We start from the raw sequence: 72089 nt of genomic DNA, 5'->3' as shown, positions 1-72089 counted from the left end.
ACTCTGTCCACTATTCTTCGCCATAGCTCCATCTTCCTTGCAATGGAGGTGTGCTGCACCTGTGATCCGAATAGCTGTGGTTCTACCCGGACGATTTCCTCCACCATGACCCTGAGCTTCTCCTCCGAGAACCTGGGGTGTCTTTGCCGTGCCATGGGGTGGTGTAGGTGATGTGTGGGGTGGTGTGTGGGGTGATAAGTGTGCTGATATGTAGTGGGGTGTTGTGTGAGGTGCGTGGAAGTTATGTGGGTGATGGTGTTGTGTGCCTGTGGATGCTAGTGTTGTTGATGGTGGTGTCTCTCTCTGGCTTTCGTTCGTGATTTATTGTCGTAAGGGTTTGTGGGTGATGTGGGTGTGTGTTTTATAGTGTATTGGGTGTGTGGGAGTGGTGTGTGTGTTTATTGGAATTGTCCAATGTGGCTGTGTTTTCTAAGTGTGTGTATTTTGAGCGCGGCGGTGTGTACCGCAAATGGAATACCGCGGTTAAAGACCGCTGCGTGAATTCGTGTGTCATGATAGTGTGGGAGTATTTCTGTTGGCGTGACAGTGGAGGTTTTGTTTTCGGCAGTTTATCACTGGCCTTTGATGCGGCGGACTTGTGTGGGTGTCTGAATTTTGGCGGATTCCGAACTGTGGGTCATAATAGCTGTGGCGGAATTCCGCGGCTGCGGCGTTGTGGTGGCGGTCTTCTGCACGGCGGTAAGCGGCTTTTACCACCAATGTCATAATGAGGGCTGCTCGCAGAGAGCGGGAGCATTAAAAAAGCTCCTGCTGTCTAGGAGCAGACTTTTCATCTGTTTCTCTGCCTGCTGTGAGGCTGGCATGGAAACAGATGAAAAAATTGCTTCGCATGCACGGAGCAGTATTTTTTTGCTGCTCCCTGAATGCAGGAGCAATGCTGGCTTACGCTGGTGGTTTTGGCCCAGGGATGGTGGTGACGTGCCCCTCCCATGTGCCCCTCCCCTAAAAAATGGTGGCAGGCCATTAAGGGTAGGGTCTCCAGGGCCGAAATCAACCCATAGACGGGACTGCATGCCTCCCCCCACCCAGGTAGAGTGCCTTTGGAGGGTTGACTACCAGGCTTGGCCACAGGCCAGTCCCTGTGGCCATCCCCCACCAAGCATGGCTGAAGGCTATGCGCAGAATGGGTTTGGCTTGGCCACAGGGCCTGTCCACATGCCAGGTCCTGCGACCAACAACTCGCCGTCCTGTGTGGCAGAAGTTGAATTAACATAAGGTGATTAAATATTACTTTACATAAAAAAATTGAAATTCATTGAAAACCCCAAAGGTAACAGGGACATTATAGTTAGGAAATAAAATTTAAAAAACCTTAGAAATTCACTAAAAAAATAATTATAAGGACATTATAGTTAGGTTTACATTTTACACTTGTGAATAAGATAACTATAACTCACATTTTTGCCATGCACTGCTAATTACCCCACATGTGACAGCACTCATAACATATTCTAATACATCATTGATAATACCTCATCAACAGTTGCTGTAAAATTATTGATGAGAAACCTGTGCAGGGCGAGGTCGCGAGTTATAGTTACCTTAGGGAGGAGTTATACTTACTTGAGATAACTGTAACTAAAGCTGCTGAATTTATATGATTTATGCTTGTAAAATGTGAACCTAGCTATAACGTCCCTGTAACCTTTGTTTTTTGGTGAATTTTGAAGTTTAAAAAAAATGTAATTTCCTAACTAAAACATTCCTGCAATCTTTGTTTTTTTCAGTGAATACTGGGCGATAGATAGATAGATAGATAGATAGATAGATAGATAGATAGATAGATAGATAGATAGATAGATAAAAGATGAATAGATTGATAGACAGACAGTCCCTCTATTACTAATCAGAAATAAGTGCATCAGCAGGCATCAGTCACTAAAATGCAGATATTACTCAACTGCATAGATATCAGATGTGGACTGCCGTAAGAGATGGCTTCACTTAAAAAGGTGTTAAGCAATGCTAGACTTCTCCTCGCACATGTTTGATGTATACACCATGCATACCTTACTCTTGCTATTGTACACAAAGCCCCCCTCCTGCACACACACCATAATAATCTGGTACTATTACCTTGCACTGGCTCCGAGCAGAAGCCTAAAGTGTGTTCATGACTGACCAACAAACCTGTTTTCTTCAACAGTTTTGGGTCCCTTGCAGGCAAGCTCTCCCTCCGCGGTATCAGATGATTTACACAGAAAAGATGAGTGATGCTTGAAAATAGGATATTTCTCACTTCAAAAAGTACAAAAGTCTTTTATACAAGCCTCTTGAGGCAATTTCTTAAATGTAGACCTGCACTGCAAATTACTCTTATCCTTGGTGAATAAAAAAGACAAACCTCATCTTTAGTATGTACCTTATGGTTCCTAAGAGGTCTTCATGCAGTTATTAGCAAATTGTGAGGTAGAGTGGCCTTAATGTTGTTACAGTGTAACTCTTTTCCTAGCAATACACCTTTCTGAAGCCCACAAATGACCTCACATTCTACCTTTGAGACCAGGACATGCCTAATGCCGGAATGTAAACCTCCTCTTCCTAGTCACTTTAGAATTGCGCAAGATGTAGGCACTAAAGGGCTGATTTTAATTTTGATGGTGTGACCACCCAGCTGCGTGGGCTGTGGACCCAAGAAGACCATCAAGTGGACTGTGTTCTGCCTGCCGTATTTAGATGTATTGCAGCTGAGCCGGAGACCGCCATGATGGAGCGCTCTTTTTAGCCGTCAGACAGGCAGGTTTCCATCGGCTGTATTCAGAAGTTACAGTTGAAAGGCGGTGTACTGGTGGTGGTTTACTAGCAGTGGGAGGATATCGCTGGACTCAAAGGACATTGGACAATGGCAGTGGCCGCAGAATACAGGTAAGTCACACATACTGTCATGACCACACAAACTTGCCAAATCAAATCAAAGAAATGCTTGAGAAAAGCAAAGAGATATCCTCAGTGAAGACAGCAAAGCCCAAACTGGAAGAAGGTTTGCAGAGTAATCCTGCGCTTATTTCAAAGGAAGAATCAAGAAGAGAAGATTCAAGATGGCTGTCGTGAGTCCTGAAGGTTAGTTACAGTTCTAGTCTTGCAATCGGTTGGTTGCTAGGTTACGAGCTCACCAGCTGGAAGCTTCGCACTTCAACTGAGGTCTGACAGGAATCAGCTGTGTGGAGAGAGAGCGCGCTTCAGAGCAGAAACTCCTGTGAGGTAAAATTACCCTTGAAGACTATTTTACAGAAAACGTGATAAATATTGTCAAGGTTTATTCGAGGGTTTTGATAGTAGATCGTTCCAGTGGCGGTTTGGCAAGGTTACAGAGTTTAATGTATGAATAAACCTTATGTTTACAAGGTTCCTGTTTAAAGATACCAAAGTCAAAAGAACAACAAACTTTAACAAGCAAGTATTTACAAATACCAAGGTTATAAACGAAGGCCGAGTTTAACGGAGAAATGAATGTTAACAAGTAAGCATTTACAAATGCAACGGTAATAAACCAAAGTAGAGTTTAAAAGAGAAACAAACTTTAATAAACAAGCATTTACAAATACAAGTTATCAACAGATGTCGAAGTAAGAAAGGTGAAACTAACTTTAATAAACAAACATTTACAAATACAAGTTATCAACAGATGTCGAAGTAAGAAAGAAGAAACAAACTTTAATAAACAAGCATTTACAAATACAAGTATTGACAAAAGTCAAAATACGACAGGAGAAACAAACATTCACAAGCAAGAATTACCAATGCAATAAACGTAATTGAACTCTCTAATGTAAAGTAGAAACCAACTAACAGCAGCTGATTTGGAGAACGCATTATCACCAACTATATATATATATATATATATATATATATATATATATATATATATATATATATATATATAGCAACACAAAACCAATCTCTAACAAAGGTTGAGAAGTTCCAGAATCAGTAATAAGCATTTTTAAGAAGAGCTTATCATTCATAGAGAGAAGCAAGGCTACAGAGAACTCAGGGTAAGTGAAGAAATAATAGAATTAAAGAAAATTAAGGGCCAGATGTAGCAAGGCATTAGCGCCTCGCAAACGGCGTTTTTCGCCGTTTGCGAGGCGCTAATGCCCGCACGTGATGCAGAAACACATTTTGCGAGTCGGAACCGACTCGCAAAATGTGTTTCCGACTCGCAAATAGGAAGGGGTGTTTCCTTCCTATTTGCGACTCACACCGCGATGTACTGTACTATGGACAGGACTGATCTTAAAGATATATATGACCCTCTCTATATAGACGAAACTCAAAAGCCCAACACCTTTCTATAGACTCACTGCACTCCCCTGTATAAATATATTCACACACAGAGGCCTAGTCACAAACTGCATATTGTAATATGTTTATAGTACTGCAAGAGTACAACAAGCAAACTACAAATTGCTTTTTACAAACCTATGTGTGGAGTTGCCACCTATGTCTCTCCTATCTTTTTATGTTGAGAGATTTCTGCCTTGACAGGGGAGTCTGCACACATAAGTATTCATTTTAGTAGCAAATGTGGGAGGGATGAAGCAAGTGTACGGAAAATAGGAAATATTTACAAACAAAGGGGAGTGGAATAAGTGAGGAGTACATTGAGGTACATTTAGGGGGTGTCAGGGAGGGATTTTGGGAGGGATGTCAGCCACCAACAAAAGAGTAAGGGCCAGATGTACAAACATTAGGAATACTGATTTTATAATTGAGATTCCTTTCCAATCGCAGTTAGGAAATAAGTATTCCTAATGTATGAGACTCATTGAGTGACACTTAGAGATTCCTTGTGGGATGCAAATTGACCTACCTCATGAATATTGGTGAGGTAGCTGGCAGTTTGCGACCCATTAGGAATCACAGCCATCACATATCTGGTGGACTGCTAAGGTCTGTGATTTATTTTTAATAGACCAATTTTATTTTAAAATGTAGCCCATTTTCCTTAAAGGAAAACGGGGAGCATTTAATGAGAAAAAATGGTTGCTTGAAGTTGAAGTTTAATTTCTTAAAAGTAGGCAATTATCTGTGGGACCACAGACTGCCCTTAAAAATATTATTACATTACTATTATTATTATTATGATTATTATTTACATTCTCCAAGGTGAAGGGGACCCTTGCGAATGGGTTACCACCAGCTTTAAACTGGTGATAAAGTATTACTGTTTTGCAACTGGAATTCTTTTCAGAATAGTAACACGTACATATCATATGGAGTCAGTATTGGGAAGGGACGCCCTTCCAAATAACAATTTACCGAATTGCATTTTGTACATGTGAAAAACATTCTGCGTATTGGGTTGTTTGTGACTGGAAAAAGTCTTTGTACATCAGGCCCCTTGTCCCTTTCTATTCACAAACTGCATTTCTAAAGTTACTTCAACCACAAAGGTGCTCGAAACAGTAATAAATTACTCCACCTCCGAGCTGAAGCAAGTCCAGCATTAATCAAGGTCAACCACTTGTACTACAACACCTTCCCATAGAAAATAAAGGAATTAGGGGCATACAATATAACTTCATAGGAAAAAATGTTTAATTAAATTATTTAAAATAGTTCAAAATAAACAAAATGTAATGTTAAAAACTATAAAAATAGTACATATTTATTATTCAGTTATAAAATATTCTAATAACCTTTGCTGGATTTAACAATACATGTATTGATTAGTGTTATTGAAATATAATGAAACTATTTTTTAAATAATTTTGCATACCTTTTTTAGTCATTATTAATGCATATTGAAAAAAACAGTTTTTTACTTTAGGTGGGTATTTACATTACACTTTAGGTTTCTGTGTTAAACACTTCAGGATTGTGGGTCTTGAATCTGAGCCCAATTCAAAAGTGATGCAGATGCACAAAGTTTAATATGCAATTTATTATCAATATTGAAAGTGGAGAGGAGAAAAGAAAACTTATGAGAGATGTACACGAGATGTAGTCTCAAGGGAACCAAAGCTCCTCCCTTCATGAACATGATTGGCTCTTTGTGTTATTTGAGAATGGTGTGCCATAAATGCCCCCAAGAGTGAGCAAGTAATGTGAACAACCCAGTTTCCAGTGGGACGGTTGGGGGAGGGTGGACGGTAAATTTATTTTTTAAGTAAATTTACTATACAATCATAGGTTAGACAAAGGCAGTCCTGAAATATTAAGGTACTTTAATTTGGGTGCCAAGCAAGCTTGATTTTTCCAAAGAGTATTGGAGTTTCACCTGCCTCAAGAAGATGTTGTAAAAAGGGTGGCAAAATGGATCATTTGTCAGTACAATTTTCCTGACACCAGGAATTCAGCCTCATCCACATAAATGTCATTTCTATAATATGTTGCTCCTCTTTGAAGGGGAAGGGTGAAAAAAATAGAAATCCCCAATTACAGGCAATATACAGCATAGCTACACAGATTTCACAGACTTTACTGCAGTACTCCTTTACCTTGCAATTCCTATTTAGGTTTGGACAGCTTGCAGCATACACTATTCTTACTGGATTAGGGTCCGTATGTTAATTGTATACAATTAACGAAATCGATATGTAGACCAAACAAGTCATGAAGTTTCCAAGAAATTCCCAATAATAGTCTTCCCGTACGTAACGACCATATTCATAAACGGTGTGTGTGCACACCTACAAATCTTAGTATTGAAAAGAAATCACGCCTTAGCGTGAAAAGGAATCTCGATATGACTCCGTTCGACAGTGTTAACACTTGTATTGTATTGTATACAATTAACATACGGAGCCATGACGAAGTCACGAGGAACAATTTACCCCACGACGAAACACGTGTTGGCTGTTGCTTGTTCTAACAACTTTGAACTTTCATTTCGAAGAATAAAATGGAATCATGCTAACCAGTCACGGCTTTTCGGATCCTGATTGTTTTGAAAAAGATTTGATTTCTTATACATATGGACTTCTGGAATTAATGTTTTTTTGTTTATTCACGAGTGCCTTGACTTCTGTTGTTTTGTGCTGGTTTTCTCTTGAGGAAACATTGGAGGATGAGGGAGGTCCTCTTGCCAGGAGCACCGTGCCTTAGATTAAGAGTGTTATGTAATATTCTGGAACTAATTGTGAGCGCTTTTGTCCTTTCACATCCTTCCTGGTGTCGTTCTATTGTACATTTACTGGATTAGGGTGTCAGACTGCACCACTGTGTTTCCTTCAAATATCAGCTTTAAATGCAGAGTTCCGTGACCATGTAGAGAAACAAGGCTGAAGGCCAATTCCTTTAAAAGGTAATGGAACTGAATGAATGAAAAGGAAGTTATAAAGCGCACGGCTACTCCATGGAGTGTTCAGGCTCTTAACTTTCAGTCATCCACCCTGTGGAGTGAGAACACCTAGTCTTGTTGGAAGAGCCAAGTCTTCAACCTTTTCTTAAACAAGGTAGTAGCTGTTACCGAGCGTAGCTCCAGTGGGAGTTTGTTCCAAGCCATTTGTCCAAAGTAGGAGAAAGTCCTTCCACACATTCTCATGCAATGGATCTTAGGGAGCCTTGTCAGAAAGCAGTGGGCTGACCACAAGTTCTGGAGGGGGCATAGAAACTAAAGGCCTGATTTAGGTCTTGGCGGAGGGAATACTCTGTCACAAACGTGACGGATATCTTGTCTGCCTCATTATAATCTCCATAGGATATATGGGATCAGAATAAGGCGGACAGGATATCCGTCACATTTGTGACAGAGTATTCCCTCCGCCAAGACCTAAATCAGGCTCTAATTCTGACCTTGAGATAGCCTGTACCTGAATAGTGCACTGCTCTATGAATGTTTTGAAGAGAATTCTCTTCTTTATCGAAAGCCAGTAGAGAGCATGTAGGTGCAAAGATACATGTTCTTGGGGGCAGGCTATGTAAAATGTGGGCTGCCGTAGTCTTATGAAGCAGATAGTCCATAAGTCCCAGATATAGGCCATTGCCGGTGTCCAGCCTTCTTGTTATGAGTGCCTAGATGACCACCTTCTTGCAGAGAGGGAGAGAACGTTTCCGGAGAAGCCCAAAACATGTTCTGATCATCGACATAATCTGCGACTAAAAAGATAGAGAATTGCCAAATTTAATGGACAAGTTCTTGACAAGGTCTTGACTGTTCCTCCCTGGGGACCTGGGAGTGGGGCGTCTTTGTGCCACAGAGTCTACCGATCTGGAGGATGGGGTCTGAAAAAATAGTATTTCGGTCCTATCTGCATTGCATTTTAATTGATGTGAGTCATTCAGGGAAAGACAGTTTTAATGGACTCTCCCACAATCTCATCTCCCTTCCCACATGTGAACAGCATCTGGGTGTCATCAGCATATGTAATCACCATAGCCCCTCAGGCATCTGCCAACTGTGCTAAAGAAGTGAGGTACATATTATACAGTGTGGGACTTAGAGCGGATCTCAGTGGCACTCCCACTGTCAGATTGTAGGCTATGGAAGAGTATGGGGTAACCTACACATCCTGCCCTCTGTCCTCAGCTGGAGCAGCTCATTAGTTCTGATATAATGAGACGGCAGTTGATTAACAAAATTCACTAATAAATTTGGAGGATAGAGATCAGCTGATGATCCTGATTTGAGGGCACATATGGTCGTCAATGATTCCTCCAAAGGAGTGGGCTGAAAATTTGAACATTTGAAAGTGAAGACATAGTGGGAGGGACTGAGCTGGAGCAAATGTCTCCAACAGACTCTCCTCTGACTAGATTATTGACGTTAGGTTGGCTTGAATAGCTGTAATCTTGTCTCAAAAATAAGAGGCCAACCGGTCGCACCATTCTAGAGTGGGAAGTGCAGTCGAGTTTTTCCGACTCTGAAGATCTCCCTAGATTTATTGCCTGCCTCTTCTAGTGTCTCCTCAAAGTGTGCTTTTTTGCTGTGCTGAACGATGCAAAATATATTTTTAGGGCTGCCTTATAGATGATTTTGTCCTCTGCTTTGCCATTGCCTCTAAAATCTTGCAGTGTTTCTTCAGAATCCTGAGATTATCTTTAAACCAGGGGTCGGAAGGTTTGCTTCTGTAGGGTGTACATGAGGAGACCAGTGCTAGCTTATTGGAGGTGTTCTGAATACAGCTGGCAAGAATACTGGTGTCTTCCTCCACTACACCCGAGAGAAAGGGGGTACTCTCTTCCAGAGAGCAAATAAATTCTGAATGTAGAATTTTATGAAAAGCTGTCATCGCTGAGGGAATTTTGTCATGGGTTGAGTTTTAATATTATAGGCCAACAAATCTTGATTAAATAATGATCTGTCCAGACTAGTGGTGTAGGCTCTTCAAGGAGTAGCCTGATATTAGAAAAAAAATGATCAAGCACATTACCTGCTTTATGTGTGGAGCTGAACACATGTTGTGAGAGCTCTAGGAAGTCACAGTGTCTAACAGTGCTGCCACCTCACTGTTTTCTATTTTATTCATATGCAGATGATCTTGCAATTTCCATTTACCATACAATAGAGGTAGTTTCCTCCTTATATTAAATGACATACCACCATTTTTCTCAGAAACCGGCTAAATCTGCGATGCGTTGCTCTTTCATTTGAAAGAGATAACATGATTGCAGAAATGTTGAATAAAAGCAGACTCTGTAGTGTGAAATCAAAAATCCCAAAAAACAATGAGTAATCTGTTGCAAAAACATACTAGAATCAGTTTAATATCAATTAGATTTTTTTTTTTATTCTGCCGCTTAGAATGTGTAGAAACATTCAGAGATTCTGTCTTTCCTGCAATGACCTACAATGGGCAAAGAATTACAATTTCTCCCTTTTGCGAACCACTGTTCATTTTAGAAAAATAGATCAGAAGAATAAAAAGCGAGTTAGCATTTTCATTATTTAATCTTCAAGGAGCATATTTACTAGAAATTGGTGTAGGACAGTGCCACAAACCTTTTTGCTGTTAAGCCTTTCTCCAATTTGAAAGGGCAGGAATATACCATATTTACAAGATACGGTGCACTCCTGTCCTTTCAGCCTGTTCTGGGGCACAATTTGGCACCTAGTGCCAACGCAAGCAGCCTTTCACCATGGTGCAAGGGTTTCTGCATTGTTGGTGTTGTGGACACCGTCTTAAACAGAAACAATCCATTGAGGCCTTTTCCTCTTTCTGTGTGTGCTGCATCGAAAGAGGGAAAAGCTAGAAGGAATAAAGATATTTCTCCTTGTGTGCCTCCCCTGGGGAGGTGTACAGTTTTGACACATTCCCAGATTTACAGAGCCTTGTAAATCTGGGAATACTACAAAACCCATGGGTGTTGTACGGCAAACCCCAAGCAACAGATATGGAATGCCCCCAAGTCGCAGTGTAAGGCAATGCAGTGACTTGTGCTGTGTAGCCTTACACCATACCTAAGAAGAAATGAAAAGCCATGCAAAGTGGCTTTGCGTAGCATCGTAGTAATGGGTCTGCACTCTGCACCACTGGTGCGTCACCAAAAGCGACACACCGGCGGTGCAAGGGACTTGTAAATATGCTCCAATTGTATTTTTGGTTTATGACTTGCATTTCCCCTTGGCTACAGACTCTGGCAGAAAGCATTATGATGTTACAACTCAACTGTAAGGTTATTACAGTTGGATAGCTGTATCTTTTTCTTATTACAGGTCACTGGAGATATCACAACCCGATTGTAATAGCAAAATTGGAGACAGACTTTAATACAGGTCGTGCAGCCTCTGATATATTCTACATGCTATAGCATACCTCTTGCAGTACATTATAAGGATATTAAAGCTATTGAGGAGTTCCCTAAGCATATATAGGGATGAAGCAGAAGGGTGTTTTATTCGTTATAATACATAGTAACACTGCCATCCTTCACGCAAAATACTTAAGTCTTTGGTGTCTTGTTTCTTCAACTGAAACACATACAATGACAGGAAACATGAAAAATAAAAGTGAGACCTTTGTACCAAAAATTAATCACACCAAACCTTACGATATTAGAATCAGTAAGTTAAAAACAGATTAAAAAATATTGTATCTTAGAACATGTAGAAACATGCAGAGAGATTATGGGGGTGATTCTAACCCTGACGGGCGGCGGAGGCCGCCCGCCAGAGTTCCCCCCTCCAGAATACCGCACCGCGGTCAGGAGACCACTGCGGTTATTCTGGGTTTCCCACTGGGCTGGCGGCGACCGCCAAAAGGCCGCCCGCCAGCCCAGTGGGAAACACCCTTCCCACGAGGAAGCCGGCTCCGAATGGAGCCGGCGGAGTGGGAAGGTGCGACGGGTGCAGTTGCACCCGTCGCGAATTTCACTGTCTGCAATGCAGACAGTGAAATTCTTTGTGGGGCCCTCTTACGGGGGCCCCTGCAGTGCCCATGCCATTGGCATGGGCACTGCAGGGGCCCCCAGGGGCCCCACAACACCCCATACCGCCATCCTGTTCCTACCATCCTGGTATGGGGTGTCTGAATCCCCATGGCTGCGCCGCCATGGAGGATTCAGAAGGGCAGCGGAAAACCGGCGGGAGACCGCCGGTTTTCCTCTTCTGACCGCGGCCAAAACGCCGTGGTCAGAATACCCTGCGGGGCACCGCCAGCTTGTTGGCGGTGCTCCCGCCGACCCTGGCCCCGGCGGTCCTTGACCGCCGGGGTCAGAATGACCCCCTATATCTTTCAGGTAATGACCTATAGTGTGCACATAATAAAAGTTACCATAAATATATCTTTCCCGTTGATCGCTGTTCATTTTCAAAAATGATCAGACAAATGAAAAGCCAGCTCCTTTTGTTTCAATTGCAGTTGAAATGATGTCTGGTGCCCTGTCTTTCACTTTGGCTGCTGGCTCTGGCGCAGGCATTTGGTGTCACAACTCAACTGGAACAAGCTCTTACAGTTGAGTACCCAAGTTAATTTATTTTTACAGGTGGCACAACTTGACTCTGGTAAGAAAATTAGTGACAGTCTATTATACAGGAATTGAAAGATCCTATGTGTTATATGTGTTAAATGCATGTATTTAAAAATTCAAAATTTTTGTCCCCAAACATCAACTTATCATCAAAATACACATTTTGCAAAAAATCACCAACCTTTCATTTGGGTAAAATAAACTAAGTTTCCCCAAGTAGACACATATAACTTTCATGGGAAAACTACATTTGTGTCCCTAAAGCTGCTCTTTTATTTGTGCTAATCACATGTTGTGTGCTTATGCAACTGTTTGTCATTTTCTTCAAGTACTCACATCTACTACTACCACACATGGATGGTGTGAGCGCGCCTGGCCTTATTTGGTCTCTAGTTATTTATTTATAAGAGGAGGCATTAGAGGTTTGATGGACCTTTTGACTCTGCTGAGAGTGTTCCACCATGGACACAAATTTTGCCCATGACCCAACTAACAACAATACAACTTAATTTAACAAGTCATTATCAGAAACTTTGAGTCAGTAAACTTTTAGTCACCATGGCCCATGTGATCATGAATAACCAGACCTTTAAGTAAAAGTTAGAAAGTTTAGTTCCCTAAATTAACAATGCTAATGTCACGTAAAGATATCTCAAAACCAACTGATAAACGTAGATGAACAAAACAGGTTGACCAAAACGGCAGAAAAACTTCAATCTAACCAAAGCATTTAACATTAAACATTTGAATGTTAATGTACAAATTAGTATCAATAATAACTGAACAATTGAAATGACATACATCTAGACATTAACAGATGAATAAAATCAAACCTTTGTTAACAACATTTGTTGAAGATGGACACACCGACTAACCTTGTAATTCGATTGGGATTTTTGGCATTCATGCAAAAACAAATTAGACAAAAGTTAATTTGGAAAACATCTAGCTATGTTTTTAGTAAAAATACAGCAGTTGGTACCTAAAAGAAAAGAACAAAAATCTATGACAAATACAGTTTCATTTTGTTATACCTCTTTTGAATGGATCAGCAAGCAGAGACTTCTTCTTCACTTGGACATCTGTCTGGTCAGCATTGGCAGGGAAAGTGAAGGGGATTGCCTCAGCCACAATTGGGCTCTAAGTTAACTGAACCAACTTAGAAGAGGCATCAAACGATAGAGACAGCATTAATAGCATTTACAATCATTAATAGCTACTCAATGAGGCTAAAGCTAGAAAGAAAGGGCATCTGGAACTGCCCTGGAACTGGGCTGCAACTACTCTGGTCTTGGTAAGCGCAGTCGGGATAAGTTAAATCCATAAATTAATTTATCGGGTCGTCATTGGTCAGAATGTTAAATGTTCACAGTAGAATCAATAAACATTATTTCTTAAATCTGTGATACAGTTAGACAGACTTTCACATGTCGATGATTGGCTCCTTTTTTCACATTTCTGTGACCAGTTTCCATCAGGTAACTTTGAGTTGCAATTCATAACACCAGTCAGTGAAGCCATTGTCAAATCTTGGGAATGTTAGCTTCTCACGCACCAAAGATACAAATGTATCTGTAGATAGTACATCGCATTACAGCAGACAGTTCTCACAAGAAAGTTCAAGACATCATCTAGTTTAACATTGCAGCATTACAAATCTATTTGGACAACACTGTGTGAACAAAGAACAAGTGAAGATTCTTGCTTGAGGCAGAAAACATTTATGAACATTTATTTATGCCATGAAGCTTAAGATGAGGCTTTGTCGACTAGGCCCATATTTTCATAGTTACTTTGTGCCTAGTAAAATGTAAGCAAATACGTCATTAACATGTATGGTCCACTAATACATTTAATTCTATGTGTGCACATTATTTTAAACAATTCATATTATTTTGTGTTAATGTTATTAATACTGTACATGTCATGGTTGCCACTTAGGTGGGCACATTTTCCAAAACACTCAGTTTCTCTACATTAGCATAATTCAAGTCAATTCATAACTACTAATCAATGCAGATTTCTTATTAATTAATTTCAGCTTTCACAATGGATTCTTCATTGCATCATCATGTATCATCCTCACAACCCATGGATGCCTACAGTATGCAATGAATTACCACCATTATGTCAGAGTGAACAGTGTCCCAGGGTTTGACACCATCATACCACAGATATCCACAGTCACCTTGTTCATCTTCCAGGGCCAGCATTAACCAATGGTCAGTCCAACACACTCATACACTCATGCACACTCACACCATTGAGTGCATACATGCACACACACACACTTTCACTTACTTATAGCAATAGCAATCAATATTGTGCAATACTTAACCTGTTACTGGTCTTCTGAATGTTCTCCTCTCCTTCAGCCTTGTGGTCCTCAGCCTACTGGTTTCCGGTCCCAGTTTCTGTGACAGGGCAGGCCTGGGTCATGTCGCTGATAAACACCACACGGTTTATCTCTGCCAGAGAGCTGGAGACATCTCTTGGTGTGACGTGTATCAGTGCTCCATGGCAAACCAAGCATGTCAAACGGGTCAGTTTGGGACTGCCAGGAGAACAGACATATTCACTTTGTATTTTTCCCATGATACCCCAAGAGCCTGGACCTATGCTGCAGTGGTAACCTACATGAATTCAGTTCCACTGTAATGGGAAAAATGACTGATGCTCTAAGACCTTCAAATAGGCGAATGGGTTGGTAGTAGATTGCATATTATACTCAGTGCTTCAGCATACACTGGTCATTAATGCCGTGCTGTGAGGAGTACAGTACAAAAAGATGAGCTTTCTTGGCAGTGCAAGAGCGGGGACTGGTATTGACTTTCCTTTTCAACCACCTCCCATTCAACCACTGCTTCTCCCTCCCACCACCAGCTCAGAAAGGAAAAGCAGAGATGTACAATCTAAAGCAAATGACCTTCAGTGGCATTTTGTCCTTACAAGTAGCATATTTCTGGTATCTTTTTTGAGATAATTGTAGCAATTTGTTCCTGTCCTCCTCACACATATTGACCTTTGTGCCGGTACATTCTGCTTTTTTAAAAGGCTTAATTGGGGGCACAGCTAGTGGAAGAAGAATGGACTGTTTTTGGAATGTGTATATGACGTATAGGTTTATTTTAGAGATCAGCACACTGCTCAAATTGGTGCAACCACTTTTTTAGTGGTGCACCCATCAGAAATGCGAGCAAATAGCTGTTTTGCTTTCTTTCTTACTGTAAAGGCAACACAACAGCAGAAGTAAAACCATGACTATGCAGTGATCTCACTCACATGACAAATTGGAGATATGTTGCACTCATTTATTTTGGTTTTGCCTGTACAGCACTTTCATTATGCTTGCAAATTCTCTTGTATTTCAAGAAAAATCATAAAAGGGGCTTAGAGTCAATTACTTACCCATTACTTACCTTTGGTTACATTGGCTGGCTCCCATGTGGCTCCTACATCACTTTACTTACCATTTGCTGTCTCCCATGTCGTTCTCACTTCACTCTCTTTTCCTTTATTTACTATTGGCTGGCTCCCATGTCACTCTCGTTTCCTTGCTTACTATTGGTCAGCACCTCCTCCTCTTCTGTGCTGGGAATTTTCAGTTGAAATCCAGTTTGCCACAAATCAGACATCTCATCAGGGAAAGCCCGCTACCTTCAACTCAGGTCAATGAATCTGTGACATTTATGAGATTAATCAGGAGCTGTGCATCATTTTAGATTATCATAACAATTTCTAAATTCTATTTCAGTCAATAAAGAGAGTTTGATATGAGCTAAATGGTTTTATTCTTCAAATCTTTTTAGTAGTTCAATCCTTTTTAAAGTCACCAAATAAAGCTTATGAATCTGTTATTAGAAGTTTAGTTAGAAAGCAGTCATCAAATGAGTAATCAATAGATCACAAAAAAATGGGTTAAATGTGTTCCATAAAGGAAAGAGCCCCTTTTCTAAGAATGAGAAGGAAAAGGTGTCAGTTTCAGAAACCCATAAAGATTTCCAATTTTGAGAGAAATCAAGAATCCAGTCTCCAGCATGTATGGCTATAGGCGGAGCAAAGCAAAATAAATGTGGTTAACCTACTCTAGGAACACTCACTATTGTAGAAACACAAAATCAAGTTTGCAAAACTTGTTGCTCTTCTTTGTTCAGTTGACCAATCAGCTTTCCATGCACCCATTAGAACATGTTCACTCCCTGTCTTCTCAGAGGCTCTCAATGATCTTCAGACAGCAACTTCTAAGGCAGGAACTATGTCTTATCTGTAACTATTGCGTCCAGAGTCTCATGATTCATCCTCCTATTCTTGGCTGCATCCCGGTGTGTGAACTTTCATGTCAATCTTTCTAAATAGCAAGTGTATTCATTATTTAACAGTAGTCTTTTAGTAGTAACAACAACTGTATAAAAGAAAAGAAAAACATTTTGCCAACTATTCATTGTGACAAACAAGCCTTTCAAAAGGTCAAGCTCAAGCCTTATGTTGATTCCACACATCTTTTAGTTTAGTGAACTGTAATATGGCAGTGTCTTAGCATTACATGCCTAGCAGGTTTCGTTATGGTTGCCTACTACAATTTTTTATTTATCACACGTTTTAAAAATCATTAGCTCTCCACGTTATTTTAGCACTGTTTCTCAACATTTTAATAAGCTTCCACACCTCTGTCTTGCTCATGGGCTTTGAGACTTCGTCCTGCAGTTCGGTTGTGGAGCCTGGACTAAGTACTGATTCCGGTGGCCAGTGTCCTTCCACTGCAGGCTGCTGCAGTGCAGGCACTCTTTTTTTACTTTCCGACATGCACTCCTTGGGTGTATGTCTCTGCAGACCCTCTTATTCACCCCCCCTTATTTCAACCGGTGTTCCTTCAAGCAAACTGAACATTGAGAGAACATTTCTGCAGTAGATATCTGTGTACGTTGCACATACGTTTTCTGTAATGTTTGGTTCATTTACTCCAGACGTGTCTACAGTCCATGCATTTGTGCCTGGAAGTGTAACTGTTTTCCTGCCATCTCACTTTGCATGTACATCTGTGCGGTTTGTATTCTATTTCACATGTATCTGTATGAAGTAGTATTTGTTTGTCTGTGGGACTGTTTTTGCCTGTCTGCATTTCGCCTCTGATGCTGCCATTGGTGACCCCTGCTTTCACCCCATCATTGATTGCATTCGCTGCATTGTTCCGCACACAAACATGGGCCCCAATTGCTCTGCAGCTCTGTCCATCCATCTTTATGACTATTAACCAGTACCAACAGGCTTTAGTGTGACTATTTGAAATACCTGCCCTCTGTACCCCAGCAGGTTGGTACTGTCTCCCCTGGCAACAGCATGTGCCACCTGCAGCGCCTCTATTCATTCCTAGTACCCCCCACCCGTCCCATCGGTGGAGCGTCTAAACTTTCATGTGGGGGCTTCTAGAATCAAGTAGAAGTACACCTCTCTCCCTGGTGTAACCCTTGCCGAATCATGTTGAACCTGCCGGATCTAAACTACCTCCTCTCGCCTAAGTGCATGTCCGCTCTAGAATAACACCGTAACATAGAAGGCCATGCATGATAACAAGGAAACCCAAAGGACAGACCCAGAGTACCCCCTAAAACAGAAGAGCTTGCCCGGCCAAGAGGATCCCTCTCATCACCAAGATGGGGTTAAATGAATTACACACCTGTCCTTGAGTAGTATCAACAGGGAAGGAAGTGGGAAGACGATTAAAAGTTCGTACTGGTGATAAGAAGGCTTGATTATGATTTATCTGCTGGTTAAATCACTACAGCTATGCCAACCTATTTCAATAGCACGCCTAGAAAAGCCCTGCCAACTCTCTTAGGCTCCTCTTAGTCTCGTTTCCAGTCTGTATAGATGCTCTGTTTCCTCCTAATAAACTTTTCACTCAAACTCTCCACAGTCCAGGCGAGGCATTTGTTCCCAAAACAGGAGTAAAGTAACCGAGACTGTATCAGAGAGACCAGGAGCTTCAGGCCCTAGCACTTTGTTGCTCTGACGTCAAAGCAGTGAACTACTGATTTTCAAAAACCGTGGTCCTAATGGTGGCTTCAAGAGAAGCCGCACCTAGGAAAGTGTTGCAATCAGTTCACACAGGGATAAGCTGGCAGACGGCATGCGTGTTGTTTACAGGCCTCTTCCTCTTTACCTTCAGTGTGAACTGTGGCGAGAACGCGGCATTATTCGCAAGGATATTGCTTGGTTATAATTAGACTTTTTCTGTGAATTGTTGCGCATCTCATCGGCTCTTTGGCGCACTTAGGATGCATTAGCCATTGAACAAACTAGCGCTCAACATGGTATTCCTTTCTTGATACTGTAATAATGAATGGCACTCACGAAGGAATATTGTTCGAGTATGATTTATGTGTGCATTCAACCTTCTGCAACCCATATGCCATAGACGGAAGCTGTTCAACATTTATATATTTATTTACGCAACTTTTGTATAGCGTGTACATTACTCAAAGGTGTTAGAGTGCTTCACAACATCAGTAGCACATTTATACAAATGATACATTTCACCAACAATGCAAATTGAGTGACAAGATATAAGCAAGCACAAAGTTAATATATCATACAAAGTCAAGGGCAAGTTTAGTGCAGAATCTCGTTCTGCTACAAGCAAGAAGCCAGATCCAAAAGTTCGAAGGGGAATGGTGTAGAGTAAGACACTGAGGGCCAGATGTAGCAAACGTTTGCGAGTCGCAAATGGCCTGAATCGCTATTTGCGACTCCGCAAAATCGGAAATGGGATGCAAAAATCCAATTTCCGACTCGCAAAAAGCGATGTGAGCCGTTACCGACTCGCAAAATGTGCGACCCCATTTTGCAACCCGCAAATAGGAAGTCGCAATTTGCGAGTCGCAAACCATATGCAATTGCAACTCGCAAGCCCATTTTGCATGTCCCATTTACCACTAACTCAAAGCAGGTGGTAATCATTACCAAAGTATAAAAGGAGACCCAGAAGGCATCTGGGATACTCAAGATGGCGGAGATATACCTGATAGCAGTGAGGAGGAGAGCCCACGCAGCCCAGCAGAGGAGGAGGAGCCACAGACAGGAGAAGATTTACAGAACAAGGCAGACTCTTTTCCAGCAAACTGAGGAAGAAATCTATGATAAATACAGACTTTGCAGCGCAGCTATACTAGAATTAATTGAATTACTCAAACCACAGCTAGAACGCCAGACGCTGCGCGGCTGCGCCATCCCTACGCATGTGCAAGTGCTATGCTCACTGCACCTCTTGGCCTCGGGGAGCTATCAGGGGGTCATTGCTGTGGCAGGTGGGGTATCCCAAAGTGCACTATCAAGGTTCCTCAGGGCATTCCTAGATGCCTTACTCACACATATGTCCCACTACATATACCTACCCAGGAATGAGGCAGAACTTAACAGTACCAAGCTGGACTTTTACCGGAATGCCAACTTTCCCCATGTCATAGGGTGTGTAGATGGGACACATATTCAAATATGCCCTCCTGCAAACCTGGAATATCTGTTCCGCAACAGAAAGTGTACCCACTCACTCAATATTCAGGTTGTGTGTGACGCCCATTATGTCATCACTGACATTGTAGCGAAATTTCCAGGCAGTACTCATGACTCCTACATTTTTAGGCACAGTGGGATACACCAACGCCTGGAACGTGGGGAGTTTGGAGATGGATACCTCCTAGGTAGAGCTGCATACACCTTGTAGACATGCACACAGATCAATGTGCACACCAACCGTGACTTTCTAACAGTGTACTGTTTGTGCCCAACAGGTGACAGTGCATATGCACTACGGCCATGGATAATGACTCCGTACTTAACACCCAGCAATGAATGTGAGAGGCGATACAACAGTGCTCATAAGAGGACCAGGAACCTGAGTGAACGCACCTTTGGATTGCTGAAAGCACGGTTGAGATGCCTCCACCGAAGTGGAGGTGCCCTCCAGTATACCCCCATAACGGCATTCAAAATAGTTGTTGCATGCGCTATCCTGCACAACATTGCCACCCGACGTGGGCTACCTCTCACCCCTGCAGACCCGGATTCGGAAGATGAAGAGCAAGAGCAACTACATCGCCATCATGGGGATAGGAGCATCGCAAATCAAGGCAGACTGAGACGGGAACACATCGCAACACAATACTTTGGAAGGTATGTGCCAACTTCTAACATACTCACCTATTGACCAAACACTCCATTTGTTAAGTGGAACAAAAAAATTATTTAATATGTGCAGAAATTGAACTATTTACAATGAAAAACTGTTCAGGGACTTTAGAAAGCCAACCTGGCATGGGGCACATTGCCATCATGTGCCCCAACATCAGGGACAGTGTTTAGTTTATTGCCTACGGCGGCCTCTGCCAGCCTGGCTGGTCCCAGGTTGCTCAGCAGTGCTCTGCCTCGTACTCCCACTCCAGGGCACCCTGGTGTCACCAGCAGAGACACTGCTCACAGTGGAGCCCTCCCCGCTGTCTTGTGGGGTGTCCCCTGTACCCCTGGACACATGCCGTGCCTCCATGAGGTCGATCACATGGGTGATCCGGCCCAGGCCCCTTGCCACATCACCTGCAAAGTGGCCCATTTCTACCTGGAGGCCGACTGTTCTTCTTGACAGCCCAGTAGTGATCACTGCCAGTCTGCAAATTGAGGAGGCCATCCTGTCCAGCCTTTGGAGCAGCTGGCGGTCCCTGCGCCACGCACCCTCGCTCTGTGTAAGCAGTCCAGCCACCAGTTCACGCATGGACAGGGTTAGGTCACCAGTGTTGTTGCCTATTACGTCCAGTTGTGCATGGAGCTGCTGCATGCTGTTTTCATTGCTCCTTACAAAGTGGTGCAGAACCCCACTAATCTGCCCTAACATTTGATTTTGCAGGCGCTGACCACGTAGCAGTTGTGCCTCTGTCCGTGTGGTGGACGGACGCCCTGACTCTGCCTGCAGCCCTGCTCTCCTCATCCTGCGTCGCCTGCGCAGCGGTGGATGCCCTGTGAGATGTGCTGTGGCACTCCTGGCTGTTGCTGGTGCAGCCTCCAAAACCACTGTTGCAGCGGGTGTTGTCATAGAGGGGATGGTGTTGGTGGTGCAGGTGGGAGTGGTGGCTGCTCCTGTAGTTTCCTCATGGGGATGGCTGACCGTTGGCACCTGGCTGCTGTGGCTGGTGGTGGGGTCTTGTGGGAGACCTGTGGGACATGGGGAAAAGACTGTCAGTGTCTACTATCTGTTGCACACTTCCTAATAAAAATTTGCCTATTAACTGCCTACTTGACTACATTGCCCATAATGCATCATGCTGGTATCTGCTACTCTGAAATGGAGCTATCTTGGTTGTGCATGTCCCTGTGTACATGGTGGGTGGGGGTATGGCATTGATGGGGGCACAGGCATATCACATGGTACTCACTGGTTGATGTTCTGGGCTCAGAGGTGTCCAGATCTCCGAATCCTGTTACAGCCTCCTGCTCCAGGGTCTCCTCCACCCTTTCCTCCAGGGGTGTGGGTGGTGGTATGGAAGAAGGTCCCCCTCCTGTGCCTCTCATCTCCCTGAGCCTTTCTGCCACCCTCTCCTTGGTCCGGGAGCGGAGGTCATACCACCTCTTCTTTATCTCATCGACACTCCTGTGGCTGACCCCCAGGGAGTTCACCTTTTCCTGTATTTTCTGCCAAATTCTATTTTTGGTAGAGTCTGGCACATTGAGGGCTGCCTTCCCAAATAGCTCATCATGGTGCTGACAGAATTCCTCTGTGAGCACCTCCAGCTACTTCTCAGCAAATTTCAATTTCCTCTTTCTGGGAGTGTCAGCCATGGTTGCTGTTGCTCTGTTAGCTGTGCAGCAGTTAAAAAGGGTGTGGTCCTCCCTCCTCCCAGGTGTATTTGTAAACTTCCTGGCTGTGATGTCATCATCATGTGCCAGGAGGTGTTTCCACAGTGTTCTGGAGTGGTTTCTGGAGTGTTCTGCAGCACCTGCAATCAATTTTCATGAAAATCGCAATTTGCGACACCCACTCGCAAATTGCGAGTCTGTTTTTTGCGCGGTCTCAAAAAGCGACCTCGCAGACAGCGGACTCGCTATCTGCGGTGCGACTCCGGGTGCGAGTCACAATTTGTCCCCGCAAATTGTACCTGCATTCCTGTTAGCGACACGCAAATTGCGAGTCGCACATGCTCGCAAATTGCGAGTCGCTAATTTTTTTGTACCTACATCTGGCCCTAAGGGCCAGATGTAGCAAACGTTTGCGAGTCGCAAATGGCCCGAATCGCTATTTGCGACTCCGCAAAATCGGAAATGGGATGCAAAAATCCCATTTCCGACTCACAAAAAGCGATGCGAGCCGTTACCGACTCGCAAAATGTGCGACCCCATTTTGCGACCCGCAAATAGGAAGTCGCAATTTGCGAGTCGCAAACCATATGCAATTGCAACTCGCAAATTGCGACTAGTCGCAAAAAGCCCATTTTGCATGTCCCATTTACCTCTAACTCAGAGCAGGTGGTAATCATTACCAAAGTATAAAAGGAGACCCAGAAGGCATCTGGGTTACTCAAGATGGCAGAGATATACCTGATAGCAGTGAGGAGGAGAGCCCACGCAGCCCAGCAGAGGAGGAGGAGGAGCCACAGACAGGAGAAGATTTACATAACAAGGCAGACTCTTTTCCAGCAAACTGAGGAAGAAATCTATGATAAATAAAGACTTAGCAGCGCAGCTATACTAGAATTAATTGAATTACTCAAACCACAGCTAGAACGCCATACGCTGCGCCATCCCTACGCATGTGCAAGTGCTATGCTCACTGCACCTCTTGGCTTCGGGGAGCTATCAGGGGGTCATTGCTGTGGCAGGTGGGGTATCCCAAAGTGCACTATCAAGGTTCCTCAGGGCATTCCTAGATGCCTTACTCACACACATGTCCCACTACATACACCTACCCAGGAATGAGGCAGAAATTAACAGTACCAAGCTGGACTTTTACCGGATTGCCAACTTTCCCCATGTCATAGGGTGTGTAGATGGGACACATATTCAAATATGCCCTCCTGCAAACCTGGAATATCTGTTCCCCAACAGAAAGTGTACACACTCACTCAATATTCAGGTTGTGTGTGACGCCCATTATGTCATCACTGACATTGTAGCAAAATTTCCAGGCAGTACTCATGACTCCTACATTTTTAGGCACAGTGGGATACACAAACGCCTGGAAAGTGGGGAGTTTGGAGACGGATAACTCCTAGGTAGAGCTGCATACACCTTGTAGACATGCACACAGAGCAATGTGCACACCAACCGTGACTTTCTAACAGTGTACTGTTTGTGCCCAACAGGTGACAATGCATATGCAGTACGGCCATGGATAATGACTCCGTACTTAACACCCAGCAATGAATGTGAGAGGCGATACAACAGTGCACAAAAGAGGACCAGGAACCTGATTGAACACACCTTTGGATTGCTGAAAGCACAGTTCAGATGCCTCCACCGAAGTGGAGGTGCCCTCCAGTATACCCCCATAACGGCATTCAAAATAGTTGTCGCATGCGCTATCCTGCACAACATTGCCACCCGACGTGGGCTACCTCTCACCCCTGCAGACCCGGATTCGGAGGATGAAGAGCAAGAGCAACCACATCGCCATCATGGGGATAGGAGCATCGCAAATCAAGGCAGACTGAGACGGGAACACATCGCAACACAATACTTTGGAAGGCACGTGCCAAATTCTAACATACTCACCTATTGACCAAACACTCCATTTGTTAAGTGGAACAAAAAAATTATTTAATATGTGCAGAAATTGAACTATTTACAATGAAAAACTGTTCAGGGACTTCAGAAAGCCAACCTGGCATGGGGCACATTGCCATCATGTGCCCCAACATCAGGGACAGTGTTTAGTTTTTTGCCTACGGTGGCCTCTGCCAGCCTGGCTGGTCCCAGGTTGCTCAGCAGTGCTCTGCCTCGTACTCCCACTCCGGAGCACCCTGGTGTCACCAGCAGAGAAACTGCTCACAGTGGAGCCCTCCTCGCTGTCTTGTGGGGTGTCCCCTGTACCCCTGGACACATGCCGTGCCTCCATGAGGTCGATCACATGGGTGATCCGGCCCAGGCCCCTTGCCACATCACCTGCAAAGTGGCCCATTTCTACCTGGAGGCCGACTGTTCTTCTTGACAGCCCAGTAGTGTTCACTGCCAGTCTGCAAATTGAGGAGGCCATCCTGTCCAGCCTTTGGAGCAGCTGGCGGTCCCTGCGCCGCGCACCCTCGCTCTGTTAAGCAGTCCAACCACCAGTTCACGCATGGACAGGGCTAGGTCACCAGTGTTGTTGCCTATTACGTCCAGTTGTGCATGGAGCTGCTGCATGCTGTTTTCATTGCTCCTTACAAAGCGGTGCAGAACCCCACTAATCCGCCCTAACATTTGATTTTGCAGGCGCTGACCACGTAGCAGTTGTGCCTCTGTCCGTGTGGTGGACGGACGCCCTGACTCTGCCTGCAGCCCTGCTCTCCTCATCCTGCGTCTCCTGCGCAGCAGTGGATTCCCTGTGAGATGTGCTGTGGCACTCCTGGCTGTTGCTGGTGCAGCCTCCAAAACCACTGTTGCAGCGGGTGTTGTCATAGAGGGGATGGTGTTGGTGGTGCAGGTGGGAGTGGTGGCTGCTCCTGTAGTTTCCTCATGGGGCTGGCTGACCGTTGGCACCTGGCTGCTGTGGCTGGTGGTGGGGTCTTGCGGGAGACTTGTGGGACATCGGGAAAAGGCTGTCAGTGTCTACCATCTGTTGCACACTTCCTAATAAAAATTTGCCTATTAACTGCCTACTTGACTACATTGCCCATAATGCATCATGCTGGTATCTGCTACTCTGAAATGGAGCTATCTTGGTTGTGCATGCCCCTGTGTACATGGTGGGTGGGGGTATGGCATTGATGGGGATACAGGCATATCACGTGGTACTCACCGGTTGATGTTCTGGGCACAGAGGTGTCCAGATCTCCGAATCCTGTTACAGCCTCCTGCTCCAGGGTCTCCTCCACCCTTTCCTCCAGGGGTGTGGGTATGGAAGATGGTCCCCCTCCTGTGCCTCTCATCTCCCGGAGCCTTTCTGCCACCCTCTCCTTGGTCTGGGAGCGGAGGTCATACCACCTCTTCTTTATCTCATCGACACTCCTGTAGCTGACCCCCAGGGAGTTCACCTTTTCCTGTATTTCCTGCCAAATTCTTTTTTTGGTAGAGTCTGGCACATTGAGGGCTGCCTTCCCAAATAGCTCATCATGGTGCTGACAGCATTCCTCTGTGAGCACCTCCAGCTCCTTCTCAGCAAATTTCAATTTCCTCTTTCTGGGAGTGTCAGCCATGGTTGTTGTTGCTCTGTTAGCTGTGCAGCAGTTAAAAAGGGTGTGGTCCTCCCTCCTCCTAGGTGTATTTGTAAACTTCCTGGCTGTGATGTCATCATCATGTGCCAGGAAGTGTTTGCAGAGTGTTCTGGAGTGGTTTCTGGAGTGTTCTGCAGCACCTGCAATCAATTTTCATGAAAATCGCAATTTGCGACACCCACTCGCAAATTGCGAGTTAGTTTTTTGCGCGGTCGCAAAAGCGACCTCGCAGACAGCGGACTCGCTATCTGCGGTGCGACTCTGGGTGCGAGTCGCAATTTGTCCCCGCAAATTGTACCTGCATTCCTGTTAGAGACACGCAAATTGCGAGTCGCACATGCTCTCAAATTGCGAGTCGCTAATTTTTTTGTACCTACATCTGGCCCTAAGGGCCAGATGTAGCAAACGTTTGCGAGTCACAAATGGCCCGAATCGCTATTTGCGACTCCGCAAAATCGGAAATGGGATGCAAAAATCCCATTTCCGACTCGCAAAAAGCGATGCGAGCCGTTACCCAATCGCAAAATGTGCGACCCCATTTTGCGACCCGCAAATAGGAAGTCGCAATTTGCGAGTCGCAAACCATATGCAATTGCAACTCGCAAATTGCGACTAGTCACAAAAAGCCCATTTTGCATGTCCCATTTACCACTAACTCAGAGCCGGTGGTATTCATTACCAAAGTATAAAAGGAGACCCAGAAGGCATCTGGGTTACTCAAGATGGCGGAGATATACCTGATAGCAGTGAGGAGGAGAGCCCACGCAGCCCAGCAGAGGAGGAGGAGGAGCCACAGACAGGAGAAGATTTACAGAACAAGGCAGACTCTTTTCCAGCAAACTGAGGAAGAAATCTACGATAAATACAGACTTAGCAGCGCAGCTATACTAGAATTAATTGAATTACTCAAACCACAGCTAGAACGCCAGACGCTGCGCGGCTGCGCCATCCCTACGCATGTGCAAGTGCTATGCTCACTGCACCTCTTGGCCTCGGGGAGCTATCAGGGAGTCATTGCTGTGGCAGGTGGGGTATCCCAAAGTGCACTATCAAGGTTCCTCAGGGCATTCCTAGATGCCTTACTCACACACATGTCCCACTACATATACCTACCCAGGAATGAGGCAGAAATTAACAGTACCAAGCTTGACTTTTACTGGATTGCCAACTTTCCCCATGTCATAGGGTGTGTAGATGGGACACATATTAAAATATGCCCTCCTGCAAACCTGGAATATCTGTTCCGCAACAGAAAGTGTACACACTCACTCAATATTCAGGTTGTGTGTGACGCCCATTATGTCATCACTGACATTGTAGCGAAATTTCCAGGCAGTACTCATGACTCCTACATTTTTAGGCACAGTGGGATACACCAACGCCTGGAAAATGGGGAGTTTAGAGACGGATACCTCCTAGGTAGAGCTGCATACACCTTGTAGACATGCACACAGATCAATGTGCACACTAACCGTGACTTTCTAACAGTGTACTGTTTGTGCCCAACAGGGGACAGTGCATATGCACTACGGCCATGGATAATGACTCCGTACTTAAAACCCAGCAATGAATTTGAGAGGCGATACAACAGTGCACATAAGAGGACCAGGAACCTGATTGAACGCACCTTTGGATTGCTGAAAGCACGGTTCTGATGCCTCCACCGAAGTGGAGGTGCCCTCCAGTATACACCCAGAACGGCATTCAAAATAGTTGTCACATGCACTATCCTGCACAACATTGCCACCCGATGTGCGCTACCTCTCACCCCTGAAGACCCGGATTCGGAGGAGGAAGAGCAAGAGCAACCATATCGCCATCATGGGGAAAGGAGCATCGCAAATCAAGGCAGACTGAGACGGGAACACATCACAACACAATACTTTGGAAGGTACGTGCCAACTTCTAACATACTCACCTATTGACCAAACACTCCATTTGTTAAGTGGAACAAAACAATTATTTAATATGTGCAGAAATGGAACTATTTACAATGAAAAACTGTTCAGGGACTTCAGAAAGCCAACCTGGCATGGGGCACATTGCCATCATGTGCCCCAACATCAGGGACAGTGTTTAGTTTTTTGCCTACGGCGGCCATTGCCAGCCTGGCTGGTCCCAGGTTGCTCAGCAGTGCTCTGCCTCGTACTCCCACTCCAGAGCACCCTGGTGTCACCAGCAGAGACACTGCTCACAGTGGAGCCCTCCTCGCTGTCTTGTGAGGTGTCCCCTGTACCCCTGGACACATGTTGTGCCTCCATGAGGTCGATCACATGGGTGATCCGGCCCAGGCCCCTTGCCACATCACCTGCAAAGTGGCCCATTTCTACCTGGAGGCCGACTGTTCTTCTTGACAGCCCCGTAGTGTTCACTGCCAGTCTGCAAATTGAGGAGGCCATCCTGTCCAGCCTTTGGAGCAGCTGGCGGTCCCTGCGCCGCGCACCCTCGCTCTGTGTAAGCAGTCCAGCCACCAGTTCACGCATGGACAGGGCTAGGTCACCAGTGTTGTTGCCTATTACGTCCAGTTGCGCATGGAGCTGCTGCATGCTGTTTTCATTGCTCCTTACAAAGCGGTGCAGAACCCCACTAATCCACCCGAACATTTGATTTTGCAGGCACTGACCATGTAGCAGTTGTGCCTCTGTCAGTGTGGCGGACGGACACCCTGACTCTGCCTGCAGCCCTGCTCTCCTCATCCTGCGTCGCCTGCGCAGCGGTGGATGCCCTGTGAGATGTGCTGTGGCACTCCTGGCTGTTGCTGGAGCAGCCACCAAAACCACTGTTGCAGCGGGTGTCGTGATAGAGAGGATGGTGTTGGTGGTGCAGGTGGGAGTGGTGGCTGCTCCTGTAGTTTCCTCATGGGGCTGGCTGACCGTTGGCACCTGGCTGCTGTGGCTGGTGGTGGGATCTTGTGGGAGACCTGTGGGACATGGGGAAAAGACTGTCAGTGTCCACTATCTGTTGCACACTTCCTAATAAAAATTTGCCTATTAACTGCCTACTTGACTACATTGCCCATAATGCATCATGCTGGTATCTGCTACTCTGAAATGGAGCTATCTTGGTTGTGTATGCCCCTGTGTACATGGTGGGTGCGGGTATGGCATTGATGGGGGTGCAGGCATATCACATGGTACTCACCGGTTGATGTTCTGGGCTCAGAGGTGTCCAGATCTCCGAATCCTGTTACAGCCTCCTGCTTCAGGGTCTCCTCCACCCTTTCCTCCAGGGGAGTGGGTGGTGGTATGGAAGAAGGTCCCCCTCCTGTGCCTCTCATCTCCCGGAGCCTTTCTGCCACCCTCTCCTTGGTCCGGGAGCGGAGGTCATACCACCTCTTCTTTATCTCATCGACACTCCTGTGGCTGACCCCCAGGGAGTTCACCTTTTACTGTATTTCCTGCCAAATTCTTTTTTTGGTAGAGTCTGCCACATTGAGGGCTGCCTTCCCAAATAGCTCATCATGGTGCTGACAGCATTCCTCTGTGAGCACCTCCAGCTTCTTCTCAGCAAATTTCAATTTCCTCTTTCTGGGAGTGTCAGCCATGGTTGCTGTTGCTCTGTTAGCTGTGCAGCAGTTAAAAAGGGTGTGGTCCTCCCTCCTCCCAGGTGTATTTGTAAACTTCCTGGCTGTGATGTCATCATCATGTACCAGGAAGTGTTTGCAGAGTGTTCTGGAGTTGTTTCTGGAGTGTTCTGCAGCACCTGCAATAAATTTTCATGAAAGTCGCAAATTGCGAGTCTGTTTTTTTGCACGGTTGCAAAAAGCGACATAACAAACAGCAGACTCGCTATCTGCAGTGCGACTCCGGGTGCGAGTCGCAATTTGTCCCCACAAATTGTACCTCCATTCCTGTTAGCAACACGCAAATTGCGAGTCGCACATGCTCGCAAATTGCGAGTCGCTAATTTCTTTGTACCTACATCTGGCCCTAAGAAACGTTTGCGAGTAGCAAATGGCCCGAATCGCTAGTTGCAACTCTGCAAAATCGGAAATGGGATGCAAAAATCCCATTTCAGACTCGCAAAAAGCGATGCGAGCCGTTACCGACTCGCAAAATGTGCGACCCCATTTTGCGACCCGCAAATAGGAAGTCGCAATTTGCGAGTCGCAAACCATATGCAATTGCAACTCGCAAATTGCGACTAGTCGCAAAAATCCCATTTTGCATGTCCCATTTACCACTAACTCAGAGCAGGTGGTAATCATTACCAAAGTATAAAAGGAGACCCAGAAGGCATCTGGGTTACTCAAGATGGCGGAGATATACCTGATAGCAGTGAGGAGGAGAGCCCACGCAGCCCAGCAGAGGAGGAGGAGGAGCCACAGACAGGAGAAGATTTACAGAACAAGGCAGACTCTTTTCCAGCAAACTGAGGAAGAAATCTATGATAACTACAGACTTAGCAGCACAGCTATACTAGAATTAATTGAATTACTCAAACCACACCTAGAACGCCAGACGCTGCGCGGCTGCGCCATCCCTACTCATTTGCAAGTGCTACTCATTTGCAAGTGCTATGCTCACTGCACCTCTTGGCCTCGGGGAGTTATCAGGGGGTCATTGCTGTGGCAGGTGGGGTATCCCAAAGTGCACTATCAAGGTTCCTCAGGGCATTCCTAGATGCCTTACTCACACACATGTCCCACTACATATAACTACCCAGGAATGAGGCAGAAATTAACAGTACCAAGCTGGACTTTTACCGGATTGCCAACTTTCCCCATTTCATAGGGTGTGTAGATGGGACACATGTTCAAATATGCCCTCCTGCAAACCTGGAATATCTGTTCTGCAACAGAAAGTGTACACACTCACTCAATATTCAGGTTGTGTGTGACGCCCATTATGTCATCACTGACATTGTAGCGAAATTTCCAGGCAGTACTCATGACTCCTACATTTTTAGGCACAGTGGGATACACCAACGCCTGAAACGTGGGGAGTTTGGAGACGGATACCTCCTAGTTAGAGCTGCATACACCTTGTAGACATGCACACAGATCAATGTGCACACCAACCGTGACTTTCTAACAGTGTACTGTTTGTGCCCAACAGGTGACAGTGCATATGCACTACGGCCATGGATAAAGACTCCGTAATTAAAACCCAGCAATGAATGTGAGAGGCGATACAACAGTGCACATAAGAGGACAAGGAACCTGATTGAACGCACCATTGGATTGCTGAAAGCACGGTTCAGATGCCTCCACCGAAGTGGAGGTGCCCTCCAGTATACCCCCATAACGGCATTCAAAATAGTTGTCGCATGCGCTATCCTGCACAACATTGCCACCCGACGTGGGCTACCTCCCACCCCTGCAGACCCGGATTCGGAGGATGAAGAGCAAGAGCAACCACATCGCCATCATGGGGAAAGGAGCATCGCAAATCAAGGCAGACTGAGACGGGAACACATCGCAACACAATACTTTGGAAGGTACGTCCCAACTTCTAACATACTCACCTATTGACCAAACACTCCATTTGTTAGGTGGAACAAAAAAAAAATTAATATGAGCAGAAATTGAACTATTTACAATGAAAAACTGTTCAGGGACTTCAGAAAGCCAACCTGCCATGGGGCACATTGCAATCATGTGCCCCAACATCAGGGACAGTGTTTAGTTTTTTGCCCACGGCGGCCTCTGCCAGCCTGGTTGGTCCCAGGTTGCTCAGCAGTGCTCTGCCTCGTACTCCCACTCCGGAGCACCCTGGTGTCACCAGCAGACACACTGCTCACAGTGGAGCCCTCCTCGCTGTCTTGTGGGGTGTCACCTGTACCCCTGGACACATGTCGTGCCTCCATGAGGTCGATCACATGGGTGATCCGGCCCAGGCCCCTTGCCACATCACCTGCAAAGTAGCCTATTTCTACCTGGAGGCCGACTGTTCTTCTTGACAGCCCCGTAGTGTTCACTGCCAGTCTGCAAATTGAGGAGGCCATCCTGTCCAGACTTTGGAGCAGCTGGCGGGCCCTGCGCCACGCACCCTCGCTCTGTGTAAGCAGTCCAGCCACCAGTTCACGCATGGACAGGGCTAGGTCACCAGTGTTGTTGCCTATTACGTCCAGTTGCGCATGGAGCTGCTGCATGCTGTTTTCATTGCTCCTTACAAAGCGGTGCAGAACCCCACTAATCCACCCTAACATTTGATTTTGCAGGCGCTGACCATGTAGCAGTTGTGCCTCTGTCAGTGTGGTGGACGGGCACCCTGACTCTGCCTGCAGCCCTGCTCTCCTCATCCTGCGTCGCCTGCGCAGCGGTGGATGCCCTGTGAGATGTGCTGTGGCACTCCTGGCTGTTGCTGGTGCAGACTCCAAAACCACTGTTGCAGCGGGTGTTGTGATAGAGAGGATGGTGTTGGTGCTGCAGGTGGGAGTGGTGGCTGCTCCTGTAGTTTCCTCATGGGGCTGGCTGACCGTTGGCACCTGGCTGCTGTGGCTGGTGGTGGGATCTTGTGGGAGACCTGTGGGACATGGGAAAAAGACTGTCAGTGTCCACTATCTGTTGCACACTTCCTAATAAAAATTTGCCTATTAACTGCCTACTTGACTACATTGCCCATAATGCATCATGCTGGTATCTGCTACTCTGAAATGAAGCTATCTTGGTTGTGCATGCCCCTGTGTACATGGTGGGTGGGGGTATGGCATTGATGGGGGTGCAGGCATATCACATGGTACTCACCGGTTGATGTTCTGGGCTCAGAGGTGTCCAGATCTCCGAATCCTGTTACAGCCTCCTGCTCCAGGGTCTCCTCCACCCTTTCCTCCAGGGGTGTGGGTGGTGGTATGGAAGATGGTCCCCCTCCTGTGCCTCTCATCTCCCGGAGCCTTTCTGCTGCCCTCTCCTTGGTCCGGGAGTGGAGGTCATACCACCTCTTCTTTATCTCATCGACACTCCTGTGGCTGACCCCCAGGGAGTTCACCTTTTCCTGTATTTCCTGCCAAATTCTTTTTTTGGTAGAGTCTGGCACATTGAGGGCTGCCTTCCCAAATAGCTCATCATGGTGCTGACAGCATTCCTCTGTGAGCACCTCCAGCTTCTTCTCAGCAAATTTCAATTTCCTCTTTCTGGGAGTGTCAGCCATGGTTGCTGTTGCTCTGTTAGCTGTGCAGCAGTTAAAAAGGGTGTGGTCCTCCCTCCTCCCAGGTGTATTTGTAAACTTCCTGGCTGTGATGTCATCATCATGTGCCATGAAGTGTTTGCAGAGTGTTCTGGAGTGGTTTCTGGAGTGTTCTGCAGCACCTGCAATCAATTTTCATGAAAATCGCAATTTGCGACACCCACTCGCATATTGCAAATCCGTTTTTTTGCGCAGTGGCAAAAAGCGACCTCGCAGACAGCGGACTTGCTATCTGCGGTGCGACTCCGGGTGCGAGTCGCAATTTGTCCCCGCAAATTGTACCTGCATTCCTGTTAGCGACACGCAAATTGCGAGTCGCACATGCTCGCAAATTGCGAGTCGCTAATTTTTTTGTACCTACATCTGGCCCTAAGAAACGTTTGCGAGTCGCAAATGGCCCAAATCGCTATTGGCGACTCCGCAAAATCGGAAATGGGATGCAAAAATCCCATTTCTGACTCGCAAAAAGCGATGCGAGACGTTCCCGACTCGCCAAATGTGCGACCCCATTTTGCGACCCGCAAATAGGAAGTCGCAATTTGCGAGTCGCAAACCATGTGCAATTGCAACTCGCAAATTGCGACTAGTCGCAAAAAGCCCATTTTGCATGTCCCATTTACAACTAACTCAGAGCAGGTGGTAATCATTACCAAAGTATAAAAGGAGACCCAGAAGGCATCTGGGTTACTCAAGATGGCGGAGATATACCTGATAGCAGTGACGAGGAGAACCCACGCAGCCCAGCAGAGGAGGAGGAGGAGCCACAGACAGGAGAAGATTTACAGAACAAGGCAGACTCTTTTCCAGCAAACTGAGGAAGAAATCTATGATAAATACAGACTTAGCAGCGCAGCTATACTAGAATTAATTGAATTACGCAAACCACAGCTAGAACGACAGACGCTGTGCGGCTGCGCCATCCCTACGCATGTGCAAGTGCTATGCTCACTGCACCTCTTGGCCTCGCGGAGCTATCAGGGGGTCATTGCTGTGGCAGGTGGGGTATCCCAAAGTGCACAATCAAGGTTCCTCGGGGCATTCCTAGATGCCTTCCTCACACACATGTCCCACTACATATACCTACCCAGGAATGAGGCAGAAATTAACAGTACCAAGCTTGACTTTTACCGGATTGCCAACTTTCCCCATTTCATAGGGTGTGTAGATGGCACACATGTTCAAATATGCCCTCCTGCAAACCTGGAATATCTGTCCCGCAACAGAAAGTGTACACACTCACTCAATATTCAGGTTGTGTGTGACGCCCATTATGTCATCACTGACATTGAAGCGAAATTTCCAGGCAGTACTCATGACTCCTACATTTTTAGGCACAGTGGGATACACCAACGCCTGGAACGTGGGGAGTTTGGAGACGGATACCTCCTAGGTAGAGCTGCATACACCTTGTAGACATGCACACAGATCAATGTTCACACCAACCGTGACTTTCTAACAGTGTACTGTTTGTGCCCAACAGGTGACAGTGCATATCCACTACGGCCATGGATAATGACTCCGTACTTAAAACCCAGCAATGAATGTGAGAGGCGATACAACAGTGCACATAAGAGGACCAGGAACCTGATTGAACGCACCTTTGGATTGCTGAAAGCACGGTTCAGATGCCTCCACCGAAGTGGAGGTGCCCTCCAGTATATCCCCATAACGGCATTCAAAATAGTTGTCGCATGCGCTATCCTGCACAACATTGCCACCCGACGTGGGGTACCTCCCACCCCTGCAGACCCGGATTCGGAGGATGAAGAGCAAGAGCAACCACATCGCCATCATGGGGAAAGGAGCATCGCAAATCAAGGCAGACTGAGACGGGAACACATCGCAACATAATACTTTGGAAGGTACGTGACAACTTCTAACAAACTCACCTATTGACCAAACACTCCATTTGTTAAGTGGAACAAAAAAATTATTTAATATGTGCAGAAATGGAACTATTTACAATGAAAAACTGTTCAGGGACTTCAGAAAGCCAACCTGGCATGGGGCACATTGCAATCATGTGCCCCAACATCAGGGACAGTGTTTGGTTTATTGCCTAGGCGGCCTCTGCCAGCCTGGCTGGTCCCAGGTTGCTCAGCAGTGCTCTGCCTCGTACTCCCACTCCGGAGCAACCTGGTGTCACCAGCAGAGACACTGCTCACAGTGGAGCCCTCCTCGCTGTTTTGTGGGGTGTCCCCTGTACCCCTGGACACATGTCGTGCCTCCATGAGGTCGATCACATGGGTGATCCGGCCCAGGCCCCTTGCCACATCACCTGAAAGTGGCCCATTTCTACCTGGAGGACGACTGTTCTTCTTGACAGCCCAGTAGTGTTCACTGCCAGTCTGCAAATTGAGGAGGCCATCCTGTCCAGCCTTTGGAGCAGCTGGCGGTCCCTGCGTCGCGCACCCTCGCTCTGTGTAAGCAGTCCAGCCACCAGTTCATGCATGGACAGGGCTAGGTCACCAGTGTTGTTGCCTATTACGTCCAGTTGTGCATGGAGCTGCTGCATGCTGTTTTCATTGCTCCTTACAAAGTGGTGCAGAACCCCACTAATCTGCCCTAACATTTGATTTTGCAGGCGCTGACCACGTAGCAGTTGTGCCTCTGTCAGTGTGGTGGATGGACGCCCTGACTCTGCCTGCAGCCCTGCTCTCCTCATCCTGCGTCGCCTGCGCAGCGGTGGATGCCCTGTGAGATGTGCTGTGGCACTCCTGGCTGTTGCTGTTGCAGCCTCCAAAACCACTGTTGCAGCGGGTGTTGTCATAGAGGGGATGGTGTTTGTGGTGCAGGTGGGAGTGGTGGCTGCTCCTGTAGTTTCCTCATGGGGCTCGCTGACCGTTGGCACCTGGCTGCTGTGGCTGGTGGTGGGGACTTGTGGGAGACCTGTGGGACATGGGGAAAAGACTGTCAGTGTCTAATATCTGTTGCACACTTCCTTATAAAAATTTGCCTATTAACTGCCTACTTGACAACATTGCCCATAATGCATCATGCTGGTATCTGCTACTCTGAAATGGAGCTATCTTGGTTGTGCATGCCCCTGTGTACATGGTGGGTGGGGGTATGGCATTGATGGGGGTGCAGGCATATCACATGGTACTCACCGGTTGATGTTCTGGGCTCAGAGGTGTCCGGATCTCCGAATCCTGTTACAGCCTCCTGCTCCAGGGTCTCCTCCACCCTTTCCTCCAGGGGTGTGGGTGGTGGTATGGAAGATGGTCCCCCTCCTGTGCCTCTCATCTCCCGGAGCCTTTCTGCCACCCTCTCCTTGGTCTGGGAGCGGAGGTCATACCACCTCTTCTTTATCTCATCGACACTCCTGTGGCTGACCCCCAGGGAGTTCACCTTTTCCTGTATTTCCTGCCAAATTCTTTTTTTGGTAGAGTCTGGCACATTGAGGGCTGCCTTCCCAAATAGCTCATCATGGTGCTGACAGCATTCCTCTGTGAGCACCTCCAGTTTCTTCTCAGCAAATTTCAATTTCCTCTTTCTGGGAGTGTCAGCCATGGTTGCTGTTGCTCTGTTAGCTGTGCAGCTGTTAAAAAGGGTGTGGTCCTCTCTCCTCCCAGGTGTATTTGTAAACTTCCTGGCTGTGATGTCATCATCATGTGCCAGGAAGTGTTTGCAGAGTGTTCTGGAGTGGTTTCTGGAGTGTTCTGCAGCACCTGCAATCAATTTTCATGAAAATCGCAATTTCCAACACCCACTCGCAAATTGCGAATCCGTTTTTTTGCGCAGTCGCAAAAAGCGACCTCTCAGACAGCGGACTTGCTATCTGCGGTGCGACTCCGGGTGCGAGTCGCAATTTGTCCCCGCAAATTGTACCTGCATTCCTGTTAGCGACACGCAAATTGCGAGTCGCTAATTTTTTTTTACCTACATCTGGCCCTAAGAAACGTTTGCGAGTCGCAAATGGCCCGAATCGCTATTTGCGACTCCGCAAAATCGGAAATGGGATGCAAAAATCCCATTTCCGACTCGCAAAAAGCGATGCGAGCCGTTACCGACTCGCAAAATGTGCGACCCCATTTTGCGACCCGCAAATAGGAAGTCGCAATTTGTGAGTCGCAAACCATATGCAATTGCAACTCGCAAATTGCGACTAGTCGCGAAAAGCCCATTTTGCATGTCCCATTTACCACTAACTCAGAGCAGGTGGTAATCATTACCAAAGTATAAAAGGAGACCCAGAAGGCATCTGGGTTACTCAAGATGGCGGAGATATACCTGATAGCAGTGAGGAGGAGAGCCCACGCAGCCCAGCAGAGGAGGAAGAGGAGCCACAGACAGGAGAAGATTTACAGAACAAGGCAGACTCTTTTCCAGCAAACTGAGGAAGAAATCTATGATAAATACAGACTTAGCAGCGCAGCTATACTAGAATTAATTGAATTACGTAAACCACAGCTAGAACGCCAGACGCTGTGCGGCTGCGCCATCCCTACGCATGTGCAAGTGCTATGCTCACTGCACCTCTTGGCCTCGGGGAGCTATCAGGGGGTCATTGCTGTGGCAGGTGGGGTATCCCAAAGTGCACTATCAAGGTTCCTCAGGGCATTCCTAGATGCCTTCCTCACACACATCTCCCACTACATATACCTACCCAGGAATGAGGCAGAAATTAACAGTACCAAGCTGGACTTTTACCGGATTGCCAACTTTCCCCATTTCATAGGGTGTTTAGATGGCACACATGTTCAAATATGCCCTCCTGCAAACCTGGAATATCTGTCCCGCAACAGAAAGTGTACACACTCACTCAATATTCAGGTTGTGTGTGACGACCATTATGTCATCACTGACATTGTAGCAAAATTTCCAGGCAGTACTCATGACTCCTACATTTTTAGGCTCAGTGGGATACACCAACGCCTGGAACGTGGGGAGTTTGGAGACGGATACCTCCTAGGTAGAGCTGCATACACCTTGTAGACAAGCACACAGACCATCTGCACACCAACCGTGACTTTCTAACAGTGTACTGTTTGTGCCCAACAGGTGACAGTGCATATGCACTACGGCCATGGATAATGACTCCGTACTTCACACCCAGCAATGAATGTGAGAGGCGATACAATAGTGCACATAAGAGGACCAGGAACCTGATTGAACGCACCTTTGGATTGCTGAAAGCACAGTTCAGATGCCTCCACCGAAGTGGAGGTGCCCTCCAGTATACCCCCATAATGGCATTCAAAATAGTTGTTGCATGCGCTATCCTGCACAACATTGCCACCCGACGTGGGCTACCTCTCACCCCTGCAGACCCGGATTCGGAGGATGAAGAGCAAGAGCAACCACATCGCCATCATGGGGATAGGAGCATCGCAAATCAAGGCAGACTGAGACGGGAACACATTGCAACACAATACTTTGGAAGGTACGTGACAACTTCTAACATACTCACCTATTGACCAAACACTCCATTTGTTAAGTGGAACAAAAAAATGTTTTAATATGTGCAGAAATTGAACTATTTACAATGAAAAACTGTTCAGGGACTTCAGAAAGCCAACCTGGCATGGGGCACATTGCAATCATGTGCCCCAACATCAGGGACAGTGTTTAGTTTATTGCCTAGGCGGCCTCTGCCAGCCTGGCTGGTCCCAGGTTGCTCAGCAGTGCTCTGCCTCGTACTCCCACTCCGGAGCAACCTGGTGTCACCAGCAGAGACACTGCTCACAGTGGAGCCCTCCTCGCTGTTTTGTGGGGTGTCCCCTGTACCCCTGGACACATGTTGTGCCTCCATGAGGTCGATCACATGGGTGATCCGGCCCAGGCCCCTTGCCACATCACCTGAAAGTGGCCCATTTCTACCTGGAGGCCGACTGTTCTTCTTGACAGCCCAGTAGTGTTCACTGCCAGTCTGCAAATTGAGGAGGCCATCCTGTCCAGCCTTTGGAGCAGCTGGCGGTCCCTGTGCCGCGCACCCTCGCTCTTTGTAAGCAGTCCAGCCACCAGTTCACGCATGGACAGGGCTAGGTCACCAGTGTTGTTGCCTATTACGTCCAGTTGTGCATGGAGCTGCTGCATGCTGTTTTCATTGCTCCTTACAAAGTGGTGCAGAACCCCACTAATCTGCCCTAACATTTGATTTTGCAGGCGCTGACCACGTAGCAGTTGTGCCTCTGTCAGTGTGGTGGACGGACGCCCTGACTCTGCCTGCAGCCCTGCTCTCCTCATCCTGCGTCACCTGAGCAGCGGTGGATGCCCTGTGAAATGTGCTGTGGCACTCCTGGCTGTTGCTGGTGCAGCCTCCAAAACCACTGTTGCAGCGGGTGTTGTCATAGAGGGGATGGTGTTGGTGGTGCAGGTGGGAGTGGTGGCTGCTCCTGTAGTTTCCTCCTGGGGCTCGCTGACCGTTGGCACCTGGCTGCTGTGGCTGGTGGTGGGGTCTTGTGGGAGACCTGTGGGACATGGGGAAAAGACTGTCAGTGTCTACTATCTGTTGCACACTTCCTTATAAAGATTTGCCTATTAACTGCCTACTTGACTACATTGCCCATAATGCATCATGCTGGTATCTGCTACTCTGAAATGGAGCTATCTTGGTTGTGCATGCCCCTGTGTACATGGTGGGTGGGGGTATGGCATTGATGGGGGTACAGGCATATCACATGGTACTCACCAGTTGATGTTCTGGGCTCAGAGGTGTCCAGATCTCCGAATCCTGTTACAGCCTCCTGCTCCAGGGTCTCCTCCACCCTTTCCTCCAGGGGTGTGGGTGGTGGTATGGAAGATGGTCCCCCTCCTGTGCCTCTCATCTCCCGGAGCCTTTCTGCCGCCCTCTCCTTGGTCCGGGAGTGGAGGTCATACCACCTCTTCTTTATCTCATCGACACTCCTGTGGCTGACCCCCAGGGAGTTCACCTTTTCCTGTATTTCCTGCCAAATTCTTTTTTTGGTAGAGTCTGGCACATTGAGGGCTGCCTTCCCAAATAGCTCATCATGGTGCTGACAGCATTCCTCTGTGAGCACCTCCAGCTTCTTCTCAGCAAATTTCAATTTCCTCTTTCTGGGAGTGTCAGCCATGGTTGCTGTTGCTCTGTTAGCTGTGCAGCAGTTAAAAAGGGTGTGGTCCTCCCTCCTCCCAGGTGTATTTGTAAACTTCCTGGCTGTGATGTCATCATCATGTGCCATGAAGTGTTTGCAGAGTGTTCTGGAGTGGTTTCTGGAGTGTTCTGCAGCACCTGCAATAAATTTTCATGAAAATCGCAATTTGCGACACCCACTCGCATATTGCAAATCCGTTTTTTTGCGCAGTGGCAAAAAGCGACCTCGCAGACAGCGGACTTGCTATCTGCGGTGCGACTCCGGGTGCGAGTCGCAATTTGTCCCCGCAAATTGTACCTGCATTCCTGTTAGCGACACGCAAATTGCGAGTCGCACATGCTCGCAAATTGCGAGTCGCTAATTTTTTTGTACCTACATCTGGCCCTAAGAAACGTTTGCGAGTCGCAAATGGCCCAAATCGCTATTGGCGACTCCGCAAAATCGGAAATGGGATGCAAAAATCCTATTTCTGACTCGCAAAAAGCGATGCGAGACGTTCCCGACTCGCAAAATGTGCGACCCCATTTTGCGACCCGCAAATAGGAAGTCGCAATTTGCGAGTCGCAAACCATGTGCAATTGCAACTCGCAAATTGCGACTAGTCGCAAAAAGCCCATTTTGCATGTCCCATTTACAACTAACTCAGAGCAGGTGGTAATCATTACCAAAGTATAAAAGGAGACCCAGAAGGCATCTGGGTTACTCAAGATGGCGGAGATATACCTGATAGCAGTGACGAGGAGAACCCACGCAGCCCAGCAGAGGAGGAGGAGGAGCCACAGACAGGAGAAGATTTACAGAACAAGGCAGACTCTTTTCCAGCAAACTGAGGAAGAAATCTATGATAAATACAGACTTAGCAGCGCAGCTATACGAGAATTAATTGAATTACGCAAACCACAGCTAGAACGACAGACGCTGTGCGGCTGCGCCATCCCTACGCATGTGCAAGTGCTATGCTCACTGCACCTCTTGGCCTCGCGGAGCTATCAGGGGGTCATTGCTGTGGCAGGTGGGGTATCCCAAAGTGCACTATCAAGGTTCCTCGGGGCATTCCTAGATGCCTTCCTCACACACATGTCCCACTACATATACCTACCCAGGAATGAGGCAGAAATTAACAGTACCAAGCTGGACTTTTACCGGATTGCCAACTTTCCCCATTTCATAGGGTGTGTAGATGGCACACATGTTCAAATATGCCCTCCTGCAAACCTGGAATATCTGTCCCGCAACAGAAAGTGTACACACTCACTCAATATTCAGGTTGTGTGTGACGCCCATTATGTCATCACTGACATTGAAGCGAAATTTCCAGGCAGTACTCATGACTCCTACATTTTTAGGCACAGTGGGATACACCAACGCCTGGAACGTGGGGAGTTTGGAGACGGATACCTCCTAGGTAGAGCTGCATACACCTTGTAGACATGCACACAGATCAATGTTCACACCAACCGTGACTTTCTAACAGTGTACTGTTTGTGCCCAACAGGTGACAGTGCATATCCACTACGGCCATGGATAATGACTCCGTACTTAAAACCCACCAATGAATGTGAGAGGCGATACAACAGTGCACATAAGAGGACCAGGAACCTGATTGAACGCACCTTTGGATTGCTGAAAGCACGGTTCAGATGCCTCCACCGAAGTGGAGGTGCCCTCCAGTATATCCCCATAACGGCATTCAAAATAGTTGTCGCATGCGCTATCCTGCACAACATTGCCACCCGACGTGGGGTACCTCCCACCCCTGCAGACCCGGATTCGGAGGATGAAGAGCAAGAGCAACCACATCGCCATCATGGGGAAAGGAGCATCGCAAATCAAGGCAGACTGAGACGGGAACACATCGCAACATAATACTTTGGAAGGTACGTGCCAACTTCTAACAAACTCACCTATTGACCAAACACTCCATTTGTTAAGTGGAACAAAAAAATTATTTAATATGTGCAGAAATGGAACTATTTACAATGAAAAACTGTTCAGGGACTTCAGAAAGCCAACCTTGCATGGGGCACATTGCAATCATGTGCCCCAACATCAGGGACAGTGTTTGGTTTATTGCCTAGGCGGCCTCTGCCAGCCTGGCTGGTCCCAGGTTGCTCAGCAGTGCTCTGCCTCGTACTCCCACTCCGGAGCAACCTGGTGTCACCAGCAGAGACACTGCTCACAGTGGAGCCCTCCTCGCTGTTTTGTGGGGTGTCCCCTGTACCCCTGGACACATGTCGTGCCTCCATGAGGTCGATCACATGGGTGATCCGGCCCAGGCCCCTTGCCACATCACCTGAAAGTGGCCCATTTCTACCTGGAGGAATACTGTTCTTCCTTACAGCCCAGTAGTGTTCACTGCCAGTCTGCAAATTGAGGAGGCCATCCTGTCCAGCCTTTGGAGCAGCTGGCGGTCCCTGCGTCGCGCACCCTCGCTCTGTGTAAGCAGTCCAGCCACCAGTTCATGCATGGACAGGGCTAGGTCACCAGTGTTGTTGCCTATTACGTCCAGTTGTGCATGGAGCTGCTGCATGCTGTTTTCATTGCTCCTTACAAAGTGGTGCAGAACCCCACTAATCTGCCCTAACATTTGATTTTGCAGGCGCTGACCACGTAGCAGTTGTGCCTCTGTCAGTGTGGTGGATGGACGCCCTGACTCTGCCTGCAGCCCTGCTCTCCTCATCCTGCGTCGCCTGCGCAGCGGTGGATGCCCTGTGAGATGTGCTGTGGCACTCCTGGCTGTTGCTGTTGCAGCCTCCAAAACCACTGTTGCAGCGGGTGTTGTCATAGAGGGGATGGTGTTTGTGGTGCAGGTGGGAGTGGTGGCTGCTCCTGTAGTTTCCTCATGGGGCTCGCTGACCGTTGGCACCTGGCTGCTGTGGCTGGTGGTGGGGACTTGTGGGAGACCTGTGGGACATGGGGAAAAGACTGTCAGTGTCTAATATCTGTTGCACACTTCCTTATAAAAATTTGCCTATTAACTGCCTACTTGACAACATTGCCCATAATGCATCATGCTGGTATCTGCTACTCTGAAATGGAGCTATCTTGGTTGTGCATGCCCCTGTGTACATGGTGGGTGGGGGTATGGCATTGATGGGGGTGCAGGCATATCACATGGTACTCACCGGTTGATGTTCTGGGCTCAGAGGTGTCCGGATCTCCGAATCCTGTTACAGCCTCCTGCTCCAGGGTCTCCTCCACCCTTTCCTCCAGGGGTGTGGGTGGTGGTATGGAAGATGGTCCCCCTCCTGTGCCTCTCATCTCCCGGAGCCTTTCTGCCACCCTCTCCTTGGTCTGGGAGCGGAGGTCATACCACCTCTTCTTTATCTCATCGACACTCCTGTGGCTGACCCCCAGGGAGTTCACCTTTTCCTGTATTTCCTGCCAAATTCTTTTTTTGGTAGAGTCTGGCACATTGAGGGCTGCCTTCCCAAATAGCTCATCATGGTGCTGACAGCATTCCTCTGTGAGCACCTCCAGTTTCTTCTCAGCAAATTTCAATTTCCTCTTTCTGGGAGTGTCAGCCATGGTTGCTGTTGCTCTGTTAGCTGTGCAGCTGTTAAAAAGGGTGTGGTCCTCCCTCCTCCCAGGTGTATTTGTAAACTTCCTGGCTGTGATGTCATCATCATGTGCCAGGAAGTGTTTGCAGAGTGTTCTGGAGTGGTTTCTGGAGTGTTCTGCAGCACCTGCAATCAATTTTCATGAAAATCGCAATTTCCAACACCCACTCGCAAATTGCGAATCCGTTTTTTTGCGCAGTCGCAAAAAGCGACCTCTCAGACAGCGGACTTGCTATCTGCGGTGCGACTCCGGGTGCGAGTCGCAATTTGTCCCCGCAAATTGTACCTGCATTCATGTTAGCGACACGCAAATTGCGAGTCGCTAATTTTTTTTTACCTACATCTGGCCCTAAGAAACGTTTGCGAGTCGCAAATGGCCCGAATCGCTATTTGCGACTCCGCAAAATCGGAAATGGGATGCAAAAATCCCATTTCCGACTCGCAAAAAGCGATGCGAGCCGTTACCGACTCGCAAAATGTGCGACCCCATTTTGCGACCCGCAAATAGGAAGTCGCAATTTGTGAGTCGCAAACCATATGCAATTGCAACTCGCAAATTGCGACTAGTCGCGAAAAGCCCATTTTGCATGTCCCATTTACCACTAACTCAGAGCAGGTGGTAATCATTACCAAAGTATAAAAGGAGACCCAGAAGGCATCTGGGTTACTCAAGATGGCGGAGATATACCTGATAGCAGTGAGGAGGAGAGCCCACGCAGCCCAGCAGAGGAGGAGGAGGAGCCACAGACAGGAGAAGATTTACAGAACAAGGCAGACTCTTTTCCAGCAAACTGAGGAAGAAATCTATGATAAATACAGACTTAGCAGCGCAGCTATACTAGAATTAATTGAATTACGTAAACCACAGCTAGAACGCCAGACGCTGTGCGGCTGCGCCATCCCTACGCATGTGCAAGTGCTATGCTCACTGCACCTCTTGGCCTCGGGGAGCTATCAGGGGGTCATTGCTGTGGCAGGTGGGGTATCCCAAAGTGCACTATCAAGGTTCCTCAGGGCATTCCTAGATGCCTTCCTCACACACATCTCCCACTACATATACCTACCCAGGAATGAGGCAGAAATTAACAGTACCAAGCTGGACTTTTACCGGATTGCCAACTTTCCCCATTTCATAGGGTGTTTAGATGGCACACATGTTCAAATATGCCCTCCTGCAAACCTGGAATATCTGTCCCGCAACAGAAAGTGTACACACTCACTCAATATTCAGGTTGTGTGTGACGACCATTATGTCATCACTGACATTGTAGCAAAATTTCCAGGCAGTACTCATGACTCCTACATTTTTAGGCACAGTGGGATACACCAACGCCTGGAACGTGGGGAGTTTGGAGACGGATACCTCCTAGGTAGAGCTGCATACACCTTGTAGACATGCACCAGATCAATGTTCACACCAACCGTGACTTTCTAACAGTGTACTGTTTGTGCCCAACAGGTGACAGTGCATATGCACTACGGCCATGGATAATGACTCCGTACTTCACACCCAGCAATGAATTTGAGAGGCGATACAACAGTGCACATAAGAGGACCAGGAACCTGATTGAACGCACCTTTGGATTGCTGAAAGCACGGTTCAGATGCCTCCACCGAAGTGGAGGTGCCCTCCAGTATACCCCCATAATGGCATTCAAAATAGTTGTTGCATGCGCTATCCTGCACAACATTGCCACCCGACGTGGGCTACCTCTCACCCCTGCAGACCCGGATTCGGAGGATGAAGAGCAAGAGCAACCACATCGCCATCATGGGGATAGGAGCATCGCAAATCAAGGCAGACTGAGACGGGAACACATTGCAACACAATACTTTGGAAGGTACGTGCCAACTTCTAACATACTCACCTATTGACCAAACACTCCATTTGTTAAGTGGAACAAAATTTTTTTTTAATATGTGCAGAAATTGAACTATTTACAATGAAAAACTGTTCAGGGACTTCAGAAAGCCAACCTGGCATGGGGCACATTGCAATCATGTGCCCCAACATCAGGGACAGTGTTTAGTTTATTGCCTAGGCGGCCTCTGCCAGCCTGGCTGGTCCCAGGTTGCTCAGCAGTGCCCTGCCTCGTACTCCCACTCCGGAGCAACATGGTGTCACCAGCAGAGACACTGCTCACAGTGGAGCCCTCCTCGCTGTCTTGTGAGGTGTCCCCTGTACCCCTGGACACATGTCGTGCCTCCATGAGGTCGATCACATGGGTGATCCGGCCCAGGCCCCTTGCCACATCACCTGCAAAGTGGCCCATTTCTACCTGGAGGCCGACTGTTCTTCTTGACAGCCCCGTAGTGTTCACTGCCAGTCTGCAAATTGAGGAGGCCATCCTGTCCAGCCTTTGGAGCAGCTGGCGGTCCCTGCGCCGCGCACCCTCGCTCTGTGTAAGCAGTCCAGCCACCAGTTCACGCATGGACAGGGCTAGGTCACCAGTGTTGTTGCCTATTACGTCCAGTTGTGCATGGAGCTGCTGCATGCTGTTTTCATTGCTCCTTACAAAGTGGTGCAGAACCCCACTAATCTGCCCTAACATTTGATTTTGCAGGCGCTGACCACGTAGCAGTTGTGCCTCTGTCAGCGTGGTGGACGGACGCCCTGACTCTGCCTGCAGCCCTGCTCTCCTCATCCTGCGTCACCTGAGCAGCGGTGGATGCCCTGTGAAATGTGCTGTGGCACTCCTGGCTGTTGCTGGTGCAGCCTCCAAAACCACTGTTGCAGCGGGTGTTGTCATAGAGGGGATGGTGTTGGTGGTGCAGGTGGGAGTGGTGGCTGCTCCTGTAGTTTCCTCCTGGGGCTCGCTGACCGTTGGCACCTGGCTGCTGTGGCTGGTGGTGGGGTCTTGTGGGAGACCTGTGGGACATGGGGAAAAGACTGTCAGTGTCTACTATCTGTTGCACACTTCCTTATAAAAATTTGCCTATTAACTGCCTACTTGACTACATTGCCCATAATGCATCATGCTGGTATCTGCTACTCTGAAATGGAGCTATCTTGGTTGTGCATGCCCCTGTGTACATGGTGGGTGGGGGTATGGCATTGATGGGGGTACAGGCATATCACATGGTACTCACCAGTTGATGTTCTGGGCTCAGAGGTGTCCAGATCTCCGAATCCTGTTACAGCCTCCTGCTCCAGGGTCTCCTCCACCCTTTCCTCCAGGGGTGTGGGTGGTGGTATGAAAGATGGTCCCCCTCCTGTGCCTCTCATCTCCCGGAGCCTTTCTGCCACCCTCTCCTTGGTCCGGGAGCGGAGGTCATACCACCTCTTCTTTATCTCATCGACACTCCTGTGGCTGACCCCCAGGAAGTTCACCTTTTCCTGTATTTCCTGCCAAATTCTTTTTTTGGTAGAGTCTGGCACATTGAGGGCTGCCTTCCCAAATAGCTCATCATGGTGCTGACAGCATTCCTCTGTGAGCACCTCCAGCTTCTTCTCAGCAAATTTCACTTTCCTCTTTCTGGGAGTGTCAGCCATGGTTGCTGTTGCTCTGTTAGCTGTGCAGCAGTTAAAAAGGGTGTGGTCCTCCCTCCTCCCAGGTGTATTTGTAAACTTCCTGGCTGTGATGTCATCATCATGTGCCAGGAAGTGTTTCCAGAGTGTTCTGGAGTGGTTTCTGGAGTGTTCTGCAGCACCTGCAATCAATTTTCATGAAAATCGCAATTTGCGACACCCACTCGCAAATTGCGAGTCCGTTTTTTGCGCGGTCGCAAAAAGCGACCTTGCAGACAGCGGACTCGCTATCTGCGGTGCGACTCCGGGTGCGAGTCGCAATATGTCCCCGCAAATTGTACCTGCATTCCTGTTAGCGACACGCAAATTGCGAGTCGCTAAGTTTTTTGTAGCAAACATATGTGAGTCACAAATGGCCCGAATCGCTATTTGCGACTCTGCAAAATCGGAAATGGGATGCAAAAATCCCATTTCCGACTCGCAAAAAGCGATGCGAACCGTTACCGACTCGCACAATGGGCGACCCCATTTTGCGACCCGCAAAGAGGAAGTCGCAATTTGCGAGTCGCAAACCATATGCAATTGCAACTCGCAAATTGCGACTAGTCGCAAAAAGCCCATTTTGCATGTCCCATTTACCACTAACTCAGAGCAGGTGGTAATCATTACCAAAGTATAAAAGGAGACCCAGAAGGCATCTGGGTTACTCAAGATGGCGGAGATATACCTGATAGCAGTGAGGAGGAGAGCCCACACAGCCCAGCAGAGGAGGAGGAGGAGCCACAGACAGGAGAAGATTTACAGAACAAGGCAGACTCTTTTCCAGCAAACTGAGGAAGAAATCTATGATAAATACAGACTTAGCAGCGCAGCTATACTAGATTAATTGAATTACTCAAACCACAGCTAGAACGCCAGACGCTGTGCCATCCCTAGGCATGTGCAAGTGCTATGCTCACTGCACCTCTTGGCCTCGGGGAGCTATCAGGGGGTCATTGCTGTGGCAGGTGGGGTATCCCAAAGTGCACTATCAAGGTTCCTCAGGGCATTCCTAGATGCTTTACTCACACACATGCCCCACTACATATACCTACCCAGGAATGAGGCAGCCATTAACAGTACCAAGCTGGACTTTTACCGGATTGCCAACTTTCCCCATGTCATAGGGTGTGTAGATGGGACACATATTCAAATATGCCCTCCTGCAAACCTGGAATATCTGTTCCCCAACAGAAAGTGTACACACTCACTCAATATTCAGGTTGTGTGTGACGCCCATTATGTCATCACTGACATTGTAGCGAAATTTCCAGGCAGTACTCATGACTCCTACATTTTTAGGCACAGTGGGATACACCAACGCCTGGAACGTGGGGAGTTTGGAGACGGATACCTCCTAGGTAGAGCTGCATACACCTTGTAGACATGCACACAGATCAATGTGCACACCAACCGTGACTTTCTAACAGTGTACTGTTTGTGCCCAACAGGTGACAGTGCATATGCACTACGCCCATGGATAATGACTCCGTAATTAACACCCAGCAATGAATGTGAGAGGCTATACAACAGTGCACATAAGAGGACCAGGAACCTGATTTAACGCACCTTTGGATTGCTGAAAGGACGGTTCAGATGCCTCCACCGAAGTGGAGGTGCCCTCCAGTATACCCCCATAACGGCATTCAAAATAGTTGTCGCATGCGCTATCCTGCACAACATTGCCACCCAACGTGGGTTACCTCTCACCCCTGCAGACCCGGATTCGGAGGATGAAGAGCAAGAGCAACCACATCGCCATCATGGGGATAGGAGCATCGCAAATCAAGGCAGACTGAGACGGGAACACATCGCAAACACAATACTTTGGAAGGTACGTGCCAACTTCTAACATACTCACCTATTGACCAAACAGTCCATTTGTTAAGTGCAACAAAAAAATAATTTAATATGTGCAGAAATTGAACTACTTACAATGAAAAACTGTTCAGGGACTTCAGAAAGCCAACCTGGCATGGGGCACATTGCCATCATGTGCCCCAACATCAGGGACAGTGTTTAGTTTATTGCCTACGGCGGCCTCTGCCAGCCTGGCTGGTCCCAGGTTGCTCAGCAGTGCTCTGCCTCGTACTCCCACTCCAGGGCACCCTGGTGTCACCAGCAGAGACACTGCTCACAGTGGAGCCCTCCCCGCTGTCTTGTGGGGTGTCCCCTGTACCCCTGGACACATGCCGTGCCTCCATGAGGTCGATCACATGGGTGATCCGGCCCAGGCCCCTTGCCACATCACCTGCAAAGTGGCCCATTTCTACCTGGAGGCCGACTGTTCTTCTTGACAGCCCAGTAGTGTTCACTGTCAGTCTGCAAATTGAGGAGGCCATCCTGTCCAGCCTTTGGAGCAGCTGGCGGTCCCTGTGCCGCACACCCTCGCTCTGTGTAAGCAGTCCAGCCACCAGTTCACGCATGGACAGGGGTGGTCACCAGTGTTTTTGCCTATTACGTCCAGTTGTGCATGGAGCTGCTGCATACTGTTTTCATTGCTCCTTACAAAGCGGTGCAGAACCCCACTAATCCGCCCTAACATTTGATTTTGCAGGCGCTGACCACGTAGCAGTTGTGCCTCTGTCAGTGTGGTGGACGGACGCCCTGACTCTGCCTGCAGCCCTGCTCTCCTCATCCTGCGTCACCTGCGCAGCGGTGGATGCCCTGTGAGATGTGCTGTGGCACTCCTGGCTGTTGCTGGTGCAGCCTCCAAAATCACTGTTGCAGCGGGTGTTGTCATAGAGGGGATGGTGTTGGTGGTGCTGGTGGGAGTGGTGGCTGCTCCTGTTGTTTCCTCATGGGTCTGGCTGACCGTTGGCACCTGCCTGCTGTGGCTGGTGGTGGGGTCTTGTGGGAGACCTGTGGGACATGGGGAAAAGACTGTCAGTGTCTACTATCTGTTGTACACTTCCTAATAAAAATTTGCCTATTAACTGCCTACTTGACTACATTGCCCATAATGCATCATGCTGGTATCTGCTACTCTGAAATGGAACTATCTTGGTTGTGCATGCCCCTGTGTACATGGTGGGTGGGGGTATGGCATTGATGGGGGTACAGGCATATCACATGGTACTCACCGGTTGATGTTCTGGGCTCAGAGGTGTCCAGATCTCCGAATCCTGTTACAGCCTCCTGCTCCAGGGTCTCCTCCACCCTTTCCTCCAGGGGTGTGGGTGGTGGAATGGAAGATGGTCCCCCTCCTGTGCCTCTCATCTCCCGGAGCCTTTCTGCCACCCTCTCCTTGGTCCGGAAGCGGAGGTCATACCACCTCTTCTTTATCTCATCGATACTCCTGTGGCTGACCACCAGGGAGTTCACCTTTTCCTGTATTTCCTGCCAAATTCTTTTTTTGGTAGGGTCTGGCACATTGAGGGCTGCGTTACCAAATAGCTCATCATGGTGCTGACACCATTCCTCTGTGAGCACCTCCAGCTCCTTCTCAGCAAATTTCAATTCCCTCTTTCTGGGAGTGTCAGCCATGGTTGCTGTTGCTCTGTTAGCTGTGCAGCAGTTAAAAAGGGTGTGATCCTCCCTCCTCCCAGGTGTATTTGTAAACTTCCTGGCTGTGATGTCATCATCATGTGCCAGGAAGTGTTTCCAGAGTGTTCTGGAGTGGTTTCTGGAGTGTTCTGCAGCACCTGCAATCAATTTTCATGAAAATCGCAATTTGCGACACCCACTCGCAAATTGCGGACTCGCTATCTGCGGTGCGACTCCGGGTGCGAGTTGCAATTTGTCCACGCAAATTGTACCTGCATTCCTGTTAGCGACACGCAAATTGCGAGTGCCACATGCTCGCAAATTGCGAGTCGCTAATTTTTTTGTACCTACATCTGGTCCTTAATTTGAGTAGGTGATTGCTGGTACGGGCCAATAGCACTCATTTTTCCCTATGAGGCATTTACAAAGTGTAAGAGAGTGAAAAACACAGAAAGAGGAAAGAAGGGGAATAGAAAGACAGCACAACTGCCACAAAGGGAGAAAGCAGGGACCTGCAAGATATAGATAAAATGGCAGGGTGTGTCTGGCAGTGGACTAAAGACATGTGGTGGATTTAGGACTATGCAGCATTGGTATTCGGCATGCTGATGTTTAATTGCACCGGCCATAGACTTGTGAGCATGACTTAAGCCACCAACACTCTTTCATTCACAAACTAAGCACTGCCAAGAAGCAAGGAGTAGGGAGAGAGCAAGAGACGTGGAGGGACTATAGATCTAGATAAATCCTCCACAGGAAGTGATAGTGTTGAGCAGAAACAACTAGGGTCAGCAGTGCTTAAAGGAGAGAATAATTGAAGTATTTTTTCAAAGAAAAGGGCTTTCAGTTTGAACTTGAAGTTTGGAAGAAGTGTAGCATGTAATCCCAGAGGCAAAAAGATCCAGATTCAGGTATTACTCCTTAGAAAGGATTGAACCTTCTTGAAGTTGGTCGGTCTAGAATTACTGTTTCAGCACTATATGCCGGTTTCTTTACTTTGGCTAATTATTGTAGGGTGCTTTTGTGACAGGCATTATAAGTGATGCAGGATGTTTTGTATATAGCTGTGATCCCAATGAGAAGCGATCAGAGTGTTTGAAGTATTGAGGAGATGGTCATCCTTTTTGGAACCCATAGATGAATTGCATTGTAGCATGTAGTACTGACTTTTGGTGGAGCAAGATGCACTTAGGGAAGAACCGTCAGTAGGCCATTGTTGATCTTTGACAGCACCAGTGATTGAGTTAGAGTCTTGAGATCCTATTCAGGAATGAAACCATGAATCATCCAAAGCAGGCACAATTGAAAGCATGCATTTCTATCCATTGCATTGGTATATGTCTGCACATACAGTCTTTTGTTAAAAATGACTCCTAGGGAATTGGCACTGTTGAAAATGGTAGGTTTGTAGTTGATGCTATATGAGTCAGTGGAAGATAGAACAGGAAGTAATGAATGAGGTGAGAAATTGAGGAAAGTGTTTGTTTTAGAGGATTAAGTGTAGGATGATGGCCAGCATCCCACTGTGAACAGAACTGAGGGTAGAGTTAGATGGTAGATGTTATTTGGACAGACCATTAAATATATTTGTGTATCATTTGCATGTTGATGAGAAAAGATCCTAAGTTCTTTAGAATAATTCCCAGTAGTTCACTGAATACATTTCAGTGGGTAAGGAGCAGAATAGGTTCTTGAGCAACCTGTGTGGTAAGGCAACCAGTTTTGAGAAACTTGAGTCCATTTTTAACCTCTGTAATCTGTATATTAAGTAGGAGGTGAACCATTGTAGGATCACTCAATCAATACCAATCCCATCCTTGAGTGTATTTAAAAGCATTTTAAGATAAACTCAGGAGCCAGGACCCATATCCAGGAATCGGAGAGAGAGTGTTTCAGTGTGAGAATGCTCCACTGCTAATCACCACATCTCATTGGATTATAAATCCCTGCTATGGTAGAAAAGCATATGAAGAGTTACAGTAGATGTGTCTAAAGAACTCCATCTATGGGTGCTTTCCATCTTACCAGGAAAGACAGATGGTGGGAAGGCCATTCACTAATTTGTAGATTGAATTATATTGTCCAGGTCAGCAGCTGTTTATTGAAAAGTGAGCAACTAAGGAACATGAAGGATGAACCAGAGGGTAATTGAAGGGTGGAAGATTACAGTGATCATTTAGAGCTTGGCAAAAGGTGAAGCTCTTACCTATATTGGCAGACCTCAGGCCCTCTGATCCTGCAACTGTCTGCCTCATTCAGAGGTAGGTATCCAACAGGTTTCTGAAGGTGGAGTTTAGCTAGCTCAGCTGTCAGAAACCTTTGACCTAACGACTTTTCAGACTAAGGAATGCTTGGTCAAGGCAGTAGTGGTTACCACACACTAGTAAGTAGGTGTAAAAGAAAATTATTTTAGAAAAATAGCGCCTAACATAGGTAAGAGGTAAAAGTGCTTTCCACATTGCAGAAAGGTGCGTACCTATTTGTTGTGCAGAAGCTACACACATTCATGTGTTTTTCTTAAAAAAAAAAAAAAAAAATAGAAATTCAGCTGCAAACCATAGGCTCTGTCCTTATATGCAAGCCTAACTTATCTATACCTTCCCCGGGAAGGCATGTACCTATGCAGCAAAACTTTGAGGCTATTAGCTAACCCTCAAACATTAGAAATGTGTAGAATCCGTTATTTGTTCGTGTTTTTGAATTAAAAAAGTATACATAATAATATATTTAACACCAATGAAAATAATCTGCAAGTACTTGTTGCTTTAAAATTAAATATGGTTGGAGCTGTGCAAGTAACATTTTAGTTCTGCCCCTTCACATAAAATCATGCTATACATTTGTGTTTCTTTGTGCAGAACATTATAAAAGACAAGCTTTTCCGGAAAGAGCTAGGTTATAGCATCTTTTTCTCTAGCTTTCTGACTTTGCTTGTTGCTTGGAGAGGTCTAGATGCTCATGATCCTTTCTTTATCTAAGTTTAATTACTATAAATGTGTTTATTTACCAGTGTTTTGGCCTGTGAATGATTATAACCTAACTCCCCCTTCTCATTATAATGAATTTTGTTTTTTGTAGGGATACTGTTATTTGAAATAATCTACAAATATTGAGAACTGGAAAAGCCTTGTCAGGTTTTCCTGATGGTCATGGCTGAGAGTTGAAGTTCAGGATTCTTCAGTTCTTGCCTTTTGACCCACCTTAACTAATTAAGGGTGTAGCATCGACGTGAGCATCGCCACTGATTTCCACTACCCTTGTTCACCATGCAGAGAATGGCGGATCGGGGGAAAACATACAAATGGCCCAATGAGCGGAAACATGTGGTATCTTGATTGCCAGATTTCACTGTGTTTGTCTTCTAGTTTATATGCTGAACACATGACATATTCTGAGAATGTTAGACAGTTTGAAATGTGGAACACTTTGGAATGGTCTGGTAGTCAGTTGTCAGTTGGCTTATCTAATGGATGAGACGTTTCTGTATGTTGTAATACTTATTAGACATCTATATTGCACTACTAATACTACTACTCGTGGAGGTGATCATACTTCCACACAAAAGAAAACTCTGTTCACATGAGGACCATTGGCATTGGTTTCTTCTTGTCATTGAGTTTTGATGAATGCACCTGTTAATATGGTAGAGGCACTTTCGTCACAGAGATCCCTCCCAGATGAGCAGGATCTCTCCCTCACAGTTTGTATAGAAGGTCATCTTCATATGTCAAAATGAGCCCCTTTAGACTACAGCTACAATACAACTTAGTGGTGTCCAGCACTGATCCAAGAGGGCTGGATCCAGATCAGATAATCTGGCTGGCTGAATCTAAATGGAATCTGGCATGGATGTTGCCTAGTTGGGAACATCTTAGTATTTCGTCCCTTTTTGTTAATAAACAGACTATGGGGGCATGCACTGTTTTTTTCACGAATCCGGATAGTATTATGACATAGAAATGTGAACTTAACTCCTGTCACTTTGAGATGTTTTCTTCATTGAGCCACAGCAGTGATTTGAGAAAAATGTGTGTATTACAGGGCAAAACGCTTGCCTTTACAATGAATTACATTGTAAAAGCATGTGTTTTAAAGGCATATGCATGGTAAAGGACCTAGCATGAACCCCCAGTTATTCTAAAAAAATACCCCTCCCTCACTCTGATCCCTAAATTAGTACAACCATATCCCCTGTCCTGAGCCCTAACATCGTCTTTCCGCCCTAAGCCTATAAACCAACCCCGCCCTACAACCTAAACCCACACACCCACCCCCTCGCGCAAACTCTACACCCTGCCAGCCTTAGAGCTGACCCCCCACCCTAAGCCCGAAAACCATCTCCTCAGCCATAAAACCTAGCCCCCCACCCCCTCCCTAAAACAGTACCCCCCCAGGCCCAGTCCCCCTAAGCCTGAAAAACATCCCCTGCCCTAAAACCTAACCCCCCCACCACCCCTCCCTAGAACAGTACCCCCACCCCAAGACCAAATCCCCCTGCCCTAAGCCCAAAGAATGCCCGCCCTAAAATCTAACCCTCTCCACCCCCTCCCTTGAAACAGTACCTCATGCACTAAGCCCACAAACCGTCCCCCCGGCCCAAAAACTAATGCCTGCCCCTCCCTAAAACAGTACCCACCCCCAGGTCCAATTCCCCCAACCTAAGCCCGAAAACCATCTACCCTCCCTAAAACCTAACCCCCCCACCCTCTCTAAAACAGTACCCCTCAGGCCCAATCCCCCAAGCCTGAAAACCATCCCCCTGCCCTAAAACCTAGCCCCCTATCTCCTGCCCCTCCCTAAAACATTACCCCCAACCCCAGACCCAATCCCGAAAATCGCCCTGTACTAAAACCTAAACCGCCCCCTCCCTAAAACAGTAGCCCCGCCCTAAAACCTAAACCCCTAAAGCCGTACCCATCACCCTCATACCCAATTCCCCCCCCCCACACTATACCTGAAAACTGTCTCATCCCCAGGCCCACTCCCCCTTACCTCACTCCTAAGGTGTGGCGAGGCGCAGCTCGTTCTGAGGAAACAGAATGATCTTTCCGTTCCCTCTGAGGATGTCAATAGGCTTCACCAGCATTACTACGCATAGCCCTTACCATTGCATACCATTACAAGATAATTCATTGTAATGGTATGCATGGTAAAGGCTATTGAGGGAAACAGCTGTGTTGTAATGTCTGTTCCCGAAATTGTATGCAGGGGCGGCTCCTCCATTAGGGTGGAGGAGCATCACCCCCTCTCCCCCCCCCCACCAGCCGAAGAAGCTGCAACCCTTTTACCACTAAAGGATAATCAACTTGGTTTATTATTCATTTGTGGTGATAGGAGCGGGGCATAGGGGGTGACAGCCTCGGAGGGGAGTACACAGAGCACTCCCCTCAGAGCGCATGTGTGTTTGGCCGGCCATCTCAGGCCGGCCAAACACACATGCGCAGTAGGCTCTCTCCAGCCCGGCAATAAGGGATAATAAACTTGGTTTATTATTCCTTTGTGGCGATAGGGGCGGGACATAGGGGATGACAGCCTCGGAGGGGAGTGCACAGAGCACTCCCCTCAGAGCGCATGTGTGTTTGGCCGGCCGTCTCAGGCCGGCCAAACACACATGCGTAGTAGGCTCCCAGTCTGCTTGGGAGCACCCTTGCTGGGCGCTCCCAGCCAATCCTGACGGCGTCAGGATTGGCTTAAGGGCAGGCTGGGAGCCTGTGCTTGTAGCTGGAACGACGAGGGACAAAGGAGTGGCAGCAACGGAGGAGGTATGTTTTTTTCTTTATTTAGTTTTTTTATTCTTAAATGCCCCGCTACCCCCCCTTCCCTGTGTGCCGCACCCACCCCGCCCCACCCCTTTAAATTGGAGCGAGCCGCGACTGTATGTATGGCTCTCCTATCACCCCTCTGCCCCTGCATAGATGTTGAAATCAGGGGGGGATTATTTATGAATCATAGTTTAAAATTATAGATGGACGAAAAGTAAAAAAATTATGTTTTTTAACTTGGCATTCTGAGTGACATCATAGACAACCTTTGTCTTCGGCTTGTGGTTTATTTGATGTATTTCAGAACCACTCAGTAAAAAGCATCCTCGATTTGGATTCGTACCTATCTATAATTCTATATTTAACCTATGGTCACATAGCTATAGAACCTGACTGAGCATTTTGTGCAAAATCATTCATTTTCATGGGTTTTCAAACCCAAGATTATAGAGCAAATACTAAATAAATGTGCCAAATACAGTTCCTAGAAACATGAGTGTCTGTTTGAGGGCCAGAACGCAAAACCACTTTTGTTTTACAAACTCAGAACATATATTGCATGGGGAAGATAGAGCATTTTTTTTTGCAATAAAGGCACAGTGAAATTGAACAGGAAAGTAACCTATTGTGATAGTGCTACTCTTCATATTTGCATCTAGGAGACAAAAAAAGTGCTTCGTTTGCATGATTAAGTCATTTGCTTTTCTTTGTATTATGCATTGATCCTTCAGTAAACTGCATCTACAAACACATTAAAGATAGGCAGGGGCTTTACTAATGTCAGATAAGATAAAGGCGAAAGCTGCAACGTTACTATCCTCAGATACAATTCCACATTTTAATTGCAATGAAATTAGTCTTTCTGTATACAGCCTTTAAATTCTTACGGTGATGCAGAGCAGGAACATATTCCATTAGTTGGTTTTCTTTCACCTTGGTTTTATCTACAATGTAGACATTAATTCTTTGTTGTATAACTTATGTACAGTGGTCATTCTCGAAGATTTACATTGACAATTAGAACTCTTTTGAAAAAAAAAAAAATCTGTTACAAACACAGCATTCTGTTCACACTTGTCACCAGACATGATTGTGCTGGGCTTTTTTGTATCAGGAGTCGTTTGAGAGTGTTGTTAAAAAGCTGTGACTTTGGGGAAGATGGCGCCTGGTAGTGTTGGATGTGTAATCACCCTTCACATTTTAGTTCTTGCCCCTCTTTGATGTCTTTGAGATGTTTCACTTGAGCGATGTGTTAACTTTTGTTGGAGCAGAACTTCCTGCTCTCATAGAGCTCTTAATAGCTTGCCTTATTAGGGTTTCTTGTATAGAGGTGGTTCAGTTTCATTGAGGTATAACTTAGGGACACTTATGACCTTTCCCGTAGGTGTAATGTGTCTGGGTGTTTGGTCTCCTCTATCCCCTTGTATAGAGGTGGTTCAGTTTCATTGAGTTATAACATAGGGACACCTCTGATCTTTTCTGTAGGTTTAATGTGTCTGGGTGTTTAGTCTCCTCTATCCCCTTGTATAGAGGTGGTTCAGTTTCATTAAGTTATAACATAGGGACACGTCATCCTTCCTGTATGTTTAATGTGTCTGGGTGTTTGGTCTCCTCCATCCCGAACAGCACTCAACGTGCTTGTCTTTTTTCACATTTAGCGCATGAGCAAGTATCCTTGATGTGATCTATGCTTTAGGTTGCCCATCTTGTCACTGATCAAGAGCAACTGTTAGGTGTGTGAGCTGTAGCTCTCAGTGACTCCCTTATCCTCCACCCTTGCTAGTGTAGGCAGGTTACGACACTCATTTTTGTGCTATATAGGTCACTGCTACTACCACTTTACTGTTGAATGCCTTCATGATTGGTTTTATGCGACATCTTCATATCAGTAGACACAGCACTTCAATTTCTCCAGGGCATTTTTGATCAAGGAGTATGTCCCTTTCAAGTCTAATTTCTAGTCAACTCTCCGGAACTTGAGAAATTTCAGCTATTCTTCATGTCTGAAACTTTTTTTCTGTCTTTGACCAGCTTCTTATTTATTTGTCCAAACGTGGACCATTTTGGTCTTTAGTGTAACAATTTGCATGGTGTTAGACATACATGCGTACAGAATCTAGAACTGTCACTGGTACTGTACTGACTTCTGGTCTATTACCACCTTCACACAACTGAATGCCTTTGTTTTGAAACCCATGCTGTCTACCCTGACTTCTGCCCTGTTATCATCATAAAATAAACAGATTAACTTAAATAGCCTTCTTGTTTTCTAGTGTACTCAGTGTGCTCCATAGCTCATCATAGATAGGAGGTTAAAGGCAGATTTGGAATAGAGGTATGCAGTCAGGCTATCCAACTTCTCTTTTCCAATCTTCTTTAGGTATTCACAAAAGAGGAGTGTTAGAATAAGGCATTGCTCTAGATGAAGTGTCTGCTCATGAATTCTGACTATGTCCTCGTACAGTGAAATACAACATTTCAGAGTAGAAAGCATACTTGTTGAAAAAGATAATCATCTTTGCCCTGCATCTTTTACACTTGGGTAAAAAAATTAACCTGGATGGAAACTTTGGGTTTAGATTGGCAAGACAGAAAACACATAGGCCCTTATTATGATCTCAGCTGTAAAAATCGCTGAGATCAGCACTGGCAGTCAACAGAAGACCGCCAGCGTGCCGGCCCCCCGCCGGTCGTATAATGTTTACCCTTCTGGGTCGGCGGGCGAAAACAGTGTTTCCGGCCGCCGTCCCAGCAGGGAAAAGGGCCTTAACATTGACTGCGGCTCCAAAATAAGCCGCCGCCAATGTTGGTGTGCGGTGGGTGCAGCAGCACCCGTCGCGCAGATCACTGCCCGTAAATCGGGCAGTGACATGCGCAACAGGGCACTGCATGGGGGCCCCTGCACTGCCCATGGCAAGTGAATGGGCAGTGCAGGGGCCCCCAGGGGGACCCCGGAGCACCCCTTTTGCCAGCCTTTTCCTGGCAGGGGAATCCGCCTGGGAAAGGCTGGAGGAAAAGGGATCATTATCCAGAGGGCAGCGCTGCCCTGTTGGATAATGATTTCCGCCATCGTCAGGCTGCCTGTCGGAGGTAGCCTTGCGGTGGCGGAAGGCCGCCTGTGGCGGTCCCCACAGCCTTCATTATTTGGCGGTTGAGCCCGCCATGCCGGTGACGGTCATTACCGCTGCCACCGGCATGGCAGGCTCAGCCGCCAATGTTCATAATGAGGGCCATAATCTGTTTGCCAACTTGAATCACTGACATACAGGAAGCTAGCTAACACATAAAGACAACCTCGTCTGATCCGTCCATTCATTTTTCTAGTTTTCTCACATAGCATTAAACTATACAATCTTAGGTTACCAATCAGTACTTTCACAACCCATTTTTTGTTGACAATCTAACCATCTAATGTGAACATCAAGACACCTTTTCCCTTGAGTAGACCAGTAGATGGACTGTCATAATACAATCAACAGAATATGCTCATGCCCACAATGTGTTATGCCCCAAGAGCTGCTTCTCGATAGGACAGCATATCTGTTAGAAATGGGGTCTTTGGTGGGCAGTCAGGTTACTCCCTATCCAAGCAAGGACCCTCACTCTAGTCAGGGTAAAGGAAAATCACCCTCAGCTAACCCCCACCCACCCCCTTGGTAGCTTAGCATGAGCAGGCAGGCTTAATTTCAGAGTGCTAGGTGTGAATTATTTGTACCAACACACACAGTAACTTAATGAAAACACTACAAAATGACACAACACAGGTTTAGAAAAATAGGAAATATTTATCTAAACAAAACAAGACCAAAACATCAAAATCCAACATACACAAGTCAAGTTATTAATTAAAAAGCAAAAAGAGTCTTAAATCATTTGATAAACAGAAAAAACACTGTTAGCATTGAAAAGTACATGGGTCGCGTCATAATAACACGCATGGGTGTGTGTGCGTCGAAAAAGGTAAGCAGTGCATCGATTTCTCATCCGCAAGTGAGATCGTGCGTGGTTTCTCCTTCTCCGGTCGGACTGGCGTGCGGCGTTTTTCTTTCCTGCAGGCGAGCGATGCATCGATCCAGGCAGCACTGGGGTCCGGGCAGACGTTGCTTCATTTTTCTGCACCCATCAAGGTCTGCGTCGAAAATCCTGCTACACAGTGATAGCAAAACCGTGCTGTGTGGGTTATGGCGTTACAAGCCACTGTCAGCGATGCAGCACGTCATTTCTCCAGCCATGTGTGTCGATCTCCCAGCTGCACTGCAAGCACTGCGTCGATATCAGCCACGGATCCGGCGACGTGCTGTTTCTCCAGCCGCTCTCTGAGGTTTCGTTGGAAATTTCCCCACATGGCGGTCTGTGCGTGGATTTTCAGGCTTGGTCTGCCAGCTTCACCTGTCAAGGCCCCAGGAACTTGGTTGGGCACCACTTGGCAGGGCAGGAGTCTCAGCTGAGAGTCCAGGTGCTGGCAGGGGAAGCCTTTGATGGCCCTGAGACTTCAACATCAGGAGGCAAGCTCAGAACAAGTCCTTGGAGATTTCTTCACAAGCAGGAATGCACAACAAAGTCGAGTCTTTGTCCCCTTTCACCAGGCAGAAGCAGCACCTGCAGGATAGCTCCACAAAGCACAGTCACAGGCAGGGCAGCACTTCTTTTCAGATCTTTAGCTCTTCTCCAGGCAGAGGTTCCTCTTGATTTCCAGAAGTGATCTAAAGTCTGTGGTTTTGGGTGCCCTTCTTATACCCATTTTGCCTTTTGAAGTAGGCTTACTTCAAAGAAAAGTCTCTCTTGTTTGTGAAATCCTGCTTTTACCAGGCCTGGCCCCAGACACACAACAGGGGGTTGGAGACTGCATTGTGTGAGGGCAGGCACAGCCCTTTCAGGTGTGAGTGACCACTCCTCCCCTCCCTCCTAGCACAGATGGCTTATCAGGATATGCACACTACACCCCAGCTCCCTTTGTGTCACTGTCTAGAGAGAGGTGCAAACAGCCCAACTATCAAACTGACCCAGACAGGGAATCCACAAACAGGCAGAGTCACAGAATGGTTTAAGCAAGAAAATGCTAATTTTCTAAAAGTGGCATTTTCAAACACACAGGCCCTCATTACGACCCTGGCGGGCGGGGGAGAAGTGGCGGTAATACCGCCAACAGGCCGGTGGAAAAAAAATGGAATTATGATCATGGCGGTTACCACCATGGTCATCCGCCACTTCTCCACTCTGACCGCCAGGGCGGTGATGACCACTGGGCTGGAGACTACGGTCTCCTACCCGGCGGCCGTCACCAGACCGCCGGCAGTAACAGGACCCTGCATACTGTCATGGATTTCGGGTGGTTTGGAACCACCACAAAATCCATGGCAGTAGGCACTATCAGTGCCAGGGAATTCCTTCCCTGACACTGATAGCGGTCTCCCCCACCCTCAAGTCCTCTCCCCACACCCCCAACCTGCCTCCCCACCACCACCCCCAACATCAACATACACACCCCCCTCCCCACCCCACCATCAACATACACACCCCCTACACGCACACATAGACTACAACACATACCCGCACACATACAAACAGACATGCAGACTGACCCGCACACATTTTCCAGACACACAACACAACCCCGCATGCATACACGCACTCACATACCCCCTCTACATACTCACACACACACCCCCATGCACACACACAACACATAACCCCCGTCCCCTAACGGATGATCACCTTACCTTGTCCGGTGATCCTCCATGAGGGGACGGGATCCATGGGGGCTGCTCTGCCACCAGCTCCCCGTCACCAGAACACCGCCACACTGAATCCTGGGTTGGGATTCGGTGGGCGGTGTTCTGATGACGGGCGGTGGAGGTGGAGCAGCCTCCCCTTCCCCGCTGACCGCCAGTATGGCTGCAGGCGGCTCTCCATCCAAAAAAGGATGGAGGGCTGCCAGCAGTCATGATTCGCTACGCGGAAAACCGCCTGCACTGGCGGTCTTCAGCACAGCGGTTGAAATGAGGGCAACAGTCTTAAAACCAACTTTACTAAAAGATGTATTTTTAAATTGTGAGCTCAGAGACCCCAAACTCCACATGCCTATCCGCTCCCAAAGGGAATCTACGCTTCAACCATATTTAAAGGCAGCCCCCATGTTAACTTATGAGAGGGATAGACCTTGCAACAGTTAAAACCGAATTTGGCAGTATTTCACTGTTAGGACATTTAAAAAACATTAGTATATGTCCTACCTTAACCATACACTTCACCCTGCCCAGGGGGTACCTAGGACCTACCTTAGGGGTGTCTTACATGTAAGAAAAGGGAAGGTTTAGGTCTGGCAATTGGGTACACTTGCCAAGTCGAATTGGCAGTTAAAACTGCACACACAGACACTGCAGTGGCAGGTCTGAGGCATGATTACAGGGCTACTAATGTGGGTGGCACAACCAGTGCTGCAGGCCTACTAGTAGCATTTGATTTACAGGCCCTGGCACCTCTAGTGCACTGTACTAGGGACTTACCAGTAAATCAAATATGCCAATCATGGATGAACCAATTACACACACATTTTGTATAGGAACACTTGCACTTTAGCACTTGATAGAAGGGGTAAAGTGCCCAGAGTAACAAAAACAGCAAAAACAGAGCCGAGCACCCATCACTAACCTGGGAAACAGAGGCAAATGGTTAGGGGAGACCATGCCAAGGATGCCAAGTCTAACAGTATCATTAATTATTAAAAGAACACTAGACATCTTCACACCAGTACAAAATAGTAATCAGAAATATGATTCTTTGACAAATGGTGGAGCTTAACGTTAGTAAATCCAAAGAAAGCTAACGCTAATTAAGAGCTTCAGCCTAATAAAGTGAATCCAAGAGATGATGTAGCATGTTACAAAATACCTGTGAAAGAGCTGCCACTAAACCATTTAAATAGGGAAACAAACTCACTACCTTGGCTTCGGCTAGGATCACACTCTACAAATACCACATACATATACAAATTCATACATACATGGTTCAATTTGGGGACAAACCAATCTAAAAAACTGTTATGTAACAAATTCAATGACTCTCTCAGCCACTTGCAACAACAATGTGGTGATCACTTTGTCATATGCATTATGAAAATAGTGTCTATACAGACCATTAAAACTCTATAATGTTATTACCAATAACCTGAACCATCTTACCTCTATGAAAGACTATGGAAACTCTTGCTCACAGCTATTTCCAAGATCCACTTTGCCCAACTAAAGATGGCCCTGCAGGGAACAGTCAGGCTATGCTCACATAAAGATATAGACTTGCACATGTTTAGTTTTTCAGGAGTCGTCCATTAGGATTTCAATCTCTATTTCATTCTCTGTCAGTTTTCACAAGGAGTCATCCACTAGGATTACAAATTATATTTTGCACTTTTTAATTTTCAAATGGAGTCATTCATTAGCTTATCAAAAACCTACTGAATGGATATACACCAAAACCTAGTAAAGGTCCTTTATTGAGTAATGTTTAATTTCATTCTACGTTTGGTGTAATACCATTCAGCTGCTGTTTTTATTTTGTAGGGAGTGCAAAACATGCTGTGGAGTTAAAATGGGGAATTAGATATTTTTTTGTCCATAACCCTTTTTTGCCCCCCAAACTCTGGCACTTGATGAATCTGCCATTCCCAGTCCAACTTTGATAACTTTTTTACGAACATTTGTGCAGAATTATCAAACATCAACAATACAGTGGGAGTTGATAGTATGCAGTTGATATTTATGTAGCTCAGTGTTGTACGTCTGTATTTGACGTACAGCCATTGACCGTGGCTCACCACCAGAAACCCCAAATTAGGACATATTTGGACCTCATTCACCTCTGAAACTAGGAATTGCACTTTGTCTGGGCTTGAAATAATCTTTCTGAAATAGTCCAAAGTGACATTTTCCAGGAAAAGGACTGGTTGCTAGGTCTTAGAATTGGGTCTAAATTCAAATGCCCTGGAAAATTAGGAAACTATAGTTTCTGATCAAGTGGATATAGAGCAGGAGACCATTGATTTGGGCTTGCATGGAACGGGACCTTTGCAGTCCATCTGCCAGAGCGGATTGATACAAGAAGCATCATTGCTACCAGAGGTTAAGGACTTGCAGAGAAACATTCCAGGACTGAGTGTGGGAAATCTGCATAATCCCTAAAGTACAATCCTTGACCAGGGGCAGCATAGGTATGCCTGTTTCCACCCCTGGAAGGGCTTACAGGTTCTGCCTCTTCGAGTCTGAACTTTGGAAAAGCCCCATTGACTGTGTCCAGTCACCCTGATATCAGAACAGTTTAATGAAGTCTCTAGCTTGTAGTGTTCTGGAGGTCTTGCAGTATTTAGCTGTGGCTGGACCATAGCTCTAGTTAAGTTCTCCAACTGTTAGGCTGGCAGTTCAGAATTTGATCCGTATCCTGAAAGTTCATCACAACAATTCAAAAACATAACCATAAATAGAAGGTTTCTGGAAAGAGACCCTGAAATTTTGCAACTTTGGGGGACATGATTTTGTGCTTGATCTTATCAACATCAGTAGCCCTGCTTTTTTGCCCTGAATTGTATCCTGTTAAGTATTCTGAGTACTCGACCCATGACAGAGCATGTACTTTGTTGATTCCCCGCTAAGGGGGTCATTACGACCCCAGCGGTCCAGGTAATAGTGGCGGTAGTACCGCCAACAGGCTGGCGGTACATAACGCCACTATTATGACATTGGCGGTGTGGCCAAAGCCAAACCGCCAATTTAACTAACACACCGACCGCTAGGCTGGAGACTGCAGTCTCTGGCCCGGCGGCTGTCATTAGGCCGCCCATGACATTATGACCCCGCCCACTGCCATGGTTTCCGTGGTTTTTGTACCGCCACGAAAACCAATGGCGGTAGGCACTATCAGTGCCAGGGAATTCCTGGGTACCACCAGCACACAGGCTGCCCAGGCTCAGGAACATTAGGCTTGCTATACAGGAGAGAATTCTCCCAGTAAATCAGGTGAGATCCAGAGGCATTGCCAGCTGCCTGGGCCTCCAGCTGTTTCCAAAGACCGTCAAGAGTCAGGCATGCTTTCTGTGCTGTACAGAACTCCTCCCTGGTGGGGCCTCTTTCCCATTGGCAATGGGTCAGCTCAGGTAGGTCCCCCAGTTCAGCCACTTCTTCCCCTGTAGGTTCCAGGATGTCCATCTCAGGATCAGCCTCATCCCAGACTGTGGGAATCTCAGGAGTGGGTTTCCCATTCTCTATGCCCCTCTTCCTCCTGGCAGACACTTGGACCACTGTTTCAGGCTCCAGGTCCTTATGACCACCCTCTCTGGTGGCCATGGATTCTGTGGTCATACATGCCCACCCTGGCAATCCTAAAATTCTCAAGTATGACCTGAGCTCCACCTCCTTCCAGGTTGTATGCTCCATGTGGTTCCCTAGCAGGCAGTCAACAGGCATGGATGGACTCACAGCTACCCTCAAGGAACCTGTGACCCCCCCACCCATTCAAAGGGAACCTGAGCTACCAGACATTGGAGCTCGCTGTTTGTCTACTGCTACAACCTGGTGGACCACATTAGGGATTACCTGCTCCTCAGACACCAGCTGACAGCAGATGGTTGTCATACTGGCTCCTGTGTCTCTCAGAGCCTCCACCTGCCTCCCATTGATGTTCACCCGCTGCCTGTACATGCTAGTGTTGTCAGGCATGAGGGTTCTCTGGACAACCTCACCCTCACCCAGGGACACAGTGTTAACTCAGCTGGGTCCCCACCACCAACTAAGGCCAACTCCTCCCCATGTCTGCCCACCAGATGGATCTGTGCCCACTTGGGGCACTTGGGACCACCCCCCCTGAAATGCCCTTTCTGATTACAAGTGAAACACTTTAGGAGTGCCTTCACTGCAGGCTTTCCTGAAGGGAACCAACTCTTCTTCTCAACAGGGGGTTTGGAATCCTTACCATGGAAGTAGTTTAGGGCCCCTTTGAGAACTTCTTATTTTATCTTTGTTCCCGCTCCTTCTTATGTTGGAGACCCTGACCACCCTTGGCTGAATCTTCTGCATACAACGTCTTGAGGACATTGGTACTCATCCAGCCTTCTGCCTACTGAGAAAGCTTTCTGGGGTCAGTAAGTCTGCTGACAATCAAGTGCTGCTGCAGCTCTGGAAAACACAGACTAGACAAGTGCTCCCATACAAACAAATTGTATAGCCCCTGATAATCGCTTACCTCACTGCCGTTCACCCAGCCTTTCGGTGCTCTGGTAAAGGAATCCACAGGCTCAAGCCAGGTCTGGGAATCAAGATTCCTACACTCCCTAAACTTCCTTCAGTACATTACTGGTGTCAGCCTATACCCTGTGATAAGGTCACCCTTCATGGTAGTGTAGGTGCACTCGCTAGCTGCCCATAGTGCCAACAAGGTGTCCCTCCCTTCCACTGTGAAGTAATTCCACAGACATTCCCCCAATCTTTCTCAAGGATCCAGTGCATGTGGAGACCTTCCTCATAGCCCTGAAACCACTAGAATATGTCATCTATCTTCATGTACACTTTCCCTAGATTCTTGGGTAGGTGCACCCTTCTCTAAAACTGCACTGATGAAAGTGATGTGCTGGCCTTGCCTTTTAAGTCCAGCTCTTTGAAGCTCACCTCTTGAGCCAAGATATTTTTCCTTTCTTCTAAAGCCAGTTTCTTTGCCTCCATTTCCAGCCTGAGCCTTTCAAGCTCCAAAGGGTGCTTCCTAGCTTCCTGCCTGTCCTCAACTCCTCTGGGGTCAGACCATTGGATGAAACACTACTACATGCCCTGGAGTGTGCCTTTTTCCCAGGCACATCTTGTTGCACAACAAAATCACCAGGCAGGCTCTGTTCCTCCAGATCCACACTGTCCACCTCGGCATGCTCACCAGCCACCCTGGCTGCCAACCAGGCCCTCAGCACCTTTTAAAAGTTCCTCCTTTCTAGTGAGGTCTTTAAAATGACACTTAAACTTCTTGCAGAACATTTTGAGCTGAGGCACTATATTGTTTTCCAACCTTTCCTGCTCAAACACCAAATCTGTAATAACTGCTAATGGCTCACCAGACTGGGGCATGATGGTGGATGAAACTCAGAAGTTGCCAAAGAATACCAGAAGGCTGAAAGAGAAGGCTAAAAAGAAAACAACAGTATGTGGTTGTTAATGGTGTGAAGGGAGTAGCATACACCAATCACTGTATGTCAAGTACAAATACAAGTCCTATCCCTATGCCAGGGGCGGCTGGCGTTCAAGGGCTAAGGGGCTGCGCCCCTAGCCTTTTCTGGCCTCTCTAGTGAAGCATATATTTAATTACATGATGAAAGTAAACATTTTCTGCACAACATTTTCCGAGTGAAAGTTGTGCACTTTGAAAAGCCCCACTGCGCCTGTGTCCGTATGTGGCTGAAAGCTGCACAGTAGGGCTGACCGGGCTTGCCCACGCAAAGCCCTTACGTTTTCTCAGAACGCAGTGACGTCCCTGGCTTATCTCCTCCTCCACCAGAAGCCCTGATAGTAAACAGCCTTGAGCGTTTTTCGTTCAGCCCGGGTTTCTGAAAACTTCATGTCACTCCAATATTAATATCCACCCTTTCTTATTTACTCAAATGGCCGGGTGTGATTAGAAGGGTCTACGTACCAGAGGTCACATTATATTAAAAGAATGTGGCATTGCGCAAAGAAAATCCCCTTTTCCTTCATTACAAGCAGTCTGTGGCAGAGAAATGGAATAAATACAATAAATAACTCCATCCAGGGCTCTCTGGGAGACAGGAGTGTGACATGAAGACCTCAAGTCATAAATATGCCAAAGACAACCCTGCACACAAGTAAGTTGGAGCTTTATCTTTTTTACAGAGAATAAGAAAACAATCTGTTCTCTCAGCTCTCCTCTCCTTTCACTGCCTCTGTAGATGATTTTGTCTCTCAAAGGCAGTTATGGTTCCAGTAATTTATCATGGCTAGTTATTCTCGTTTTATTTTTTCTGCACACTAATGACGTGATATGTCATATTAAACATGTAATCCGCAGCTCAAATAAACGTGTACCTTTTATCACTAAAACTTCTTCATCCCAGCCGTCTAACATTCACTGACATAGAGCCCACTCTTTCCCCCATTCCTCACGCAGTAGAAGTGGATGCAAGCATAAGTAACTTGGTGTCTTGTCTTGGGTAATGGTAAGTGTTATAATGCTAATCTTATGTTATCTTTATGGTACAGAGACCACTTGCCACACTAACCTCCCCCACTGTGATGCCCCAGGCCCTGGCTGCAAATCGCTGGCTCCTTTAGAAGTGGAGGTGCTGCATTTGTTCCCTCATGAAATTGATCCAAAAGACGAGCATGGTTCTTGTTCCCTTGCAAAATTGTTCCAAATATTAGATTCAAGCACAAAGGGAGACATATGTGCTTACAGTAAAGGCATTTATCTGCTGTATGGCCTTAAAACTGTCCCTATCATTATGCCCTTAGCATTAATGCCAAAAACATGAATTGATATGCAAACAATGAATATTAAAAAGTGATTTAGTTACTCTTATTTCACATGTTTTAATTAATGTTGCTTTCACCAAGAGAGTTAGCTGTTTCATCATGATCTGTTTCTGTCTTGCCTAGTGCACACTTTGATTCGTGCCAGATGTTTATGAGGGGCTTTTATGGAGAGTGCTGGTGCTGAGGCTGAAGGTAAAGCAAAGTGCCTGTCGGTGTGTTGGCGTCTTCACAAAGCACACAGAACAATGGTCACGTTTTCCAGTTACATTTGACATTTAGGACCAGATGTATCATGAAGGCCTTTTGCGATTCGGAAATAACGATTTTTAAGAAATCGCTGTTTCCGACTCGCAAAATGGCATGTATCACATTTGCGAATCGGTAATAGCGATTTCTTAAAAATCGCAAATGCTATTATCGAATCGCAAATTGCAATACCGGCCCCATTCGCACCTATGGGCCTGTTGGCCCATATCTGCGAATTTTTTGCATTTCCAAAATTGAGATTTCTTAACCAGAAATCGCAATTTTGGAAATGCAAAACCCCAAGGTGCTGGGGGCCTTAGGCCTCCTCTGCTGTACCCCAAAATTATTTTTGGGGACATGTAAGGTGCACACATTCCAAAAGGGCATGTGTGCTTTACATGTACATTTTAAAAATGCATTTAAAATACATTTTTAAATTTGCACATGGTTACCACCAGGTTCAACCTGGTGGTAAATAGCGATTCCTAAATGCCCAAATCGCATTTAGGAATGGCTTCATACATGTGCTAAGAAATCGCAAATAAGGAATCCTTATTTGCGATTTCTTATTTAGAGAGTCGCAATTTGCGACTCTCTAAACAGGGTCGCAATTTTAAGGAATCGCTATTTTAGCGATTCCTTAAAATTGCGTTCAGAATGTCTTTCTTACATTCGGAACTGGCTTTTTGCATTCGCAAACGGGCATTCGCACCGTTTGCGAATGCAAAAAACCTTGATACATCTGGCCCTTAGTGTAAATGTGTGTGAAGAGGATGCACAGAGGTCATAATATTTAGAAGGCAAAAGCAAAAGGAAATAAAGTGCTTTTATGTGAATGAGTGCAATGTGTGTTTGGGGTGGTAAAATGAGGGAGATGCAGGGAGTGCATTAAGGGGAGAGTGAAAAGAGGGTGCTGAAGAGGAGAGAGGAGGTTGAAAATGTGCAGATGGATGAGATGTGAAGAGAAATAGGGCAAACATATCTAACATTAAAGAACAAATAACTGAAGGCCCTCTCCTTCCGCAGGCCTCAACAATATTTAATTCATAGTCTCACAATTTCAGAATTGAAACATTTTCAATGTTAATTATTTATAACTAATCATTGTTGTTACTCATTTATCTTCCACAGCTAACAACCATTGACAAAGCCAACTGTACTGACAGGCTTTACATGATGTCAATTGTTGTGTTAGATTTCTGGATGCAATAACATCTCATTTTGCATTTTCCCTTTTAGAGAGCCCCCACTTTTTTCATCCCACTTAAAGACCTGTCTGCACATATTTCTGTATGACTGGTTGAAGCCAGCAGTTGTGTGTGCTTCCTGATGCCTGGTTAGAACATATTCTTCCAAAGTTGATGCCGCATGGAGTGCAAGACAGTAGGTAAACACACACTTTAAAGGGCCTGAAGTTATTGCAGTGTACAATTCGCACATTAAAGTAAAGGGTGAACGTATTAATGCAGTAAGATATGTGTTTAATATTTCAAGACTGTACATTCCCACTGCTTTATAAACCTTGCTTTCTCACTAAATTTATTTCCATTAAAATGGACCACTTGTCAATCTTTTTTCTATTTTTCTTGGGTGGAGGACCCACCCCGGACCCCACGTTTTGCTCGCTACATAAAAGTCGTACCCAGACTATTACACCCCACCACTTTCAAATGTCACCAGCCGCCACTGCCCAATGCTAGAAGTGGGGTCTATAGTTTGCAGTGGTTTGCACCCTGTCGAAGTAAGCATCCTCACTCTAGTCAGGGTAAGGGAGTCATACAGCTAAGATTAACCCCTGCTCATCCCCTTGGTAGCTTGGCACGAGCAGTCTGGCTTATCTCACACCTCAGCGCCCTTTCTGCGACTGTCTAAGGTGAATGAATCAACAGCTCAACTATCACCCCGACCCAGATGTATGTTCAGCAGAGAGGAAGAGGCACAAAATGGTCAAGCAAGAAAATGCCCACTTTCCAAAAGTGGCATTTTCAAACTTACAATTCGAAAACCAACTTCCCGGAAAGATGTATTTTTAAATTGTGATCTCAGACACGCCAAACTCGGTATCTGCATCTGCTCCCAATGAGAAATTACACTTAAAGTGTATTTCAAGGCACTCCCTATATTCCCCGATGGGAGAGATAGTCCTTGCAATAGTGAAAACTGGATTTAGCAGTATTGCACTATCAGGGCATGTAAAACACATCAGTACATGTCTTACCATTTAAATATACTGCACCCTGCCCATGGGACTGTTTTGGGCCTACTATGGGGGTGACTGTCACATGGTAAAAGGGAAGGTTCGGGCCTCGCAAGTGGGTGCACTTACCAGGTAGAAATAGCAGTTTAAAACTGCAAGCATAGACACTTCAATGGCAGGCCTGAGACATGTTTGCAAGGCCACTTGTGAATGGCACAATCAGTGCTGCAGGCCCACTAGTAACATTTGACATATAGGTCCTGGGCACACATGGTCTACTTTGCTAGGGACTTACCAGTAAATCAAATATCCCAATCATCGATAAACCAATCACCAATATAATTTAAACAGGAAGCACTGACACTTTAGCACTGGGCAGCATTGGAAAAGTGCCCAGAGTCCTAAAGCCAGCAAAAACAAACTTCAGCACAGGGTCAGAACCAGGAGGTCATAAGCAAAAAACAGGTACAATCATGCGAAGAGCTGAAAAGTTTAACACTTCACATGAGCATTATTAATTTCTCATTTGTCCTATAACTTAACCAACTTATTGGATTGTGAGCAACTCTTGTTCTCCTCATGCTTTGCCCTTGAATGTCATTTAGAGATCACCAGGAGTCCCAGTGTGACTCTTGCTTGCTCCTTGTGACCGCTGGCCTCAAAGATCGCAAAAGCAGTAACAGGACATAAGCAAAATAGTACTCGCATGAGCCCTGCTTACTTTCTATTATTCTAGCAAAAATGAGACATTTTAATTATTTTGAGGTACTTCAAAATACGTTTATTTTGCAAAGGGATAACATTTTGAAACAAGCGCAATGCACACTCAAATTAACTAAAATGATACCTTCCTGCAGGCCTAGTATAAAGGCCCATTTGATTTCAGGGCTGTTGATAGCAGTTGCTAAGTTTTGTGTGTGCCTTTGCAGGTCATCTCCCCCCAAGAGAAGAGAATAGTACTAATTAAATCCTAAGAGAGGCCTGGCAGGTTTATACTATATTGACTTATGGTCAGGAATTTGGTTAACTGGCTCTGTTCTGCAGTTGCCCAGCTGATATATATTTGGGCAAAGATTTACAGGGAATTAATGCCCGCAACAATATAAGTTGTTCTACTGCGTTCTGTGAACGAGCGAGAGCAGATCAGAGCCACATGTAAGATGTGGTGATGCTTTGCTCTTTCCCTGAAGGGGCTCAATTTTGGGTGTCATGCACCAACAGAGCCACACTTGAACCAAAGTACTAGAGGGCCAGATGTAGGAAGCGTTTTGCATGGTGCAAACAACGAATTTCGCTGTTTGCGCCATGCAAAACGCACATCGCGATGCTCATTCCCATTTTGCGAGTCGGTAACCAGGTTACCGACTC

Source organism: Pleurodeles waltl, chromosome 12 (assembly GCF_031143425.1).
Source record: "Pleurodeles waltl isolate 20211129_DDA chromosome 12, aPleWal1.hap1.20221129, whole genome shotgun sequence".
NCBI lineage: Eukaryota > Metazoa > Chordata > Amphibia > Caudata > Salamandridae > Pleurodeles > Pleurodeles waltl.
This window is presented reverse-complemented; position numbering follows the sequence as displayed.